General features: G+C 45.2%; 2 protein-coding genes across 2 annotated transcripts; one reads left to right on the forward strand and one right to left on the reverse strand.

Moving 5' to 3' along the window:
* Positions 1-32,262: 32,262 nt before the first annotated feature.
* On the forward strand, positions 32,263-35,167 carry LOC123440354 (pectinesterase-like). Its single transcript, XM_045116924.1, has 2 exons — positions 32,263-33,331; positions 34,287-35,167. The coding sequence occupies exons 1-2, from the start codon at positions 32,377-32,379 to the stop codon at positions 34,976-34,978; spliced, it is 1,647 nt and encodes a 548-aa protein (XP_044972859.1). The 5' UTR covers positions 32,263-32,376; the 3' UTR covers positions 34,979-35,167.
* A 6,945-nt stretch (positions 35,168-42,112) lies between these two features.
* Positions 42,113-45,500, reverse strand: LOC123444597 (disease resistance protein SUMM2-like). Its single transcript, XM_045121378.1, has one exon. The coding sequence runs from the start codon at positions 45,146-45,148 to the stop codon at positions 42,425-42,427; it is 2,724 nt and encodes a 907-aa protein (XP_044977313.1). The 5' UTR covers positions 45,149-45,500; the 3' UTR covers positions 42,113-42,424.
* Positions 45,501-72,089: the final 26,589 nt, after the last annotated feature.

Genomic DNA, 72,089 nt, shown 5'->3' on the forward strand with positions numbered 1-72,089 from the left:
TTCAAAACTATTCACGCTTTTGAAAAATATTTTAAATAAATTTTTTTGTAAACTAAAAAATGTTTATAATTTTCAAAAAATGTTCACAAACTAAAAAATGTATGTGAATTAGAAACAATGATTGCGGACTTCAAACAGTGTTCACGAATTTGAAAAAATGTTGATGGATATGAAAAATATTCTTTAATCAAATGTTTGTGAATTTGATAAATATTCAATAATTTTATAAAATTTTCATGCCATTGAAAAAAGTATGAAAAATCAAAAAGTTATTTAATAGTTTTCTGTGAAATTAGAACAATGTTCATGAATTCAAAACATGCTCATGAATTACGAAATGTTCTAAATAAAAACACTAATTTGAAAATATTCCTGGATTAATATAACAGTTTATGAATTTAAAGTGAAAAAAATTAAAAGGAAAATGAAAATGAAAAAAGAAGGAGGACAGTGAACAAAAGTAAGAATCCATGTTGAACATTGCTTTCAATAGTCAATACAATGAAAAATATTCTGAAAGGGTTTCTACTAAATGATGAAATTGAAATGGATTAGAAAAGGAATTTTTTATTTTTGAAGAAACGAAAAAAACACAAAAAAAAACGATTTGGGGGGAGGGGGGGGGGGGGTGAGGTGGGGTCTAGAACTGTGGAACATTTCCAAAATCGTTGGTAAAGATGGAAGTATTGGGCTAGCCTAATAGTTCATGTAGTACGTTGGTGAGGTATGCATTGGGTTGCTAAGCGCATAATAGGATTGTCGAGTTAGATCAATTTAGAAGTTTTCTGTCTTCTACACACCCCGTGGGAGATTGACAAGAGGATATATACACACACTCCTCCACTACCCCTCTGGCCTTACACTTGCATTTTCGTGCCTCGAAGAGCATGTGCTAATTTCAACTCTCTGACTTGAATCATCAGTAGATGTGTCCGAACGTGTACATGTGGGCGTGTAGTTTTTTCTCATGCCTTTGTCTATGTTTGTATTACTTTTTTATAAAAGAATTTTAAAAATAGACTCTCAACTGGGCGTGCAGTTTCTGCTCTCATGTGCACAAGCGTCGAGATGAACAGTAAAAATAGTTTTTGGAATTTTAATGTGACAAACATTGTAAGTGTGTTTCACCAACATGCAAAGCTTAATAATTTAAAAAAACATTGTGATGCTTTGGGCAATAAAATTGATGTTCCAAAACGCTACTTCCAAAAATATTTGGACCACTGTTTTTTTCTCAAACCGTGATGAATGTTCTATCATGAAAATGTGCAAGTAGGTAGAGAACTAACCAATATTTGTTGTAAAAAACAGAATTTTTTGGATATTTTTCATTTTCTTTAGATTTCACTGTTCATATCAGCTGCATGTGTGACGCCCTCGGTTTAATCGTACGCTAATCATACACGCAAATGCGTACGATCAAACCCAAGGACTCACGGGAAGATATCACAACACAACTCTAGACACAAATAAAATAACATCAGCTTCATATTACAAGCCAGGGGCCTCGAGGGCTAGAATACGAAAGCTCGATAAACACATGAGTCAGCGGAAGCAACAATATCTGAGTACAGACATAAAACATGGGGTGCCTTAGAGAAGGCTAGCACAAAAGATACAACGATCGAACGAGGCGAGGCCTCTTGCCTGGGAACCTCCTAACAACTCCTGATCATCAGCGACATCCAAGTAGTAGTAGGCACCGTCGGGGTAGCAGTCGTCGGCGGCGGGGACCTCCATCTCCTGGGCTCCATCATCTGGTCGCAGCAACGGATCAAGGGGACAAGGTGGGAGCAAAGCAACGGTGAGTACTCATCCAAAGTACTCGCAAGTCTTACATCAGAATTTATGCTAAATATGCACTAGTATCAAAGAAGGGGTGTTATATGTGGACTGACTGCAGCAATGCGAGAATAGAGAGAGAATGCCTAGTCCTATCGAAGACTAGCATCTTCAGGGTCTTGCAGCAATAGATGAGAGTAGAACAGGGGTAAAACAATAATAGTCATATTGTTGCAGCAATATTAAAGTGAGGTCACGCCTAAAGATCCTCCCTCGACTCCCTGCAAGGAAGCAATCCCGAGGTAAACTAATTCCAGTTAAGTAACCATTGTACTTGTAAAAGATCGGGGCACAACTCCAAGTCGTCCTGTAACCGTGGACACGGCTATCCGAATAGTTAATTTTCATCCCTGCAGGGGTGCACCACATGTCCCGTCACGCTCAATAACACTCTGGCCGGACATACTTTTCTGGGTCCTGCCCGGCCTCGGAATATCGACACGTCGCAGTCCCACCTAAGTCTAATCAGAGAGGCCAGCGTGCCGGTCTAACTCCTAAGCACAAAGGGTTCGTGGGCCCAGTTCCCCTTCGCGCTCCTGCACGTGGCGTGCGCGGCCGACATCAGTCCTAGCATCCCTTAATCACAAGAGCGATGCATCTTGGGACCACTCAGGCGCGCGCCGCTACATTGCTGGCATCTGAAAATCTTCGGCTCATACCGCAACGCCGAGTACCCATAATTCTTCCCGCGTAGCCGGTTAGTGCGAAAAGGTCTCCGACCAACCCAGATCAAATACCCAAATCCATTAACATTTTAATTAGGCCATCAACACAGTCTCACAGGAATCCACCCGTCTTACAACTAATCACCAAAGATCCCAGTAACATGGTCGAGTAACTGTGTGGTTGTAACATCGGGGGGAATCCGAGGTATCACCCTCTTTGGATTCTGAACGATGTACCCGTCAAGTTGGGTTTAGAGGAATCACCCTCGAGGGTCCCACACTTGAAGGGTTGCACGACAGAGGCGTCATCGGGAATGGTGAAAGAGGAATCACCCTCGATAACCACGACCGACTAGCTATACTACAGCGATATCATCAGGAGTACTTAGCGAGGTGTCACCCTCGGTACCCGATAGTATCTCTATAGCGTCGTACAAACGGAGGGGGTGTATGTGATGTGTCGGGTCTGGCTCGTCGATCAGGGATCGAGATTTGAAAACAAGCGGGGCAACTGAACTACGGGGTCAGAGGGGATTACTGCTCCACCTATACTAGGCATATTAAAGGTACAAGACTGAAAGTAGCGGTTCATCAAAAATAGGCTATGCATCAGATATAGGAGCTAACTACAACAGTAGAAAAATACTAATGCAAGGAGTAGGAAGAAAGACATAGGCGATATAGGAATGATCAAGGGGAGTTTGCTTGCCTTGCTGCTCTGCGGCAAAGGACTGATCGGCAGGGTCGTAGATGTACCCGGCAGAAGCGTCAGTCTCGGGGTCTACCGATAAGAAAAAGGGGAAGAAACAATAAATAATAGCAACGGTGCAACACAAAGCATGACATGGCAAGATGCAGGCTAGACATGAGCTAACGCAGCAACATCCGTCATTGACGGGTCGGAAGAATATCTGACGATATTTTCCGGGTCTCGGGCTACTATCGGTTATACTGGAAATGATGGAAAAATGTTCCATGTTTGCTAAGCTAGGTACGCGTGACAGACGAACGGGTCGTGTATCCTGGTTCGTCTCGTTCTGTTGATCAACTTTCATGTTGAAAATATTTTGATCTGACTTTCGAATTATTTAATATTAATTTTTAAAGTTTTATTCAATAATTTAGAATTAAAACAGATTTAAATAATTTAATAAAATCCTATTATGACATCATCGCGATGTCATGCTGACATCAGCGGTTGACTGGTGAACTCACGAGTGGGTCCCAAACGTCATAGTCTCAAGTTTTAATTAAGATTAAATATTAATTAATCCATTTAATTAAATGGGGGACCCACGTGTCATACTCTAATTAATCTAATTACCTAATTAACCATTTAATTAATTAACTAAATAATTAAATAATATATTTATTTATTTATTTAATAAAAAAATTATTTTTATTTTTATATTTTAATTTCACTTTTCTTTAAAAGGGGTGTGGGGCCTCCCTGTCATAGACAGCGGGGTGCGTTGGCCCCACCGGTAAGTGGCTTTAGGCCAAATACTCGATTTTATTCAGAGATACATAATCATGCAAATATCGTATTCCTCCAAATATCTATATACGCAAATACATACATCGCATCTCATACATACATACATACATACATACGCATCTAATACATCATTTATTTTCTTTTTATTTTTAACTCTCATCTCTCTCACAACTCTGTGTGTTAACACAAGAGACAACACAAAGTTCTCTCTGCTAACTCAACATAGAAGAACAAAATCTTCAATCCTTCCTACCGGTCTCTACAGTCGATGGATCGAAGCCCCGTTTGCCGGAACAGAACCGGAACGGCGAGGAGAACAAGATGGTGGGAGGATACCGAGGAGGGGCTCACTGACGTTGAGGAGAGGGCCCGGTGAAGCCGGAGTTCTCGTGAGGCGGAGGTGACGGCGAGGAGGAAGACGATGCATTGATGGTCGTGCCGGTGCCGGTGAGGACGGTCGCTGGCGAGGAGAGCCGCCGAGAGGGGCCCCCGGTGAGGAGGGGCCCTCGGGGATGAAGGGCCGCCGGAGGGGCTCCCGGGGCCGCGGTGAGGCGGTGCAGGGGTGGGAGGCCGACGGGGCGTGCAGGGGAGGGCCGGTCGGCGTGGCTCCTGGGGCCGACCGGCGGGGCTCCCGGCGGATCTGGAGCGGGACGTGGGCGCTCTCTCTCTCTCGTCTCTCGTGGGGAAGGGGCTCGGTCCCGGTGGGAGACCGAGGGAGGGGCTGCCGTGGGGGAGTTGCCCTGGGGGAGGGAGTGGCCGAGGAGGGCTGGGGCCGACGGGGGGATCTCGGGGTCACGGGAGAGGGAGAGGAACGGTGCGTGGGTGTTGCTGCCGAGAGAGAGAGAGGAGGGGTTCCTCGCGAGGGGAGGGGTCTCGCGATGGGAAGGAGATGGGGGCGAGGGGGGCTTATCCCCTCGTGGGTTCGGTGAGTGGGGGGAGACGAGGGGGGACGAGGGGAAAAGTGTCGGTGGGGGGGATTAGGTGGGTCGCAGGGGTGAGAGGCTAGGCGGGTGTGGCTCTCGCGGGGTGGGAGTCGGCGGCGGCTGCTCGGAACGAGGGGAGAGGGCGCTAGGGTTTGCGTGGGAGTGGCCGGCTGGGCCACCTTGGCCCAATCGGGCCACGGGGTGGGGGGTCTTTTCCTTTTTTAATATTTTTTTATTAATTCTAATCCTTTTTATTATTCTATTTTTATTTACTTTCTTTTATAATTTATAATTTATACTTTTAATCCTTTCTTTTATTTATTTCTTTTACATTTACTATATTTCTCTTTACTTATTTTGTTTAAAGCTCCACTTTTAAATATATAGGGGTTACCCATCATTTCAAAAGCGTCCGATTTAATATTGTAATTCGTTAGGGAATATTTATAACTCCCGTGACATTTTTATCTCAACAACCGAATTCTTTTCTCGTTCGACTTTAATCTTAAGTTTTGAATTTTGATTTGGTTTTAACTAAAACGAGATCATTGACATAATTAACGTTGATGTGGCATCATTAGCGTAGGATCACTGTCGCTTAATTACAATCATCACTGTAGCAAAAGTCGAGGATGTCACAATTCTCCCCTACTAACAAGAATTCTCGTCCCGAGAATTAAGAGGTATAGGGAAAGAGCCCGGGGTATTCATCACGAAGATGATCCTTGCGTTCCCAAGTGGCTTCATCTTCAGAATGATTTGACCACTGTACCTTGAGGAACTTGGTGACTTTGCGACGAGTCTTACGTTCAGCTTGGTCGAGAATGCGGGCCGGATGCTCTTTACAAGAGAGGTATTGTTGCAGCTCAAACATATCATGATCCACTACGCGAATAGGATCCTTGAAGCAGCGGCGGAGCTGAGACACGTGGAGGACATCGTGAACCTGAGAAAGGTTCACCGGCAGTTCCAATTGATAAGGCACTTTTCCTCGCCTTTCAAAAATAGTGAAAAGACCAATATAGCGAGGAGCTAACTTGCCCTTGATCCCGAAACGGTGTGCGCCTCTCATTGGTGTGACACGAAGATATGCCTTTTCGCCAGGTTGATAGACCATATCCTGATGATGTCGGTCATACTGACTTTTCTGACGGAACTGAGTAGCCTTCAGATTGTCGTAATTAATGCGGACTCGATATTTAGCATGTTGGATAATATCTGGACCAAGGAGTGATCAGTCCATTGAACGGTGGCTCGGGAATCCCATATGAGCCAAGTGCAAAGGATACTTTGGAGTCAAAGATGTACAGGAGAGCCAGGTTTCAATCCTGTGGAACTTTGGGTTATGGGTCCATCATGTGGGCCAGGAGTAGGTAGAGGGGTGACATATTATATGGTCTTGGTAACAAGACATGTCAGAGGATAACCTATCAGTTATGTTGGCAACAACGTCGATACCAAGGGCAGGGAACGGATAGAACCATTTTCCTGCTCGTTGAAACGAGCCGGATCAATAGGCAAGGTTCTTGTCCACCGGGGGCTACCGGAATGTTATCCACAATAGTAACACGGTATTACTGACACAGTTGTACACCAAGAATTTTACCTAAGCAGGGAATTAACACTGCTTAGATAAGTTACACCACAATAAAAATCAAACAGACCAATGGGAAGGGAAAATGTGTTCACACACACAAGTATTAGAGTATACCACTCCCGAGGAAATCATAGAGTATGGTATACATGATAGGTCATCCAGTACATAACCATCTTGGTAAAGAGACAAGAAGAATCATCATGTTTATCCATACCATGCGGTTTGGATAATTGATCAGGAACAATTTAGCATCGCGCTTCCAATGTTCCTGCTGAAATTTAAAGTACCACATCCGTGCTTTGGGGTAGCATCGGCATGGTCATCAGATAAAGGTTGGACTTATGGGTATACAAAGAGGAACCAGGAGGGACAACTTACAAAGGTAAGTCATACAATTTCCTCATGGTAGAATGGCGAACCTTACATATGGAAGGATTTATAACAATAGGTCCTCCGACCCAGTGTGCCAGACAAGACATCACTGTACCGGTTTTCCTAAAGACCAAAGTTATAATTATTGGGATACGTGCCTGAGATTCAAATCTGATTGGTGTCGGGACACCTCAGGCTCAAGATACGTGAGAAGAAGGATGAAAACGCAAGATTCTCATGAGGTGAGCTACACAAGCAATTCTTGAATCAAGAGTTTGATTTAATACATATGAACACAATGTCAAGACATTCGTGCCCACATAGAATTCGTACGTCAAAATGCAACTGGGTTCTCATTTGGACACCATCATCGAGGATAACAAGGCTCCATGTGTAAGTCTGGATTAGCTCTTATGAAAGAACTTCTTTTCCTTGATCAAATCAGTCAGTAGCTTGACGTGCTAAGAGAAATTATATGGAGTGAGGATAGTAAATCTTCAAAACATATAACACTTCGCACATGCGTGAATGATTTGGTATTTCACGAGAGGAAGCGAAACAAAACTTTCACATATTCACGGCGGAAAGAGTGCACGTGAACTTTGGGAAATACACTTCTACTATCCACATATTCTTCATGAGCTAGGCACAAGGATAATGATTTCAAGAGCTTCATCGTGGAACATAGAGAAGTTGAGGGTGTGGCCGATGGGCTCAACAACGATCCCTCAAAAACTTGACAGCCAAAATTAAAATATCAAAGAGATAGCATTTGTAAAATCAAATGGTATAATGTCATATGATCGAGGGGACAACAACAATTAAACATTGGTAAAAGGGTGCACTCGGAATTACTGAGTGAGTAGCACGACAAATGCTAAAATGATGAGTCAACACCCAACACACTAAGAATGAAACAATCAGTTGTTAACCTCAAGGCAACAGGGTTGCCAAAAGTATTGGAATAACACATCAGAGTCCACTTGTTGGTATTCCGGTTTGAAACAACACGGAACCAAGAAATGAATGGTGATGGCGAGAAGTATTGCTATATCAAGAATTCTTAAGAGGCGTGCAATCCTCACGACATTCTTGACAGAAAATATAGTAGTACTCCAAGGTAGAAGATAACATAAGTTGAACTAGCAAGGAACTCAAGGGACAACACAAAACATGAACACGTTTGTGTTGGAGGGGAAGCAAAAAGGTTGCCGATGAAAACACAAACCATCGAGGGGCAAGGATGGTATTTGTCAACATGCATTCGATTGATACCCTGCAAGAACTCAGAATGTTGATGATGATCACGACACTGTTGTCGAGAAACTTCACGAAGAAACAATCGATCGGCGACGACATCAAGCAAGGGAATGATGAAGCAAGAGGTTGTCGGAAACACAGATAAGGCTGCTAGCTTAGAATTGAGATTGCCTTTCAGAACAACCAACAAAATGTTGAAAACTCGATGCAAGCTTAACACACAGTTGGAATTGTGTTCCAGGGATGAAGGGTATAGATAGCATGGTCGAGCTCCAACATGACAATGATGATGTAACTTAATAGGTTGAAATGACAGGGTCGAGTACAAACTCATAAACAAGGAAGATTACTAAAAATTGTTGAATCGCAATGCGTACTCGATTCAGTTATCGATGTACTCGCGTGTCCAACAACTCAAACACGAGGCAACTGGAATTAAGGAAAATATCATAGTTGATGAGGAGCTCACAAGAAGTTCCATAGCTCCACGATACCCTCGAGCTACAAGGAATAATACTCGGAGGTAGATCAACTTTAAGGTTCGGACCGGCGTGTTGATCTGAAGAAGACAAGTACTTTAACTCGTCCGAGAATGAAATCAAGGTAGGACAACATGGTCGGAACCACGACTGCAAAGGATAAGATCACAGATCCCATATTTAAACTACAGAATGAATTGATTATTTATACGAGAAGTTTCCATGATAGGATCAACGTCGTTTCCATGGGCATGAACACAAGGTTCAAGGTCGACTCCCACTTCATCAATGCATCACCTCCCATTTATTCCTCGCCTTTGATCAAGTTGTAGCTTTGAAAGAACAATCGGCAAAACACCAGAAGAGCAAGACTCGTGAAAACTCTTTGAGTCATATCGATTTAGGAAGGCATAGGTTCAACCCGTCGGGGCATCTTAGGAACATATACCATAAAACTCCAAGAGTAATTAACACATGCTATAGGAGCATGGCTGTCAAAGCATAGGATACAATTCTATCAGAGGGAGAAGACACAATTTACCAAAGGCATCATGTGTCAGGGGAAACAATCACAAGAATTTTCTAAAGCAAAGGATGCCGTCGGATAATAACACAACAATGGGTCTGGCAATCCACAAAGGATCTGATGTGAGTATCGGTACTCAATCATAGGGGGTCATCGGATTATAGAACATCTCAAAAAATCGATACTTAACTACCAAAGGAATTAAGATTCCCAGATTGGTGTATCATGAACAGATGCTCTGGTCAAATACCAGTAAGTTGAATGGACTTAGATGGACAGCCAACCAAAGTTGATTTGTCGAGAACCCGCTCCGACGTCTGAGCCGAAATATAATTCATGAGTATCAACACATGATTGTGTGCATTCACCCAAAGGTAGAATCAATAAGATCACAGGAAAATGCACAAGGAATTTTAATGAATGCGACTAGTCATATGGATTTAACCATAATGCAAGCAGGTGAGAAAGGTCATGAACATTAGGCTACGGAGGATTTCGGAAGACCGAATAATAAGTCGAAGAACTTTCGAAACCCATGACAACTGATGATGGACGAATCCCCGGTAAGATAATTCATTGCATCTCGTAAAGCAAGAGCAATTGGAGAAAAAAGTATGAACGACATTTGTATGTATTCATCCGTAGTGGTTGACGAAGGAACGGAAAATTGCAGAAGCAATGAGCACAACAGCTCAAGAGAACATCGAAGAGTAACTGCAGTTCTTCTGAGGGATAAAGCCATCGTCTGGAATACGGGGCTCTCCGGGATGAAATATTTACGAGAACCTAATGTTAGAGTTAGTAAAATCTCTAACCTGAAAGAGAAGAGAGAATAGAGCCCAGAGTATAGGAAACGAGTAAAAGATACTAATACCACCCAATTGAGATGTGGGCCCGTAAGTCACAACATCAGTGTTAGTAAATTTTTTCAAACACTAGACTCAACTTCGGCCAAGGAGTTGGAAAGGGGGCTACCTACACGCAGTTGGCTCTGATACCAACTTGTGACACCCTCGGTTTAATCGTACGCTAATCATACACGCAAATGCGTATGATCAAACCCAAGGACTCACGGGAAGATATCACAACACAACTCTAGACACAAATAAAATAACATCAGCTTCATATTACAAGCCAGGGGCCTCGAGGGATAGAATACGAAAGCTCGATAAACACACGAGTCAGCGGAAGCAACAATATGTGAGTACAGACATAAAACATGGGGTGCCTTAGAGAAGGCTAGCACAAAAGATACAACGATCGAACGAGGCGAGGCCTCCTGCCTGGGAACCTCCTAACTACTCCTGATCATCAGCGGCCTCCACGTAGTAGTAGGCACCGTCGGGGTAGCAGTCGTCGGCGGCGGGGACCTCCATCTCTTGGGCTCCATCATCTGGTTGCAGCAACGGATCAAGGGGACAAGGGGGGAGCAAAGCAACGGTGAGTACTCATCCAAAGTACTCGCAAGTCTTACATCAGAACTTATGCTAAATATGCACCAGTATCAAAGAAGGGGTGCTATATGTGGACTGACTGCAGCAATGCGAGAATAGAGAGAGAAGGCCTAGTCCTATCGGAGACTAGCATCTTCACGGTCTTGCAGCAATAAACGAGAGTAGAACAGGGGTAAAACAATAATAGTCATATTGTTGCAGCGATATTAAAGTGAGGTCACGCCTAAAGATCCTCCCTCGACTCCCTGTGAGGAAGCAATCCCGAGGCAAACTAATTCCAGTTAAGTAACCATTGTAGTTGTAAAAGATCGGGGCACAACTCCAAGTCGTCCTGTAACCATGGACACGGCTATCCGAATAGTTAATTTTCATCCCTGCAGGGGTGCACCACATCTCCCATCACGCTCGATAACACTCTGGTCGGACATACTTTTCTGGGTCCTGCCCGGCCTCGGAATATCGACACGTCGCAGCCCCACCTAAGTCTAATCAGAGAGGCCAGCGTGCCGGTCTAACTCCTAAGCACAAAGGGTTTGTGGGCTTAGTTCCCCTTCGCGCTCGTGCACGTGGCGTGGGTGGCCGACGTCAGTCCTACCATCCCTTAATCACAAGAGCGATGCATCTCGGGACCACTCGGGCGCGCGCCGCTACATTGCTGGCATCTGAAAAGCTTTGGCTGATACCGCGACGCCGAGTACCCATAATTCTTCCCGCGTAGCCGGTTAGTGCGAAAAGGTCTCAGACCAACCCAGATCAAATACCCAAATCCATTAACATTTTAATTAGGCCATCAACACAGTCTCACGGGAATCCACCCGTCTTACAACTAATCACCAAAGATCCCAGTAACATGGGCGAGTAACTGTGTGGTTATAACATCGGGGGGAATCCGAGGTATCACCCTCTTTGGATTCCGAACGATGTACCCGTCAAGGTGGGTTTAGAGGAATCACCCTCGAGGGTCCCACACTTGAGGGGTTGCACGACACAGGCGTCATCGGGAATGGTGAAAGAGGAATCACTATCGATAACCACGACCGACTAGCTATACTACAGCGATATCATCAGGAGTACTTAGCGAGGTGTCACCCTCGGTACCCGATAGTATCTCTGTAGCGTCGTACAAAGGAAGGGGGTGCATGTGCTGTGTCGGGTCTGGCTCGTCGATTAGGGATCGAGATTTGAAAACAAGCGGGGCAACTGAACTACGGGGTCAGAGGGGATGACTGCTCCACCTATACTAGGCATATTAAAGGTACATGACTGAAAGTAGCAGTTCATCAAAAATAGGCTATGCATCAAATATAAGAGCTAACTACAACAGTAGCAAAATACTAATGCAAGGAGTAGGAAGAAAGACATAGGCGATATAGGAATGATTAAGGGGAGTTTGCTTGCCTTGATGCTCTGCGGCAAAGGACTGATCGGCAAGGTCGTAGATGTACCCGGCAGCAGCGTCAGTCTCGGGGTCTACCGGTAAGAAGAGGGGGAAGAAACAATAAATAATAGCAATGGTGCAACACAAAGCATGACATGGCAAGATGCAGTCTAGACATGAGCTAACGCAGCAACATCCGTCATAGACGGGTCGGAAGAATATTTGACGATATTTTTGACGGGTCGGAAGAATATCTGACGATATTTTCCGGGTCTCGGGCTACCACCGGTTATACTGGAAATGATGGAAATGTTCTATGTTTGCTAAGCTAGGGACGCGTGACAGACGAACGGGCCGTGTATCCGGGTTCGTCTCGTTCTGCTGATCAACTTTCATGTTGAAAATATTTTGATCTGACTTACGGATTATTTAATATTAATTTTTAAAGTTTTATTCAATAATTTAGAATTAAAAACAGATTTAAATAATTTAATAAAATCCTATTATGACATCATCGCGATGTCATGCTGACATCAGCAGTTGACTGGTCAACTGACCAGTGGGTCCCAAACATCATAGTCTCAAGTTTTAATTAAGATTAAATATTAATTAATCCATTTAATTAAATTGGGGACCCACGTGTCATACTCTAATTAATCTAATTACTTAATTAACCATTTAATTAATTAACTAATTAATTAAATAATATATTAATTTATTTATTTAATAAAAACATTATTTTTATTTTTATATTTTAATTTCACTTTTCTTTAAAAGGGGTGTGGGGCCTCCGGGTCATAGACAGCGGGGTGCGTTGGCCCCACCGGTAAGTGGCGTTAGGCCAAATACTCGATTTTATTCACAAATACATAATCATGCAAATATCGTATTTCTCCAAATATCTATATACGCAAATACATACATCGCATCTCATACATACATACATACATACGCATCTAATACATCATTTATTTTATTTATTTTTTTAACTCTCATCTCTCTCACAACTCTTTGTGTTAACACAAGAGACAACACGGAGTTTTGTGTGCTAACTCAACATAGAAGAACAAAATCTTCAATCCTTCCTACCGGTCTCTACCGTTGACGGATCGAAGCCCCGTTTGCCGGAACGAAACCGGGACGGCGAGGAGAACAAGATGGTGGGAGGAGCCCGAGGAGGGGCTCACCGACGTTGAGGAGAGGGCCCGGTGAAGCCGGAGTTCTCGTGAGGCGGAGGTGACGGCAAGGAGGAAGACGATGCATTGACGGTGGTGCCGGTGCCGGTGAGGACGGTCGCTGGCGAGGAGAGCCGCCGAGAGGGGCCCCCGGTGAGGAGGGGGCCCCGGGGATGAAGGGCCGCCGGAGGGGCTCCCGGGGCCGCGGTGAGGCGGTGCAGGGGAGGGAGGCCGACGGGGCTTGCAGGGGAGGGCCTGTCGGCGTGGCTCCTGGGGTCGACCGGCGAGGCTCCCGACGGATCTGGAGCGGGGCATAGGCGCTCTCTCTCTCGTCTCTCGCGGGGAAGGGGCTCGGTCCCGGTGGGAGACCGAGGAAGGGGCTGCCGTGGGGGGAGTTGCCCTGGGGGAGGGAGTGGCCGAGGAGGGCTGGGGCCGACGGTGTGATCTCGGGGTCACGGGAGAGGGAGAGGAGCGGTGCGTGGGTGTTGCTGCCGAGAGATAGAGGAGGAGTTCCTCGCGAGGGGAGGGGTCTCGTGATGGGAAGGAGATGGGGGCGAGGGGGGCCGATCCCCTCGTGGGTTCGGTGAGTGGGGGGAGACGAGGGGGGGACGAGGGGAAATGTGTCGGTGGGGGGATTAGGTGGGTCGCAGGGGTGAGAGGCTAGGCGGGTGTGGCTCTCGCGGGGTGGGAGTCGGCGGTGGCTGCTCGGAACGAGGGGAGAGGGCGCTAGGTTTGGGTGGGAGTGGCCGGCTGGGCCACCTTGGCCCAGTCGGGCCAGGGGGGTGGGGGGTCTTTTCCTTTTTTTAATATATTTTTTTATTAATTCTAATCCTTTTTATTATTCTATTTTTATTTACTTTCTTTTATAATTTATAATTTATACTTTTAATCCTTTCTTTTATTTATTTCTTTTACATTTACTATATTTCTCTTTACTTATTTTGTTTAAAGCTCCACTTTTAAATATATAAGGGTTACCCATCATTTCAAAAGCGTCCGATTTAATATTTTAATTTGTTAGGGAATATTTATAACTCCCGTGACATTTTTATCTCAACAACCGAATTGTTTTCTCATTCGACTTTAATCTTAAGTTTCGAATTTTGATTCGGTTTCAACTAACACGAGATCATTGACATAATTAACGGTGACGTGGCATCATTAGCGTAGGATCACTGTCGCTTAATTACAATCATCACTGTAGCAAAAGTCGAGGATGTCACAGCATGCACTCGAGATCAGAATGACACTTCAGCACTAAAGCCCTCTCATTCTATGCCATCATCTGTTACCTCCATGTCGGGTACTCTCTCCTTACCTAATTTCATGCTGTTCTAGCTTTGTACAAAGTAAAAAAAAAGGTTGAATAAATTATAGATAAAAAATTCTAGTATTAAGTATTAACAACATCAATTATTACGGTTGCTAATATATATTTTGATGAATCTATTGAAAGTAATTGGTGTTGTAGATGTAAGCATTTTTTATAGACTTGGTCAAATGTAAAGAAGTTTGAGTGAGACCAAACCTAAAACTTCAAACAATTTGAGATTAAAAAAGTAATAACTAATTTACTCAAGGTTCTATCTAGTCCTAGCCATCATCTATGTGGTTAAGCTAAGTTGATAAATTCCAACAAGTTAGTGTCAACCTATCAAAGATGATAGAGGAGGAAGAAAACAACAAAGCTGATGAAGCAACCCAACAAGAAAAGGCCCACTTATGGTAAGGATGATGGTCGTAGCGCACCATGTATTATGCACAACGTCCACTCAATAGTCCATTGTGGACTAGTGGACCCCAAATTATATCATACTTCATGATACCATGTGTGTTGCTGCAGGAATCAGTTGTAATATAGTTTGATCATATTTTATCGTATGGCACATTAATATTTGTATTAATAATTTGAGAACAAAAACTGAAAATGCACATGCCATTTATTTTGTATATGAGTGTTGTATAGTGGCAATGTATCAGGTGCAAACCTCAAAACATTATTCCTAGATCGTTGGGTCATGGATGGACAACTCAAATACTAGGTGGGATGTGCCTACTGTCACTTAATCGTGTTTAAAAAAACTACACTATACCCTTTATAGTTGTAAAATATGTATTGCATATATTCTTATGCATGTTTACATAATAAGATGCTTTTGTTTTGCATGGTTGCATGTTGAGGTGGCTCTTTTCCTACGCATGGATGCATCTTGAGGTCACACGTTTCCATGTTGATAGGAATCACTAGTGTAGAAAAGCCTAGGTATGGCATGGATATCCGATGCCACCAATATGGCGCCACTGTGAGAATATAGTGGTGGCGTTGAAGACGACGCCAGCAGTATTTTGAATACCTATAACATTGGACAGAGTTGCACACCGACACTGTCATATTTAGCTAAACAAAAAATACTATCATCTTCACAAACTAAACGTTTCAGCAATTCACAAAGATCCTACCAGCTTCATCTGCTAAACCTGTCAACAATTCACAAAAGATAGTATCGACCAGCTTCACAAACTAAACATAGTATAACAAATTCACAAAAAAGAAGTAACAACTTCACATGCATTTATCTGCCCCAATCGACACTAACTAGTTTTCTCTATGGACTAACTTAAGCTCACGGAGCTTATTCCTATTTATCTGCCCCTTCATGAGGTAATGGAATTTTTCCATCTTCAGTTGAGTCTTCTCCTTCTTCAGGACTTGTATTTCCTTCTTGAGCTCGCTTATCTCGAGGTTCAGCGACTCGACCTCACGTTCGAAATTGAAACCTTCTGGTAGACAATTGTGTTGTCGTCGATAATCTTGTCCTTCTCCTTCTCCAAGGAGTCATTCAACTCCTGCAGGGCCTTGATGGTAGATTGACGTGACGCGACCAACTTGTGATTGAGAACGTCCACGTCTGTGACATCCTCGAATTTTTGCTACAGTAATGATTGTAATTAAGCGACAGTGATCCCGTGCTAATGATGCCACGTCATCGTTAATGATATCAAGTATCTCGTGATGGTTGAAACCGCATCAAAGTTTGATGCTTTAAGATGAAGTGAAACGAGGAAAGAATTCGATTGATGAAATGAAAATGTCAGGGGAGTTATAGAAATTCCCTAGCAAAGTATAAAAATGAATCGAGCACTTTTGGAATATTTGATAAGCCCAATATATTTAGAGGTGGAGCCTTAAACAAAATAAGTAAAGAGAAATATAGTAAATGTAAAAGAAATAAATAAAAGAAAGAAGTAAAAGTATATAAAATAAATTATAAGAGATAGTAAATAAAATTAGGTACTAAAAAGTCTTAGAAATAATAGAAAAAGAAAAAAAAGAAAAAGAAAAAAAGAAAAAAAAAACCACCCCCCTAGCCCAACTCGGCCTAGAGGCTGAGCCGGCCAGGCCACGCCCACCCCCCAAACCCTAGATAGCGCTTCACCCCTCCCCTGCCTCGCTCGGTTCCCCACCCCGCCGCCACCTTCTCCCTCTCACTCGCCACTTTCCCACGACACCCGAGCCCCCCCTCGTGGCTCTCTCACCCTCTCTCTCCCAGGAACCCACCCCACCGAGCCGAGCCCCAGATCCCCACCTCACCCCGCCAGATCTCCCTCTCCCTCCACCAACCTCTTCCTCCCCACCCCGAGGCCTCCTCCTCCCCTCGTGCCTCCAGATCTCCCTCCCTACCCCGAGGCCTCCCTCCTCTCGGCCTCGCTTCACTCCCCACCGGCCATCCCGACAACCACCTCGGCTGGTTCCCCCCCCATCCCGACAACCACCATCCCTCCAGCGAGCCACCCCCGTCAACCGAGCCCCTCCCGTCGGCCTCCCGTGACTCACCAACCGGCCGAGGCCGGGCCCCATCTCGCTGGCCGGAGCTCCCCGTCGGGCTCCATCCCGGGGCCCCTCTCGACACGACCTCGCCGGCACGTCACCACTGTCATCACCGTCACCGCAACGTCTTCCTCCTCTTCGTCTACTCTGCCTCACGAGAACACCGGCTTCATCGGGCCCTCCCGTCAACGTCGGTGAGCCCCTCCTCGGGCTCCTCCCCCCATCTCGTCCCCCTTGCCGTCCCGGTTCCGTTCCGGCAAACGGGGCTCCGATCCGTCGACGTTTGACTCCGGTAGGAGGAGATGAAGTTGGCTCTCTTCTATGTTCAGAAAGTTAACACAGACTCTCTGTTGTTTGTTAACACACAGAGTTGTGAGAGATGAGAGTTAGAAAGAAATAAAAACAAGTGATGTATTCCGTATGTATGTATTTGATGCTCGTATTTATGTATGTATTTGCGTATATAGGTATATGAAGAATACGATATTTGTATGATTATGTATGTGTGAGTAAAACTGAGTATTTGGCCTAAAGCCACTTACCGGTGGGGCCAACGCACCCCGCTGTCTATGACACGGGGGCCCCACGCGATAATTGAGAAAAGTAAAAATTAAAATATAAACATAAAAATAATGTTTTTATTAAATAAATAAATAGATATATCAGTTAATTAGTTAATTGGATAATTAGAATAATTAGAGTATGACACATGGGTCCCCCACTAAATTAATCTAATTAATTAATATTTAATCTTAATTAAAACATGTGCCTATGATGTTCGGGACCCGCTGGTGAGTTGACCAGTCAACTGTTGATGTTAGCATGACATCATGCTGATGTCATAATAACATTTTATTAAATTATTTAAATCTGTTTTAAATTCCTAATTATTGAATAAAACTTTCAAAACTTAATATTAAATAATCCGTAAGTCACATCAAATTATTTTCAACATGAAAGTTGATCAGCAGAACGAGACGACCCGAATACACGGTCCATTCGTCTGTCACGCGTCCCTAGCATAGCAAACATGGAACATTTCCATCGTTTCGAGTATGACCAGTAGTTGCCCGAGACCCGGAAAATATCGTCAGATATTCTTCCGACCCGTCAATGATGGATGTTGCTGCGTTAGCTCATGTCTAGCATGCATCTTGCCATGGCATGCTTTGTGTTGCACCGTTGCTGTTATTTATTGTTTCTTCCCCCTCTTCTTACGAGTAGACCCCGAGACTGACGCTGCTGCCGGGTACATCTACGACCCTGCCGATCAGTCCTTTGCCGCAGAACAGCAAGGCAAGCAAACCCGCCTTGATCATTCCTATATCGCCTATTCTTTCTTCCTCATGCTTGCATTATAATTTTGCTACTGTTGTAGTTAGCTCCTATATCTGATGCATAGCCTATTTTTGATGAACTGCTACTTTCAGGCATGTACTTTAAATCTGCTTAGTATAGGTGGAGCAGTCATCCCCTCTGACCCCGTAGTCCAGTTGCCCCGCTTGTTTTCAAATCTCGATCCCTGATCGACGAGCCAGACCCGACACAGTACATACACCCCCCCTTAGTTGTACGACGCTACAGAGATACTATCGGGTACCGAGGGTGACACCTCGTTAAGTACTCCTGATGATATCTCGGTAGTATAGCTAGTCGGTCGTGGTTATCGAGGGTGATTCCTCTTTCACCATTCCCGACGATGCCCCTGTCGTGCGACCCCTCGAGTGTGGGACCCCCGAGGTTGATTCCTCTAAGCCCACCTTGATGGATACATCGTTCGGAATCCAACAAGGGTGATACCTTGGATTCCCCCCGATGTTATACCCACACAGTTACTCGACCATGTTACTCGGATCTTTGGTGATTAGTTGTAAGACGGGTGGATTCCCGTGAGACTGTGTTGTTGGCCTAATTAAAATGTTAATGGATTTGGGTATTCGATCTGGGTTGGTCGGAAACCTTTTCGCACTAACCGGCTACGCGACAAGAATTATGGGTACTCGACGTCGCGGTATCAGCCAAAGCTTTTCAGACGTCAGCAATCGTAGTGGCACGCGCCCGAGTGGTCTCGAGATGCATTGCGTTTGTGATTAAGGGATGCTAGGACTGACGTCGGCCGCCCTCGCATCGTGCAGGAGCGTGGAGCGGAACTGGGCCCATGAACCCTTTGCGCTTAGGATTTAGACCGGCGGGCTGACCTCTCTGATTAGTCTTAGGTGGGGCTGCGACGTGTCGATATTCCGAGGCCGGGCAGGACCCAGAAAAGTATGTCTGGCCAGAGTGTTATCGAGCGTGACGGGACATGTGGTGCACCCCTGCAGGGAAGAAAATTAACTATTCGAATAGCCGTGTCCACGGTTACAGGACGACTTGGAGTTGTGCCCCGATCTTATACAACTACAATTGTTACTTAACTGGAATTAGTTTGCCTCGGGATTGCTTCCTTGCAGGAGTCGAGGGAGGATCTTTAGGCGTGACCTCACTTTAATATTGTTGCAACAATATGACTATTAATGTTTTACCCCCCCTGTTCTACTCTCGTCTATTGCTGCAAGACCCTGAAGATGCTAGTCTTCGATAGGACTAGGCCTTCTCTCTCTGTTCTCGCATTGCTGTAGTCAGTCCACATATAAAACCCCTTCTTTGATACTGGTGCATTTAGCATAGTTCTGATGCAAGTCTTGCGAGTACTTTGGATGAGTACTCACCACTGCTTTGCTCCCCCATTTGTCCCCTTGATCCGTTGCTGCGACCAGATGATGGAGTCCAGGAGATGGAGTTTTCCTGCCGACGCTTGCCGTCCCGATGGTGTCTTCTTTTTGGAGGACGCTGAAGCCCAGGAGTAGTTAGGATGTTCCCAGGCAGGAGGCCTCGCCTCGTTCGATCGTGTTCCTTTTGTGCTAGCCTTCTCTAAGGCACCCCATGTTTTATGTCTGTACTCAGATATTGTTGCTTCCACTGACTCGTGTGTTTATCGAGCTTTTGTATTCTAGCTCTCGAGGACCCTGGCTTGTAATATGAAGCTTGTATTATTTTTATTTGTGTCTAGAGTTGTGTTGTGATATCTTCCCGTGAGTCCTTGGGTTTGATTGTACGCATTGCGTGTATGATTAGCGTACGATTAAACTGAGGGCGTCACAAGTTGGTATCAGAGCCGACTGCCTGTAGGTAGCCCCCTTTCCAACTCCTTGGCCGAAGTTGAGTCTAGTGTTTGAAAAACTTTACTAACACTGATGGTGTGGCTTACGGGCCCACATCTCAATTGGGTTGTATTAGCATCTTTTACTCCTTTCCTATACTCTGGGTTCTACTCTATCTTCTCTTTCGGGATAAAGATTTTGCTAACTCTAACATTAGGTTCTCGTAAAGACTTCCTTCCGGAGAGCCCCGTATTCCAGACGATGGCTTTATCCCTCAGAAGAACTGTTGTTACTCTTCGATGTTCTCTTGAGCTGTTGTACTCATTGCTTCTGCAATTTTCCCTTCGTTCGTCAACAACTACGGATGACTACATACAAATGTCGTTCATACTTTCTTCTCCAATTGCTCTTGTTTTACGAGATGCAACGAATTATTTTATCGGGGGTTCGTCCATCATCAGTTGTTATGGGTTTCGAAAGTTCTTCGACTTACTATTCGGTCTTCCGAAATCCTCCGTAGCCTAGTGTTCATGACCTTTCTCACCTACTTGCATTATGGTTAAATCCATAGGTCTAGCAGCATTCATTAAAATCCTTTGTGATTTTCCGGTGATCTTATTGATTCTACCTTTGTGTGAATGCACACAATCATCTGTTGTGACTCATAAATTATCTGCCGGCTCAGACGTCCTTCCAGACTGAGCTGGTTCTCGACAAATCAATTTTTGGTTGGTTGTCCATCTAAGTCCATTAAACCTACTTGTATTTGATCGGAGCATCTGATTATGATACGCCAAACTGGAAATCATAATTCCTTTGGTAATTAAATATCAATATTTTTCAGACGTTCTATTAACTAATGCATTGCATCCTGTCTCCCTCTGATTGAGTACCGATACCCACGTCAGGTCCTTTGTGGATTGTCAGACTCATCCTGGGTTATTATCCAACGACATCTTTTGCTTTCGAAAATTCTTGTGATTGCTTTCTTTGACACATGATGCCATTGGTAAATTGTGTCTTCTCCCTCCGATAGAATTGTAACCTACGCTTTTGTCAGCCATGCCCTTCAAGCGTGTGTTAATTACTCTTAGAGTGTGTGGTATATGTTCCTAAGATGCCCCGATGGGTTGAACCTATGCCTTCCTAAATCAACATAAATCGAAGAGTTTTCACGAGTCTTGCTCTTCTGGTGTTTTGCGAGATAATCTTTTTAAGCTACAAGTTGATCAAAGGCGAGGAGTAAGTGGAAGGTGATGCATTGATGAAGTGGGAGTCGACCTTGAACTCTGTGTTCATGCCCATGGAAACGACATTGATCCTATCATAGAAGCTTCTCGTATCAATAATCATTCATTCTGTGGTTTAAATCTGAGATCTGTGATCTTGTCCTTTGCAATCGTTGTTCTGACCATGTTGTCCTACCTTGATTTCATTCTCAGACGAGTTAAGGTACTTGTCTTCTTCAGATCAATACACCGGTCCAAGCCTTAATGTTGATCTACCTCCGAGTACTATTCCTTGTAGCTCGAGGATATCACGGAGCTATGTAACTTATCGTGAGCTCCTCGTCAACTATGATATTTTCATTAATTCCAGTTTCCTAGTGTTTGAGTTGTTGGACACGCGAGTATATCGATAACTCAATCGAGTACGCATTGCGATTCAACAATTTTTAGTAATCTTCCTTGTTTACGAGTTTGTACTCGATCATGTCATTCCAAGCTGTTAAGCTACGTCATCATCGTCATGTTGGAGCTCGACCATGCTATCTATACCCTTCATCCCTGGAACACAATTCCAACTTGTGTTAAGCTTGCATCGAGCTTTCCACATCATGTTGGTTGTCCTGAAAGGCAATCTCAATTCAAAGCTAGCAGTCTTATCTGTGATTCCGATAACCTCTTGCTTCACCATTCCCTTGCTTGATGTCGTCTCTGATCGATTACATCTTCGTGAAGTTCTCGACAATTGTGTCGTGATCATCATTAGCATTCTGAGCTCTTCCAGGGCACCGATCGGATGCATGATGAGAAATGCCATCCTTGCCCCTCGATGATTTCTGTTTTCATCAACAACCTTTTTGCCTTCCCTCCAACACAAACATGTTCGTGTTTGGTGTTGTCCCTTAAGTTCCTTGCTATTCAGCTTATGTTATCTTCTACCTTGGAGTATTACCATCTTTATGTCAAGGATGTCGTGAGAATTGCGCACCTCTTAAGAATTCTTGATATAGTAATACTTATCGCCATCACCATTCATTTCTTGGTCCTGTGTTGTTTCAAAACCGGAATACCAACAAGTAAACTATGATGTGTGATTCCAATACTTGTGGCAACCCTGTTGCCTTGAGGTTAACAACTGATTGTTTAATTCTTAGTGTGTTGGGTGTTGACTCATCATTTTAGCATTTGTCGTCTCACTCAGTAATTCCGAGTGCACCCTTTTACCAATGTTTAATTGTTGTTGTTCCCTCGAGCATACGACATTATACCATTTGATTTGACAAATGCTATCTCTTTGATATTATAATTTTGGAAATTCATCCCTGTCAAAATTTTGAGGGGTTGTTGTTGAGCCCATCAGCCACACCCTCAACTTCTCTATGTTCCACGATGAAGCTCTTGAAATCATTATCCTTGTGCCTAGATCATGAAGAATATGTGGATAGTAGAAGTGTATTTCCCAAAGTTCACGTGCTCTCTTTCCGCCGTGAATATGTGAAAGTTTTGTTTCGCTTCCTCTTGGGAAATACCAAATCATTCACGCATGTGCGAAGTGTTATATGTTTTGAAGATTTACTATCTCCACTCCATATAATTTCTCTTAGCACGCCAAGCTACTGACTGATTTGATCAAGGAAAAGAAGTTCCTTCATCAGAGCTAATCCAGACTTACACATGGAACCTTGTCATCCTCGATGATGGTTCCCAAAATGAGAACCCAGTTGCCTTTTGAGATAAGAATTTCACGTGGGCACGAATGTCTTGACATGGTGTTCATGTGCCTTACCATCGCACTCATATTTCAAGAATTGCTTGTGTAGTTCATATCATGAGAATCATGTGTTTCATTTTTCTTCTCGGGCATTTTGAGTCTGAGGTGTCCCGACACCAGTCCGATCTGAATCTCGCACAGATATGATGGTTGGAACATTTCCCCAATAATTATAACCTTGGTCTTTATGTAACCGGTACGGTGGTGTCTTGTCTGGCACACCGGTCCGAAGGACCTATTGTTATAAATTCTCCCATATGTAAGATTCGCCATCCTTTCATGCGGAAACTATATGACTTATTTCATAGGTTGTTCCTCGTGGATCCTTTTGTATGCCCAAGGTCCGGCCTATATCGGATGGCCATGTCAATGCTATCCCAAAGCACGAATGTGGTACTTCAAAGTTCAACAGGAACATTGGAAGCGCAATGCTAAATTGTTCCTGATCAATTATCCAAACCGTATGGTATGGGTAAACATCATGAATCTTCTTGCCTCTTTGTCTAAATGATTATGTACTTTATGACCTACCTTGTATATCGTACCCTATGTTTTCCTCGGGAATGGTATACTTTAGATTCTTTGTGTGTGTGAATACATTTTCCTTCCTATTGGTCTGTTTGACCATTCTTGTGACATAACTTATCTAAGAAGTGTTAATTCCCTACTTAGGTAAAATTCTCGGTATACGACTCTGTCAGTAAGACCCTGTTAGTATTGTGGATAACATTCCGGTAATCGCCGATGGACGAGAACCTTGCCTATTGGTCCGCCTCGTTCCAACGAGCAGGAAGATGGTTCTATTCGTCCCCCGCCCTTGGTACCGATGTTGTTCCAACATAACCTACAAGTTATCCTCTGACATGTCTTACTACCAATACCGTACAAGATGTCACCCCTCTAGCTACTCCCGACCCACATGGTAGACCCATAACCCAAAGTTCCACAGGATTGAAACCTGACTCTCCTATATATCCTTGACTCCATGGTATCCTTTACACTTGGCTTCGTATGGAATTCCAGAGCCATCGTTCAATGGGCCGATCACTCTTCGGTCCGGATATTATCCAACCTACTAAAGATCAAGTCCGCATTATTCATGATAATCTAAAGGCTGCTCAGTCTCATCAGAAGAGTTAGTATGACCGTCATCATCAAGATATGGTCTATCAACCTGGCGAAAAGGCTTATCTTCGTGTCACACCAATGAGAGGTGCACACCATTTCGGAATTAAGGGCAAGTTAGCTCCTCGTTATATTGGTCCTTTCACTGTTCTCGAAAGGCGTGGAAGAGTGGCTTATCAATTGGAACTGTCGGCGAACCTTTCTCAGGATCACGATCTCTTCCATGTTTCTCAGCTCCGGCGCTGCTTCAAGGACCCTATTCGAGCAGTTGATCATGGTATGCTTGAGCTGCAACAAGACCTCTCTTATAAAGAGCATCCGGTCCGCATTCTCGACCAAGCTGAACGTAAGACTTGTCGCAAAGTCACCAAGTTCCTCAAGGTGCAGTGGTCAAATCACTCTGAAGATGAAGCCACTTGGGAACGCGAGGATCATCTTCGTGATGAATACCCCGGGCTTTTTCCCTCTACCTCTTAATTCTCGGGACGATAATTCTTGTTAGTAGGGGAAAATTGTGACATCCTCGACTTTTTCTACAGTAATGATTGTAATTAAGCGACAGTGATCCCGCGCTAATGATTCCACGATATCGTTAATGATATCAAGTATCTCGTGATGGTTGAAACCGCATCAACGTTCGATGCTTTAAGATGAAGTCAAACGAGGAAAGAATTCGATTGATGAAATGAAAATGTCAGGGGAGTTATAAAAATTCCCTAGCGAAGTATAAAAATGAATCGAGCACTTTTGGAATATTTGATAAGCCCATATTTAGAGGTGAAGCCTTAAACAAAATAAGTAAAGAGAAATATAGTAAATGTAAAAGAAATAAATAAAAGAAAGAAGTAAAAGTATATAAAATAAATTATAAGAGATAGTAAATAAAATTAGGTACTAAAAAGACTTAGAAATAATAGAAAAATAAAAAGAAAAAGAAAAAAGAAAAATAAAAAGAAAAAAAAACCCCACCCCGTGGCCCAACTGGGCCTAGAGGCCCAGCCGGCCAGGCCACGCCCACCCCCCAAACCCTAGCGAGCGCTTCACCCCTTCCCTGCCTCGCTCGGTTCCCCACCCCGCCGCCACCTTCTCCCTCTCGCTCTCCACTTTCCCACGACACCCGAGCCCCCCCTCGTGGCTCTCTCACCCTCTCTCTCCCACGAACCCACCCCACCGAGCCGAGCCCCAGATCCCCACCTCACCCCGCCAGATCTCCCTCTCCCTCCACCGACCTCTTACTCCCCACCCCGAGGCCTCCTCCTCCCCTCGTGCCTCCATATCTCCCTCCCTACCCCGAGGCCTCCCTCCTCTCGGCCTCGCCTCACTCCCCACCGGCCATCCCGACAACCACCTCGGCTAGTTCCCCCCCCATCCCGGCGACCACCATCCCTCCGGCGAGCCACCCCCGTCGACCGAGCCCCTCCCGTCGGCCTCCCCTGCCTCACCAACCGGCCGAGGCCGGGCCCCATCTCGCTAGCCGGAGCTCCCCCTCGGGCTCCATCCTGGGCCCCCTCTCGGCACGACCTCGCCGGCACGTCACCACCGCCATCACCGTCACCGCAACGTCTTCCTCCTCTTCGTCTACTCCGCCTCACGAGAACTCCGGCTTCACCGGGCCCTCCCGTCAACATCGGTGAGCCCTTCCTCGGGCTCCTCCCCCATCTCGTCCCCCTCGCCGTCCCGGTTCCGTTCCGGCAAACGGGGCTCCGATACGTTGATGTTTGACTCCGGTAGGAGGAGATGAAGTTGGCTCTCTTCTATGTTCAGAAAGTTAACATAGACTCTGTGTTATTTGTTAACAAAGAGACTTGTGAGAGATGAGAGTTAGAAAGAAATAAAAACAAGTGATGTATTCCGTATGTATGTATTTGATGCTCGTATTTATGTATGTATTTGTGTATATAGGTATATGAAGAATACAATATTTGTATGATTATGTATCTGTGAGTAAAACCGAGTATTTGGCCTAAAGCCACTTAGCGGTGGGGCCAACGCACCCCGCTGTCTATGACAGGGGGGCCAACGCGATAATTGAGAAAAGTAAATATTAAAATATAAAAATAAAAATAATGTTTTTATTAAACAAATAAATAGATATATCAGTTAATTAGTTAATTGGATAATTAGATAATTAGAGTATGACACGTGGGTCCCCCACTAAATTAATCTAATTAATTAATATTTAATCTTAATTAAAACTTGTGCCTATGACGTTCGGGACCCGCTGGTCAGTTGACCAGTCAACTGTTGATGTCAGCATGACATCATGTTGATGTCATAATAACATTTTATTAAATTATTAAAATCTATTTTAAATTCCTAATTATTGAATAAAACTTTAAAAAATTAATATTAAATAATCCGTAAGTCAGATCAAATTATTTTCAACGTGAAAGTTGATCAGCAGAATGAGACGAACCCGGATATACGGTCCATTTGTCTGTCACGCGTCCCTAGCATAGCAAACATGGAACATTTCCATCGTTTCCAGTATGACCGGTAGTAGCCCGAGACGCGGAAAATATCGTCAGATATTCTTCCGACCCGTCAATGACGGATGTTGCTGCGTTAGCTCATGTCTAGCCTGCATCTTGCCATGTCATGCTTTGTGTTGCACCGTTGCTGTTATTTATTGTTTCTTCCCCCTTTTCTTAACGGTAGACCCCGAGACTCACGCTGCTGCCGGGTACACCTACGACCCTGCCGATGAGTCCTTTGCCGCAGAACAGCAAGGCAAGCAAACCCCCTTGATCATTCCTATATCGCCTATTCTTTCTTCCTCATGCTTGCATTAGAAATTTGCTACTGTTGTAGTTAGCTCCTATATCTGATGCATAGCCTATTTTTGATGAACTGCTACTTTTAGTCATGTACTTTAAATCTGCTTAGTATAGGTGGAGCAGTCATACCCTCAGACCCCGTATTCCAGTTGCCCCGCTTGTTTTCAAATCTCGATCCCTGATCGACGAGCGAGACCCGACACAACACATACACCCCCCTTAGTTGTACGACGCTACAGAGATACTATCGGGTACCGAGGGTGACACCTCGTTAAGTACTCCTGATGATATCTCTGTAGTATAGCTAGTCGGTCGTGGTTATCGAGGTTGATTCCTCTTTCACCATTCCCGATAATGCCCCTGTCGTGCAACCCCTCAAGTGTGGGACCCCCGAGGTTGATTCCTCTAAGCCCACCTTGACGGATACATCGTTCAGAATCCAACGAGGGTGATACCTCGGATTCCCCCCGATGTTATACCCACACAGTTACTCGACCATGTTACTGGGATCTTTGGTGATTAGTTGTAAGACGGGTGGATTCCCGTGAGACTGTGTTGTTGGCCTAATTAAAATGTTAATGGATTTTGGTATTTGATCTGGGTTGTTTGGAGACCTTTTCTCACTAACCGGCTACGCGGGAAGAATTATGGGTACTCGGCGTCGCGGTATCAGCCGAAGCTTTTCAGATGTCAGCAATCGTAGTGGCGAGCGCCCGAGTGGTCCCGAGATGCATTGCGCTTGTGATTAAGGGATGCTAGGACTGACGTCGGCCGCCCTCGCATCGTGCAAGAGTGTGGAGGGGAACTGGGCCCATGAACCCTTTGCTCTTAGGATTTAGACCGGCGGGCTGACCTCTTTGATTAGTCTTAGGTGGGGCTGCGACGTGTCGATATTCCGAGGCCGGGCAGGACCCAGAAAAGTATGTCCGGCCAGAGTGTTATCGAGCGTGAGGGGACATGTGGTGCACCCCTGCAGGGATGAAAATTAACTATTCGAATAGCCGTGTCCACGGTTATAGGACGACTTGGAGTTGTGCCCCGATCTTATACAACTACAATTGTTACTTAACTAGAATTAGTTTGCCTCGGGATTGCTTCCTCGCAGGGAGTCGAGGGAGGATCTTTAGGCGTGACCTCACTTTAATATTGCTGCAACAATATGACTATTAATGTTTTACCCCCCCCCCTATAATACTCTCGTCTATTGCTGCAAGATCCTGAAGATGCTAGTCTTCGATAGGACTAGGCCTTCTCTCTCTGTTCTCGCATTGCTGCAGTCAGTCCACATATAAAACCCCTTCTTTGATACTGGTGCATATTTAGCATAAGTTCTGATGTAAGACTTGCGAGTACTTTGGATGAGTACTCACCGTTGCTTTGCTCCCCCCTTTGTCCCCTTGATCCGTTGTCGCGACCAGATGATGGAGCCCAGGAGATGGAGTTTTCCTGCCGACGCCTGCCGTCCCGATGGTGTCTTCTTTGTGGAGGCCGCTGAAGCCCAGGAGTAGTTAGGAGGTTCCCAGGCAGGAGGCCTCGCCTCGTTCGATCGTGTTCCTTTTGTGCTAGCCTTCTCTAAGGCACCCCATGTTTTATGTCTGTACTCAGATATTGTTGCTTCCGCTGACTCGTGTGTTTATCGAGCTTTTGTATTCTAGCTCTCCAGGCCCCTCGCTTGTAATATGAAGCTTGTATTATTTTTATTTGTGTCTAGAGTTGTGTTGTGATATCTTCCCATGAGTCCTTGGGTTTGATCGTACGCATTGCGTGTATGATTAGCTACGATTAAACCGAGGGCGTCACAACGTCACATGTCTCCTGCACAACGGGTGCTGGAAAAGGCGGACCAGCTGGTACATATGCCTCGCAAGGGTTTCAAGTCATCAACAATTAATTAAAGAAGTATCTTTTAAACATAACATGAATAGACATGAAACAAATTAAATAAGAACGAATTAGTAGTGTGCTACCAAACACATATGAAAAACTAATTATGACTGTGCTACCAAACACATATGAAAACTAATTATGAGTGTGCTATCAAACACGTATTCAAAATTGGTAAGTATATTAAAGATCTCAAATAAAAATATAAAGATACTATAAATAGTCTAGTATATATATAAATGCTACTTGGGTCCAAAATGTATAGCAACATCCTAAAGGGAGGCTACTAAAGGAATTGTCAAGTTTTTATATTTAATTAAAAGGAACATGGTCAATAGATAGTCATATCCTATTTAATGTGCCTATCTAAACTTGAAGCCTATCCTCCAAAATCCTATCTCTCACATCCACTCATATCTCTCATTGTTCCTTCTAGAGATATTTGAGAGGTGATACTAAAGCTTGTGACAATTACTTTGAGGTGTTTTACATGCAACAATTGCAACACATTGATACTAAACATCAGTCACTCTAAACAAAGGAGGGAATATACCATATAACAATTACTTTGAGGTGTTTAAATGCAACAATTGCAAAACATTTGCTAATTAGGCTTAGTAATTTGCTAATGAGGAAATATACCTACTACCATCGGGCAACTGACCCTAACGCTAAGCAAAATGAGAGAGGAAGGGGGCGTCAAACTTACCGTGAAGGTGCTCGAGGGCGTCGGACGAAGGCGGCGCCGACGTCCGATGGAGCGGCGACGACATCGGACAGCGCGGCGACAGGGATCGAAAGGAGGACGGGGTGGAGTTGGATTCGAGAGGAGGACGAAAGGAGGATAAGTTTTTTTACTGCATCGATCGACGGTGTTAAAACCGACTAGTGCTGGCGTAGGCCTAATGGGCGTAATGTGCAACGTCGGGCCTAATTTGGCAACGCCAGCACTAAGCTATGGCGTGCGAATTTGGCCGATGTCAGCACTATTTAAAAGTATTAGCGTTGCGACAGTGAGAAATTACGCGCCACAAATAAAAGTTATGGCTAGCCATTTCTTCACTTGTGAATTAAGGATCACCTATTTTGTTATACTAGATGATACTTTGTGCTTTGCTACCTGAATTGGTTGCAATATAATTTTCAGTGAGATACGGTTGGAATAAATATTCATATTTATATTAATAATATAAGAACTAAAATCTAAAATAAATATTTCCCCATCCTAAATTATTGATCGTAAAAATGGATAAAAATTAATGTATTTGGAACTAAAATATGTTTAGACATCCATCTCTTCGATAAGTAATTTTGGATGAAGGGAGTGCAATTAGTTGTATTTAATTATTATGTGGTTGTAAAATGTTTTTAGATATTAGTAGCATAATATAATGGTAACCACGTTTCAATGCATTATGGCATGTTGTGGTGAGCATTTCCATGTCCATGGACGATGGCGTGTGGTAAGTGATTTTGTAAAAAAAATGTCCATACGTTATTTTTACATGTTGCGAACTCAAGTGAGTTGTGATGCAAACACATGAATGATATGTTGCGAAGATTTTTGCAAGCACATTTGGTAGAAGCGAGTATTTAGTCTTTTCCGAACATGTAGTCATGGAGTTCTCGCCTGTAAGATTCTTGCAAGAACAATGTGGATGGGGCTCTTTTCCCCTATCATGCTTATATTCATGATACTCACACTTGTGCATATTCTAGAAAAAAAAATGTTGCGAAGATTCCGAAAACCTACGAGAAATGTAGTGTTCATGATGCAAGTGTTTCTTCTGTTGATACGAGCGTTGGCTATATATGTGAATGTTTTTCCTCGGCAACTTTGTTTTGACTAATGAAGATTTTCACATATTTTTTGCTGCATTGACATATTTAAGATGTTGTTGACATCATTTTTCCTCTTTTCTATATACCGCGTTAGAAAATGCTACGACGATGCTGCAAATGTGTAAAACAATGTTGTGCGTAGGGAGTTTTATTGCGGGGATCAAAGGGTGGGGGAGACGGCCGATTTGGGCCGAGTGGTTGACACATAGCACTGGCCAATATTTCTGAAAAATGAACTTTTGTCCTTGGATTTTTTTTAACAGAATACACACGCAAGCACTCATATACACGCGCACACCCTACCTCTATGAGCACCTCCGAAAGACTGAGCCGACATATCAACTTAAGATTTACGTAGTCACCATAGACGCTTCGTTGTCAACGAGAACGTCTCCTTTCACTGAATGCGCATCATCAGAAATTCTAAAATAAATTCAAAAATAAATACGAGCACGAGGGTTTGAACCCTGGTGGGCCGGGGATACCGTAATATCTCTAACCATCCAACCATAGGGTTGGTTCACGTCCTTAGATTTATAACCCATGCCCCCTTCGTTCACAAATATAAGATGTTTAGATATTTTCATACGAACTGCCTACGGATATATATGAATAAACAGACACGCTAAAACGTGTCTATATATACATTCCATTCACAAAAAGTTAGAACATCTTATGTTTGTGAACAGAGAGAGACATGCTTGCAACATGGTCTTTTTCGGATATTGAACAGTTCTACAGCAAACCATTTGTTTCTGACTTCTCAGCGTAGAGAGCTCCTCGCACAACATCGATCCATTTGTTTTCGCCAACGGGGAGTTTATCTGGTGCACCGGTGAATCAGATGCCCGTAACACATTTTAAAATGTTTGAATATTTTTGAAAATAATTAGCACATTCACACAACATCGATATATGTTTTCGCAAAATTTTAAATTAAAATTCTAAACATTGCTTGAGGCACACATTTTTTAGGCATGATCGAGATACAAGAGTAACAAATTTGACATTAAGTAGTCATAACATAACATGAGCTTTAGATTTGGCTCATTGTCACATTGTTGTCAAAATTTCCTTTTTCTTTATCTCATGCAATGTTTCGAATTTGGCAAATTTTAACATGCTCCTTCTTACCCTCTCCTTTTACATGTAAGATAACAAGATAAAAGTTAATCAGAGCATTAATTAATAAAATCAATGATTTAGATCTATTATATACTTTTACCTCTCACATTAAAAGAGGGGTTAAGAAGAAGCATGTTAAAACTACTATCTCAATTTTGATATAAATTTTATAACAACATACATTGATGCTGTGTCAATGTATTATATTTTTTCAGATTTTTTTAAATATTTTAAAATATGATATTGCATCCGGTGCACCCGTAGCACGGGCGCACCAGATACATTCCCTGATCCAACGAGTTGCGCACAACGTACATCCCACAACCACAACTCCTATCGACAGCAAAATTCATCAAATCAGTAGAGCTGTTAGGCTGGCCAGATCATGCACTTGCGTATATAACCCACTAACACAGACTCGACAGTCGACACGAACCACCGTCTCACAAGTGCATTTCTAACTTCTAATCCTCTACACAACAATCGCCATGGATCCGCCCAACGAGCGCCTTCTCCCTTCTCCGTCACAGAGAAGCCGTTCCCCGATCAAAGCTCTCTTGGTCACACCGATCTTCCTCGGCAGTACTCTGCTATGCTTTTGCGCCGCCGCCTTCCTCCTCCTCAGCCCTGCCACGGTGGACCTCTGCACGAACTCTCCGGACCCGGCCTCGTGCCACGCCATCGTCGCCGACGCCGTCCTGACGTCTCCGGGCGCGCACCCGAGCCGCCCGTCGCAGGTGCTTCGCGCAATAATCGACAGGTCCCTCTACCAGCATGACGCGGCCGCCGTTGCGGTCGCCGACATGCACCGGCGCGCCAGCGACCCCAGGCAGCGCGCGGCGCTCGCGGACTGTGTCCAGCTGATGGAGCTGGCGCGCGAACGTCTCGCCGGCGCGGCGGACCGCGCCAAGGTGGCGCCCGAAGACGCGCGTACGTGGCTCAGCGCGGCGCTCACCGACCACGTGACGTGCCTCGACGGCCTCGACGGCGGGCCGCTGCGCGACGCCGTGGGGGCGCACCTGGAGCCACTCGAGTCCCTCGCGAGCGCGTCGCTCGCCGTGCTCAACGCTGTCGGCTCCGGCACGGCCGCCGCCGCCGACATTGCTCGGGACGTGGCAGCAGACGAGCTTCCATCATGGTTGCCGACCGCAGACCGCGCGCTGCTAGAGCTAGAAGGAGCGCGCGCCGTTCAGCCGGACGTGGTGGTGGCCAAGGACGGGAGTGGCAAGTACACGACGGTGCAGGCGGCGGTGGACGCGGCGCCGGACGGCGGCAAGAGCCGGTACGTGATCTACGTGAAGAAAGGGGTGTACAAGGAGAACCTCGAGGTGGGGAAGAAGAAGCGCAAGCTGATGATCGTCGGGGACGGCATGGACGCGACGGTGATCACCGGCAGCCGCAACGTGGTCGACGGCGCCACCACTTTCAACTCGGCCACCCTAGGTAAGGATGCTTCTTGTTCTCTCTTAACTTTGTGTCTTTCCGAGATTCGCACTAATTTCCTCATGTACGTATGATTTATGAACGCGATTGCACCTTTAGTATGTTCGATAAACTTTAGTTTCTTTCTTTCTATCATCATGAAAGGACCGCATCAAAGTCAGTGGTTGCCGGGCTGAAAGCCTGAAACCATGTTGCCTTTCGGCCTTTGCATTGCCACCTTCTGGTAGCGCAATAGAGACGAGACGATCCCTGGCATCACAAAATCAATCTGTTTTGCGAAGAACATGCATACTCCAAGATGTACGGTGCGCGTACGTTTATGACAGACAATGCTCAACACACTGATTGCTGGCCATAAACCAGTCACCTAAATTTAGTTGGACAAGTTTGGTACCTGTTCTTGCGATGTTAGTACCGGTTATTACCCGAAAAGAATCGACAGCGGGATCTACATCACAAAGACAATGATGGAAGAAACAGAGAAAAATACTAGTAGCACATATGGAGCATTTTCCACGACTAGTTATCAAAAGCACTAGCTTTTTGTTTCCATCACCACCTAGCTAGCTCTCTTAAGCACCACGGTGATGCATCCCATAACGCGCACAATTAATACTGCACGTGTACGTACGTATGTGTGTACGGGTATACGTACTCAAAGGGCTCATGGATGACTCACCTTCTTTGGTTAAAGCTAAAGGCGTGTATAATGGTTAATAAGATGAATTATCTTTTAAAGATGATAAAAAAAGTATCTTATATGACACTTTTAAGATAGCACCATTGTATATGTTCTAATGGCGTCTCGAATTAAGCGGCCAAGCGGGCAGTCACCGAGGACTAACGGTTGCGTTATTCTGTGTCGAACTGAAACGTTGCAGCCGTGGCTACAGCTAACGCCGTCTCGAATTAAGCGGACAGTCGCTAAGGAATAACGGTCGTGTCAATGTTGCAGCCGTGGCGGCCGACGGGGTGATCCTACAGGACCTCAGGATCGAGAACACGGCGGGGCCCGAGAAGCACCAGGCGGTGGCCCTGCGCGTGAGCGCCGACCGCGCCGTCATCAACCGCTGCCGCGTCGACGGCTACCAGGACACCCTCTACGCGCACCAGCTCCGGCACTTCTACCGCGACTGCGCCGTCTCCGGCACCGTCGACTTCGTCTTCGGCAACGCGGCCGCCGTGCTCCAGGGCTGCGTGCTCACCGCGCGCCGGCCCGCGCGCGGCCAGAAGAACGCGGTCACCGCGCAGGGCAGGACGGACCCGAACCAGAACACCGGCACGTCCCTCCAGCGGTGCCGCCTCCTGCCGGCGGACGACCTGGCGCCCGTGGCCGAGGCGTCCCCGACGTTCCTCGGCCGGCCGTGGAAGGCATACTCGCGGACGGTGTACATGCAGTCGTACCTGGGCGCGCACGTCCACCCGAGGGGGTGGCTGGAGTGGGACGGCGACTTCGCGCTCAGGACGCTCTTCTACGGGGAGTACGCCAACGAGGGGCCAGGGGCCGGCACGGCCGGGCGGGTCAAGTGGCCGGGGTACCGCGTCATCACGGACCGGAGCGTGGCCGTGCAGTTCACCGTGGGGCGGTTCATCCAGGGCGCCAACTGGATCAAGGGCACGGGCGTGGCATACGACGATGGGCTCTGATCTCCGTGGTTGCTGGCCCTTCGTTTGATGTTTGTTTACTCCCCCGAATCTGCAATGACAGTTCTAGCGACGGGCCGTTCGATCACCACGGCATCCTAAATAAAAGTGATTTATCTGTCATGTCACTCGTGTGTTACATGTAATCTTGTGGCCTTGGTAAGCACAAGCATAAAAAATGTGAGTTAATTATCTCTACTTCACTAACATTTGCATAATAGCCGAACTATCATTACAGTTACAGTTATGCTAAGTTTTCAGGTCAAAAACGCCCGTGGCCGTCTGTCGGTCAACTCGGCATATAAATTGTTGCGGTTCGGTGGCATGGCTGCCCCCTATGTTGCATCCATCTGGGGGGCGCGTGCACCGTCGAGGGTGAAATTCTTCTATTGGCTCATGGTGCAACGCCGTATTTACACGCGCGATGTGTTACTTAGGAAGTGCATTATGGTTGCGGACCCCGCAGGGTGTCCCATTTCTCAGCAACGATGGAGAGCGCGGATTATCTGGTCTTCTCCCGTCCCTTCGTTGCCAGCTTCTGGACGGCGGTTGGTGTTTCCATCAGTGGCGCATGTGTGGACTGTGTGGAATCACTGGCTTGATCAGCTGGTTCTGTGGTGCAGTCTGCGGCTGAATTCTCCATGCTCTGCTGCTGGCAATTATGGAAACACCGAAATGTTGTCGTGTTTTAGGGACAACCTCCCTATCTTGCACGGGCCCTCAACTGCTGTCATGAAGATGCACTGTTGTGGTGGGGTCGGCTGCACAAAGACTGTCGATCTCATGTTGAAAGTTGAAACCTGGTTGATGACTCTCTCGTCTTAGTTTCGTTTTCGGGGATTCGTTCCCCTCCCTTCTCTCTCACCTTCCATGTAATTCTTCATGGTTTCTTTTGAGGGGTATGTAATTCTTCATGGTGCCCTTGGATGCTTGTAATCATTTGGGTTTTGGCCCGTCTGATTAATATATTCAGGTGGGGGAAACTCTCTCCCCGATGAAAAAAAAACCAAAGGACAATGTAGGCATATGTAGGTGTACCAAAAGATAAAATAAATTAAAAATCATAGACCGATGCAAGTGCATGTAGTCATCTGACTTTGGCAATCATTTCCCCTACCATGATGGTAACAAAAGTCTTATGGTTGGCTCATTGTTTTTTTCATGTTCTAGTATTGGTTGCATATGTACATTCTCTTCCTTTGTCGTGTTCCCTCATCCAAAACAAGAGAAAAGTGACACCATCTAGAATCGATGAGCTTTTCGTACTTTATGTTGCTTCATCTTTTCCTCTATAGCGCGGAGTTGTGTTGTGATGTCGTCGATTTTGAAACTGTGCCAGGCAACCTTGTGCATTGTGAGAGCCCATGGTACTGGTTTGGTTAAATTGCATTTTTTAGAGAAGTTGATTTACATCTATTCGAGGCCCTCAATTTTTATTTTACATCTATTCGATCAATTAGGTCTGGGACATGATTTATTTCAAAAGCCCATGGTACAATTTCTACTCCCTCTTTTCCTTCTTCGACCCTCCCAGTGCCTAGTTGGGGTTGCGTTAGGTACCCCAGAACTCGACCGGTCGAGTCTCTGTTCTCTCGTCGCCGACTCTGGTCGCCGTCGACTCGCAGATTCGCCCCGGTCGCTGCCGGCTGGCCGAGTGGAACCCGACACCTCCCAAATCCCGATTCCCGAATCGCCAAGTCCCACAGATTCGCTGTTCACAACAACGCTAGAATCGGGAATTCTGGATTGCAGCAACTCGAGGTATATCGGCGGCCACAGTGGCAGAACTAGTCCCAAATTACGCCTAGGGCTAAACAAGCCTAAATGATGCATTCTAGTAATTTTATATATTTTGTAAGAAGGGATTACAAAGGTTATTGTTTCTAGGCCTAGGGCTATAGCCCCAACTGCCCTAGGCCTGTCTCTGCCACTGGGCGGCCGTGATGAAAAGGACGTGGATGTCGCCTAGAGGGGGGGGGTGAATAGTCGCTTTAAAATAATTAAGGTTTAGGCTTGAACAAATGCGGAATAAAACTAACGTTTAATATGTCAAGCACAAAACCTAGAAACAACTAGGCTCACCTATGTGTACCAACAACTTATGCTAAGCAAGTTAAACAACTAAGTGATAGCAAGATATATTACAATAAACAATATGTCTATCACAAAGTAAAGTGCATAAGTAAAGGGTTCGGGTAAGAGATAACCGAGGTATGGGGAGACGATGATGTATCCCGAAGTTCACACCCTTGCGGATGCTAATCTCCGTTAGAGCGGTGTGGAGGCACAATGCTCCCCAAGATGCCACTAAGGCCACCGTAATCTCCTCACGCCCTCGCACAATGCAAGATGCCGTGATTCCACTAAGAGACCCTTGAGGGCGGTCACCGAACCCGTACAAAATGGCAAACCTTGGGGGCGGTCACCGAACCCGTACACGTGGCAACCCTTGGGGGTGGTTACCGGTACCCGTACAAATTGCTCGGGGCAATCTCCACAACCTAATTGGAGACCCCGACGCTTGCCCGGAGCTTCACACCACAATGATTGAGCTCCAAGACACCACCAAGCTTCTAGGACGCCAAAGCATCCACGAAGAACAATATCTAGGGTACTAAGTACCAAAGGTAATAAGCTTCTCAAACTTCACTTCCACGTATCACCGTGGAGAACTCAAACCGATGCAACTAATGCAATGGCAAGAACACACGAAGTGGTCAAGTCCCTCACACCCAAATCCCTCCACAACAACGAAAGCTATGGAGAAATATGAGAGGAAGAACAAGGAGCGCACAAAGAACTCCAAGATCAAGATCCAAGGGGTTCCCCTCACATAGAGGAGAAAGTGATTGGTGGAGATGTGGATCTAGATCTCCTATCTCTTCTCCCTCAAGAACAAGCAAGAATCATTGGAGGGATTGAGAGTAAGCAAGCTCTAAGAATGTCAACAATGGAGGTAGAACAAGAGCTCAACGGATAGATAAAGCCAAGGGGGAAGAAGACCCCCTTTATATAGTGGGGGAAGGAATCAGACCGTTACCCCCACTCTCTGCCCGAGCTCCAGCGGTACTACCGCTGGCACTCCAGCGGTACTACCGCTGACTGTAGCGGTACTACCGCCAGCTAGCGGTACTACCGCTGGCTGCAGCGGTACTACCGCTGGGCCCCTGGTAGTGCAAAGGCACTACCACCGCCAAGAAAGTCTTCGCAAAAAGGTCCGTCCACGAACAACCGGTAGGCAGGCGGTACTAAGCTCCTGGAGCGGTACTACCGCTGACCAGGGGCGGTACTACCGCCAGCCAGCGCTACTACCGCTAGGGCCAGCGGTACTACCGCCAACTCTAGCGGTACTACCGCTAGGTCCAGCGGTACTACCGCTCGCCACTGAAACAGCCATAACTTTCGCATATGAGCTCCGAATCGAGCAAACCCAAGCTTGTTGGATTCAGGACGACAAGAGCTATCCAAACAGCGACCAACGAAGATGACCCAACATCGAAAATGCAGATATGAAAATGCCAATGATATAGAGGATACCATGCAAGCACCAATGCCAATGATATATGACGTTGGTGCTTGCATTTTCCTTTGTCCATCAGATACCATAGCAGATATGACGTTGGTGCTGGGAGGAAATCTTAAGACCATGCAGATATGAAAATGCCAATGATATAGAGATGTGAGTCCTCTATGAATGAAGAACCGGCAAAAACTCCAACATCGAAAACATCATAGTAGATGCATATGGACTCCGTTTTCGATGAACTCGAGCTTGTCACGAAGATGACCATAAGCTCTAAAACTCACAAAGAGAAACACCAAACAAGAACCAAGAAGTATGATGCAAGGATGCAAATGGTTTGAGCTCTCAACGAACGATACGATCAAGCTACTCACTTGAGAGCCCCCCTTGATAGTACAACAATCTATCCTACACAGAAAACCTATCAAGGGCAAACCTATACCTTGCACCTCGTCCTCTTGAGCTAGATGATGATGATCTTGGCTTCCTCAAGATGGACCACCTTTCTTGATTGCGTTGGCTTGATGAAGACTAGTTGATTGCTCCCCCATACTCACTATAGGTGAGCCACTCTTTAGCATATCTTCACAAGTCCATTGCCACCACAATGGACGGCAAGCTTCAAGCATGATATCTTCGTGCTGATCCACTTGAACTTGCACATCGCAATCTTGATGACGATCACAACTTGACGTCATACTTCATGGGTTGTATGAGATCTTCTCTTTGACGTAAGCCCATGGAAACACACCTAACCCCCACATAGAACTCTCACGAAGACCAGGGGTTAGTACACAAACACGTAATGGACAATGCTTACCATACCATGGGATCACTTGATCCCTCTTGGTACATCTTGTACGCTTTGTGTGTTGATCATCTTGATTTACTCTTTGTTTGAGATCTTGATCAACCTTGTGTCTCTATGACCATTCTTTGGATAATACCTTGAATACCACCTTGGTCATCATATAAACTCCTTGAACCCAACAGATGGACTTCAAGAAGTGCCTATGGAGAAATCCTATAAATGTAACTTAAGGCAACCATTAGTCCATAGAAATTGTCATCAATTACCAAAACCACATATGGAGATATATGCTCTAACACGTGAGCTCATCACAGTTTGCAGATAGGTTTTCTTTACATCTTTAGCCAAGTCAAAACTTGGAGACAAGGATACATTTATCACCGTTAGATTTTTAGTAGTATTTGCGATTGCAATTTGCAGCAGACAGAGTAACTGTGTGGTTAAGATTTTTTTTGAAGGCACTGACTAATAGGTTATCTCCTATCAGCAATAGATTGATTTCCCCAAATCAAACTGCATTTATTAAAGGCGGGTATATTCTGGAGAGTGTGGTTCTAGCTCATGAAGTGATTCATGAGGTTAAAAAATCTAACACCCCAGGGCTTGTGCTTAAACTGGACTATGAGAAAGCTTATGATCGAGTTAGTTGGGATTTTCTGTTTGAAATGCTGGAATCAAGGGGTTTTTGCCCTAGGTGGAATTCTTGGATCAAATGTGTGCTGTTTCAAAGCACCTTTAGTGTTAGAATCAATGATACCAGAGGTCCCTATTTTGTAGGTGGAAAAGGTCTTAAACAAGGGGATCCTATATCCCCTCTCCTTTTCAATTTAGTTGCGGACGTCTTCTCTAAGATGCTAAATAAAGCCTCTAATCACGGTTTAATTTCTGAGCTACTGGCTAATGGCATTCCAGGTGGGATAATTAGCCTTCAGTATGCGGATGATACTCTCCTCTTTTTAGAGGACTCTTATGAAAAAGCAAAGAATTTCAAATGGATTCTGTCCTGTTTTGAAAATCTTTCGGGTATGAAAATCAATTTTCATAAGAGTGACCTCATCACTATTAATGTTGATGAAAACATGGCTAATTTTTTTGCGCAGATTTTCTGCTGTAACCTAGGATCATTTGGGAGTGCAGCTGCATTATGACAAATTAAGGAGGGAAGATCTACAACCATTAATTGATAGAATTATTAAGGGCATTTATGGTTGGTTGGGTAGATATCTGACATATAGAGGCAAAATTATCCTACTTTGTGCTTGTATTGTGAGCATCCCAGCCTACCTTATGGAATGATGAAGTTTTCCAAGTGGGCTGTTAATGCTATCAACTCCCAGATGACTCACTTTTTGTGGGGGAATATAGGCGATCAGCACAAATTCCACTTAGCTAACTGGGGTTTGGTATCCAGAAAAAAGGAATTTGGTGGTTTGGGGATACCCAATGTGAGGGAATATAACATGGCTCTGTTGGCTTATTGCGGGAAGAGATTCTTTCTTAATAGTTCCAGTGACTGGAAGAAAGTAATAGCTTATAAGTATAATGTTTCTAACCCGAATATATTCTGGGCCAGACAACAAATATGCTCTCCTTTTTGGAAAAGTGTTTCCTGGGCATTGCAAGCTGCGAGGAACTTTTACCATTGGAAGATTGGTAATGGTGCTAATGTTAGATTCTGGCATGACACATGGGCTGGGGAATGTTCCCTTAAGGTAAAATTTTGGGAGTTGTTTGATATCTGTAATCAACAGGAATGTACTGTGTCCCAGGTCTGGGATGGTACTTCTCTTAGATTATCTTTTAGAAGATGTGTTGATAGTAGAATCATGAATGATTGGGAAAACCTTATTGACCACATTAGAAATTACCCTCTATCTGATTCTCCCGATACACCTGTGTGGCTCCTTGAAGCTAATGGTAGTTATTCTGTAAAATCTTTCTATAAGTGTATCAATTTTGATGGTGTAGTTTCTCCTCTTGGAGAAACATTATGGAAAACACTATGTCCTCGAAAAATACATGTGTTTCTATGGCTTTGTCTGTACAATAAGGTCCTAACTAGAGACAATGTGGCTAAGAGAAAGACTCTAGATGATAATACATGCTTATTTTGCAATGAAGTTGAGTCTGTTCAACATATGTTCTTTGATTGTGTGAACTCTAACCTCATTTGGTCTGTCATTTTTAAGTTTTTTAAAATACATAGAGTTACTTGCATTACTGATGTCTCTTCCTTTTGGAAATTAAACAAAAAGAAATCTGTTCTTAATATGGTGATTGCTGCCTCCTTGTGGAGTACATGGAAATTGAGAAGTGGGTTTTGTTTCGAGGGACGTACATGGAGAGGTCTGAGCTGCAATCTTGCCAAGTTAAGAGGGGTGCTGCAACGATGGGAGGTTCTTTGCGGGGAGCTGTTGAGGATAGCCTGGCTCTGATTTGATCATTTGGTTCTGTAATATCCTTAGACTAAGGCTGCTTTTTGTATCTTATCTGGAGATCTTTAGAGCTGAGCCAGTTATGTAATGGGTAGTTCAGATGCCTCTTTTCGGGACAGTTCCTTTTGGTTCTACCTTCATTGAGGACTTTTTCATTTCCCTTAGTTTGTTATTGAGTCTGGAGGTTGTATGGATGGTAGTTTCTGCTTCATTTGAATAAAATGGGGCAGGGGGGCAACCCCATTCATTCAATTTTTTTTGCAGCAGACAGGCAGAGCACGACATGTAACGAAGTACAGTAACAGATTAGCTGCAATGGCCATACTGCATACGGATTTGGATCAACACTAGGTTGGTACTGGCAGATATTCATACAAACACCCGCTGGTAACTGCTACGATCCATTCATCAAATGTGCATTATCCAGTCCACACACACACACACAAAAGCATAATCTCAAACTAGAATGATGACAGAAGTGCATATAAATCCCTGAATTCAGTGACTGATCAATACCAAGCATCTTTTTGGAAAGTAAAAAAGGGGTGGAGTAAACCTGTTTTTATTTTCTTCGAAACCAACAGAGAAAAGCCCATCGAATATCAGACGCAAAGCCTGGCATAAGTGAGGGGAAATGTATCTCTGAAATTTTGGACCAACATAATACACCAAAACTGAGTTCACTCAACTCCACGGATCAGTGGCTCGTAAGATGCTTTGACCTCATCATCATCCCACTCCAACCCATCCCACCAGTCCCTCGCGCATTTTATCTCCTTCAGTTCCGCGGCAGCGAGTTTGAGCTTCTTGAGGCTTAGACAATCGACGATCTTGAGGCTCTTCAATGACGGGAACCGCAGCATGCATGCGCTGCCGCTCAGCGCCCCGAGCCTTGGTAGGCCATGGAGATACAGTTCCTTAAGTTTAGGGAAGGGCGTGATCACTTTGCAAGTCCCTGCAGCTTGTTCGTCTTCGTCTGCCGCCGCTTCTTGATCTCGGTGGCCGAGTGTGATCAGCTCCTCCAGTCCTTGGCAGTACCAGATGAACAATGACGACAGATTCTCGACGCACCCACCTCTGTATATGATCTTTACCTTGAGAAGGCTCTGCAGGATGATACCCTGCAGGTTATAATGGACGGGATCTTCACACACAATAACCTCACCCATCCTCATAAAATCATAGGGCTGTAAAATGCCGCAATCAGTTTCTTCGCTACCGTCAATGATCACCTCCGCTAGATTGCTGCAGCTTGCGATCCACACTCTCTTCAGGTTTGTCATGTTCTTCCAGAGGTGGCTTGAAGAGAACTCTATCTTTGTCAGGCTAGCACATGCTTTGATCAGCAGATTCCTTGTTGAACCGGCGAGGCGATATGACCGTGCCAATCTCTCTAGTGCCTCGACCGACTGTATTGTGATGTCGATTGCCTTGAGCCTGCGTAGGCTCTCCAGCTCCTGAAAATCAACACCATTTCCGTTCTCACCGACTTTCCAGTCTCCATAACTGAGGTCCATGTACAGAACTTGCAGCATTTTGAGGCTATCTATGAGACCACCTGGGATCATTTCAAGTGGCATATGTGAGAGGAGCAGGAACCGCAGAGTGACCAGTGATCCTAGCTCCCTTGGCAGTGATTTGATGTTTGTGTGGTACAAATCAAGGTACTGCAACTCAACCAATGCACTGATTCCTGAGGGTAATTCACTGATATACGTGTGCGAGAGATCTAATACCCTGAGAGATGGCATGAACTGGAAGAAGCCGTCACATATCTTCTGCAACCATGGGTTGCCTTGTAGGATCAAGGTCTTCAAGAGAGGGCAATTAGGTCTCTCATACAGCTCAAGGATGTTGTTCTTCATGAAACAAATCCGCTCGGCCTCGCTCCATTTCTCTGCACCTGGTGCTTCCTTCAGCCCAGCTCCAGCACGGACAAGCCATTTGGTCTCTTTTGTGCCGAATTCTGATGCTATCCACAGAGCCATCGCGCGGACCATGGGATGCATAGTGATGTGTTCCTCGTCTTTACCTCTTTCCAGCAAAGATGCAATCTTGAGATCACCCAGAAGGTCATGCCCTTTGTTATATATCTCATCCATCTCAGTGTACAGATCATCTATGAAACCTTCGCCGATGCAGTAGCCTATGATCCAATCCTTGGAAATGAAGAAGTCCTGTGGAAACAGCGAGCAATACAGCAGGCAGAGCCTTAGCTTGTCACTGGGCAAGTTGTCATAGCTGTTCTTGAGAGGCATAAGAACGTCCATCTCCATGCCAAGAAGCTGCCACGGGGCAATATTTAGAACAGTGATGGCGTGCTTCCATTCTTTTGCAGTGTGCTTGCTGGCCATCGCCCGTCCGACGGTGATGAGCGCGAGGGGCAGCCCACCACATTTCATGGCTAGTCCAAGCGCCGGGTGCTGGATCTCTGGGCCGGCACGCACGAGGTGTTCGCCGACCTTCTCACAGAAGAGGTCCCAGGCGGGTTGCGGTTCCAGGCACTCCATCTTGAGCTTGCGTCGGACATCCATTCGGTCGCACACGTCCTCGATCCTCGTCGCCACGATGATCTTGCTCTTGGAGTTGTGCTTGGGAACTGGAATGCCGAGCATCCGGAAGTTGAGTGGCTCCCAGAGGTCGTCCAACAGCAACACAAAGTTCATCTTGGTGAGCACCCTGTAGAGCACCCCAGCGCGCTCCTTGGGCGTCCTGTTCTCCCAGCTCAAACCGAGCCGGTCGCCGATGATCTTCTGGATGTCGTCGAGGCTGAACTCCTTGCCAACTTCGATGTAGATGACAACGTTGATGTCCTGCAAGCCGATGAGGAACTCGTTGTTGAACTTGTTGAGCAGCGCGGTCTTGCCGATCCCGGCCATGCCATAGATGCCGACGACGCCGACGTCGCCGCCCCGGACGCAGGCGTGGAGCTCCTGGAGCAGCGCGTCCATGCCAACGACCGGCGCGCTGGGCATCTCCTCGAAGCGGACCTGCACGAGCTCGTCGGCGACCTTGTGGAAGTCGGCCTTGTCCTTGAGGCCGGCGGCCTCGGAGAACGTCTCGTCCGCCTGCTGGCTGAGGCGGTAGGTGGCCCTGAGGCCGGGCGCCTGGTCGGGCGGGAGCTGCAGGCGCGCCTGGTACTCGGCGTGGATCCGGGCGGCGGCGTCCTCGAGCCTGGAGACGCACTCGAGCCACCACTTGACCTGGCTGGTGGCCTCCAGCCCCTGGCGCTCCGCGGTGTCCACCATGCGCTTGACGTCGTCGCGCTTGCTCTTGAGCTCGTCCATCTCGTGGCCCAGCGCGTCGATGTAGTCGCCGCAGGACATGACGTAGCCGAACGTCCGCGCGAAGTAGTCCTTGAGCGGCCGGAACGCCGTGTCCACGATGGACGCCACGAACTCCATCGCCGCCGCGAGCCGAATGCCTCGGTCTCCGCCGAGCGATGCCTGGATTTGATCTGCCAAGAACCTGATCTGGGCAATCTGTGCGGCGAAGGAAGAGGGGCCGAGCGGAATTGGGGGCTAATTACTGAAGGCACGCGCGGCGCGGAGGAACCCGACAAGCTGCAATTGGTGAGGCTACGGGAAATGGACAAATTGGTGGTTGGGTTCCGGAGCTCAGGGTGTAGGATTATCCTTAGCGAAGAAGGAACACGCGGGGTGGAGGAGGAAACCGAGAAATGCACGCCCGCGATGGGGAAGAAGATGGTCGGGGGCGGAGACTTGGACTGCGCAGGGTTGGAGTCCCCGGCTCACTGCGACTGCGGGGAAGGTGGCGACTGGCGTGGCGAGTGTGGTCTGTGATGGTGCTGGCCGCCCTGACTGCGCCGGGACCACAATGGTGTTGGGCGTGCTGTTTGATGTGGTCGCTGTCGAGCGTCCCCGTACAGTTTGATGTGCAAGCAAGACAAAATGCGTGCATAGTGAAGCGCAGACTTTTCAACGCTGATCTCCGATGTCTTCGAGGCGGTCAATGATCGAACCACGGTTTTGTGCCTTTTTAACTATAGTAACCTCTCCGTTGTAACGAAAGAGAAAATAACACATGCTTTAAACGCAATATATTTTCACATGACATCACATTTGTGTTGTTGACGATGGCTTTAGTGTTCACACAACGAAAACGCGTTTGAATGTACAGTCACTCGGAATAAGATGAAAAATATGTTGTTTCTCCCCACGAGGTTTTTTAAAGGTGAGCATATATGGTTAACGATGTTTTCTTTTCTCTCAATTTGGTTATAATTTAATGGATGTTTATTGCAATTTGTATCGTCGCCGGAAAGAGAGAAAAAAAAGACCGTACACTACAGATTAAATTTGCATCAAAAATAATATTTAAGAAGTATTCAACAGCTAAAAATAACATCCTATTTAGATTCTACATATTTTTTTAATCAAATTTCATATATAACATGTTAAAATTGGAGTTACGGTTTAAAAGATATGAATAATTTTGTTTTAGATAAAATTTGGATTGATTAACTGAAAAGTTAGGTTTTTTTTGTTAAAATACGGAGTGCCGGTTGATTACCTCAAACATCAGGGGGTTTTCTGAACAATGCAAAAAACAATTCGTTTTCTGACTTAAATTCAGACTGCGGGTTGATTTTAGGAAACGTCGGGGGCTTTTTTGTAAAAGTGGCACGACGAAACGTTTTCCTCCCTTAAGAAAGGACTGCGGGTTGATTAACTAAAAGCTGAGGGACTTTTTCGCAAAAATGCCACGACGGACGACCAGAAACCGTATTTGCTTTATTATTAGGGAGAGAATTATTTAGGCCAACTTCATGGCGCGATCCCTTCCGGACATCCGTTTTGTCCGGATTCTGTAAGTTTAAGGCAGGTGAAGGGGTCGAGTCTGGGTCATTCTTGGGTGCAGTGACCGTGCGTCCAACGCGCGGACGCATCCTTGGCCGCATCGTGTCCGCCTCATTTTTAAACACAAGCAGTCGAATAGCCACGACCCATAGATCATGCAAGCGACCCTAGATCACGCTGGAGCACAACCAGCCTACGCGTCCTCGTCGGCAACACGGCGAGCGGCCGGCAACACAACCGGCCTCCAAAAGAATAGGTTTTTCGCCGGCAACACAGCCAGCGGCCGGCAACACAGCCAGCCTAAAAAAGAATAGGTTTTTCTCGGCAACACAGCCAGCGGCTCGCCATGCCAGCCTCCTAGTTTAGGCCATCGGCGTCGAACATCTCTTTCTGCCGGGCCTCGAACCAGCTCCTTGTCTTCTCGCTCATCTTGGTCAAGTCCACGCTCATGATTGCCAACACCACCTCCTTTGCTTTGGTTGCGGCATTGGCGGACTCGATGTCGAGCGGCCTCTGCCTGGCCGCGGCATTGACGACCTCGATGTCGAGCTGCCTCTGCGTGGCCGCCTCCTCGATGACGAGCTGCCTCTGCCTGGCCGCCTCCTCCATGCCGATCCTCCTCTTCTTGGACGCCTCCTCCATCTCAAGCTTATTTGTTTGTAGCTCCATGTATTGCTTCATTTGCTCCTCTTTGCCTTGTCGCGTCTTCTCGACCCTCACTTCCTTTTGAGACATCATGCCATGCAAAGTCTCACGCAAAGCATATGATGCCGCATCACGCTTGTCATTCACCTTGGAGTTGGTCTTGCCCCTCGGCCTCTTCAACGCCTCACCATCTCCACCTCCGGCCAAGGCGGCCGCCTTCTTGCCTCTCTTCCTTTGAAGCTCACGGTATTAATCTTTGAACTTAGGACAATTGTTGATGATTTGCCAACAATGCCTGAGAGTGAATGGCTTGTCGTTGTGCCGGGCCATGAATGCTTCCAACGGTTGAAATGCCTACATGATCAACAACAATTGAACATGCAAACACAATTAATCATACAGGAGGCCGAGGCACGACCATATCAATGGAAAGAGAAGAGGCCATACCATGTCCCCGATCCCAAGACCACTCACGGGACATGCGTCAACGCTCTCAAGTGTGGCGCAATATTTGTTGCATTCCTGTTGGATGAACAACCACCTCTTTTGGATCGAGTTGATGTTACGATCGCTCGTAAATTGGTAGGGCAGAAACAACTTTCTTTCATGGAATGTTTTGTGAACTCTTGTCCAAAAAACAATTCCCTTTTTTTGCGTACCGACTCTAGGATCTTGGCCAATCTCCTTCCAACTATCGCAAATCAACTTGTCCTCATCTTGTGTGTATGATCCCGTACGAATGCTCTTCTTCCTTATTTGAGCTTCCGCTCTTTGGGTGAGCTCGTCGATGAACAATGGCTCGCCCGCAATATCGACGTCGTCCTCTTCTTCTTCATCATCTTCACAATATATGTCATCTTCTTCATGCCACGAGTCACCATGGTAGGCCTCAAAGTCTTCATCGGCCATGTACTCGTCGCAACCATCTTGGCTCTGGATCTCCTCCGGATCGAAGGTCCCGCCCTGCCCACCCGTCTGAAAGGCCTGGCCACGGCCCTCGAAGATAACATTCTCCATGAACTGGCAGTAGAAAGGGTCCTCCACCGTTGGCGTCGGTGTTGGCATTTCGCCGAACAGTACGCGGGGCGACGGCATGGTGGCCGTAGACGGCGGCCATGCTTGCTTTCTTTGCATCTCGACGGACGGGCGGCCGCTGCTGCAGGTTCTCGGCGTGATGTTGAGATCGATGACGGACGAGGGGCGCGGCATGGACGGCGCGGTCACACTGACTTCCGGTGGCCCCGACAAACAGGTCTGGGCTTGGCACCTTGGCGGAGGAAAACCGGGCGACAATGGCGTGGTCGACGACGTCGGGGAGGGGCACTGCGGAGGCCGGACGACCGACGAGCATGTGCTCGCCGACCCGACGGGCGCAACCGCGAAGCTTGTCGGACGGCACAACCCCATCATGAGGAGGGCATGTGCTTTGCTGATGTTGTCCTCCTTATCTTAAGCATCGGCCTTCTGCCGTGCGGCCTCCACCGCAGCGAGCTCGATGACGTACGCGGTTGCGGTGTCCTTCCTCTTCGCCTCCGCCAGCCGGTTCCGCCTCTTGGCCGATTCCACGTCCAGCTTTGCGAGCTCCTCCGGCGTGAGTTCCGACCACGACTTCTTTGTGCCCTAGGACACCTTCTTCTTATTCGCCTTGGTGGTCGGGACGACGGTCGGGTCGCCGGAATTCGGTGGGGGATCGTCCATGGCGGAAGGGTGGCGGGCGGGGCATGGAAGGGTTTTGGGGGGAAATGAAATGGAATGGGGCGTGGGGGCGGGAAGGCTGTGCTGCTTTGTGCCGCCGACGTGCGGGCCTGGGAGGACAGGCGCGCGCGTCCCGCTCGTCCGCACGATGTCCACACGCTGTCCGTTTCACCTCAAAACTGGACCAAGTTTGGGCCGAAAATGGATCGAATGCACACAGAAAACGTACAAATGTCCGTTTGCGCCCACGCGCTGGGCTGCCTGGCGTGTTCGTTTTGCCCCAAACGGCCGCGGACGGACAGGATAGGGTCGCGCACTAGAGTTGGCCAGTTGGCCTTAGATATGGAAGGAATAGTTTGTTTTTCAGAAAACGTCGTGGAACAAACGCATACTACTTCCTGTCTACTTGAATACTTATAGTTGGAGAGAACCAGGTACATAAGGAGTATGAAATAACTCAAATGCTGAAAAGTGCAGCCGTATTTTTTGGTGGGTGGTGATGCATGTGTCTATTTAATACGACACATGATGAGAGTATATGCGGACCATGAGCATGTGCATGTGCATACTCAACACCTAATGCATTTGATGACGTTACCTACTTATTTCATTTTATTTTTTTCAAAAATCTAAAACTTTTGAACCGAGTGTAAAAACGAAGAACCGTTTTCGTTATTGGGTTTCTAGTGACGAACTCTATAAACTAGATCTCTTATGAACATATTTTGATGATGTTTCTAAAGCAACTTTGATGCTAGATGAGTCAACTTCAGTACTAAATAGAAACAACTTTGATGCTAGACGAATTGTATCGCGTGTCTTAGTGAATTCTCCTATTAGCTTCCTAATTACTATCTCTATTCACTCTTATAAGGCGTTGTAGACATTCAGACAATATGCAAAATAGCTCAATTTCAACCTAAATGCTTAATCGTGCAGCTCCACGATTTGGTTGCGCTGAGCACACGTGCTATCCGACAAGGTCCACATTCAGCACATGCAACCCCAACCGTTCCTCCCAATGCACACTCCTCTATATCCCCTTTGTGTTGCCTCCGTTGCCGGTCGATTACGGCAACTCCGGTGCCCCCCACGTTGTTGCTCACCGACACGAATCCCTCTCGGCCTCCCCTACTAATTCCCCTCCTCCTCTGGTCATCCCCGTCGCCACGACGAGCACCTCCGCCTTTGCGGCTACCACCACGAGTCCCTGGCTATAGCCGCCGAGCTTAGGCTTCGCTGGTCACCCCGCACGCGCTAGAGCTGGCCACAACCTCTCCGGCCCCGTACAGGCGCCCTTCGCCTTCGCGCAGCGTCGGAACGTGTTGGACTTGATCCCGTCGGCGAAGAGCACCCGTTCGTCGTCAACTTGCGCTGGCATGGATGCTCGATGCCAATGACATCGCATCTGCCTCTCATCGCTGGGAACACGCTGGGTTGGCAGACGACAACACGCGCCTTGTGGGGTGGCTCGACCGTGCCCTCGCGCCTCATTCGGCAAGGGCGGCGGCGATGCCTTGGGCGCCATGCTATCCGCCGGCATCTTCAATTTTGTTGTGCACTATGCTGGATGGGATCTGTGATTGGCACAAAGTTCAACCTTGATGGATAATATCAGATTAGACACTAGCTGGGATTGACCCTTGATTGACACAAAGTTTCGGCCCAAGTTTCAAACACTTGATTAGCACAAAGTTGGGATTTCAGATTGCCCTGATGCCCTTGGTTGGCACAAAGTTTGACCTTTGATGCTTGAAGGTGTTGGCACTTGTGTGAGTCGGGAGCCTGAACTAGAGAAGCCTACTTACTGAACAATTTTCAAAACAGTATTCGGGGTTGATAGAACAACTTAGGCTTCATTTGGATGCTAGAAGAGATGTTCTTATTGTTGGAAATATGCCCTAGAGGCAATAATAAATTGGTTATTATCATATTTCCTTGTTCATGATAATTGTTTAGTATCCGTGCTATAATTGTATTGATTGGAAACTCAAATACATGTGTGGATACATAGACAACAAAGTGACCCTAGTAAGCCTCTACTAGGCTAGCTCGTTGATAAAAGATGGTTAAGGTTTCCTAGACATAGGCATGAGTTGTCATTTGATAACGGGACCACATCATTAGGAGAATGATGTGATGGACAAGACCCAACCGTAAGCATAGCATTTGATCATATGACTAAGTTTATTGCTATTGCTTTCCGCATGTCAATGTATCTGTTCCTATGACCATGAGATCATGCAACTCCCTCACATCGGAGGAATGCCTTCTGTGTATCAACTGTCACAACATAACTCGGTGATTATAAAGATGCTCTATGATTCGTCTCCAACGTATTTATAATTTTTGATGGTTCCATGCTATTATCTTGTCAACTTTGGATGTTTTGTATGCATGATCATGCTATTTTATATCTTTTTTTTGGACTAACCTATTAACTCAGTGCCAAGTGCCAGTTCCTGTTTTTTCCGTGTTTTTGACCCTTTTCAGAGAAGAATATTAAACGGAGTCCAAACGGAATAAAACCTTCGGAAAGATTTTTTCTGTAAAAGAAGATACGCACGGAACTTGGGAACCAAGGCAAAGGACTCCGGGGGAGGCCACAAGTCCCCTAGCCGCGGCCTGGGGGCGCCTAGCAGGCTTGTGGGCCCCCCGTGGCTACTTTGCCCTACTTCTTCCGCCTATAAATCCCCGAAAAGTCCCAAACTGCCAGAGAGAGCCACGAAAATACTTTTCCGCCGCCGCAAGTTTCTGTCTCCGCAAGATCCCATCTGGGGACCATTCTGGTGCCCTGCCGGAGGGGGATTCGGATACGGAGGGCTTCTCCATCGACACCATTGCCTCTCCGATGATGCGTGAGTAGTTCACCACAGACCTTCGGGTCCATAGCTAGTAGCTAGATGGCTTCTTCTCTCTCTTGGATCTTCAATACAAAGTTCTCCATGATCTTCATGGAGATCTATCCGATGTAATCTTCTTTTGCGGTGTGTTTGTCAAGATCCGATGAATTGTGGATTTATGATCAGATTATCTATTAATATTATTTGAGTTTCTTCTGATCTCTTATATGCATGATTTCGTATCGTTGTAATTCTCTTCGAGTTGTGGGTTTCGTTTGGCCAACTTGATCTATAATTCTTGCAATGGGAGAAGTGCTTGGTTTTGGGTTCATACCATGCGGTGTCCTCACCCAGTGAGAGAAGGGGTAGCGAGGCGTTGCCATCAAGGGTAAAAACATGGGGGTTTATATCTATTGCATGAATTTATCCCTCTACATCATGTCACCTTGCTTAAGGCGTTACTCTGTTTGTTATGAAATCAATACACTAGATGCATGCTGGATAACGGTCGATGTGTGGAGTAATAGTAGTAGATGCAGACGGTATCGGTCTACTTGTCTCGGACGTGATGCCTATATGTATGATCATTGCCTTAGATATCGTCATGACTTTGCACAGTTCTATCAATTGCTCGACAGTAATTTGTTCACCCACCGTAATATTTGCTATCATGAGAGAAGCCTTTAGTGAACACTATGGCCCCCGGGTCTACTTCACATCATATTTTTAGCTCTACACTTTTACTTTGTTGCACTTTCCACCTTCAGATCTCACCTTGCATTTAATCGTGAAGGGATTGACAACCCCTTTATAGCGTTGGGTGCAAGTTTGTTTGTTTTTGCGCACGTACATTGGTGACTTGTGTTGGTACTCCTACTGGATTGATATCTTGGTTCTCAAACTGAGGGAAATACTTACTGCTGCTCTGTTTGCATCACCCTTTCCTCTTCAAGGGAAAAACCAACGCAAGCTCAAGAGGTAGCAAGAAGAATTTCTGGCACCGTTGTGAGGGAGGAGGTGTTGGGGAACGTCGCATGGGAAACAAAAATTTTCCTACGCGCACGAAGGCCTATCATGGTGATGTCCATCTACGAGAGGGGATGTCTGATCTACGTACCCTTGTAGACCGTACAGCAGAAGCGTTAGTGAACGCGGTTTATGTAGTGGAACGTCCTCACGTCCCTCGATCCGCCCCGCGAACCGTCCCGCGATCAGTCCCACGATCTAGTGCCGAACGGACGGCACCTCCGCGTTCAGCACACGTACAGCTCGACGATGATCTCGGCCTTCTTGATCCAGCAAGAGAGACGGAGAGGTAGAAGAGTTCTCCGGCAGCGTGACGGTGCTCCGGAGGTTGGTGGTGAACTTATCTCAGCAGGGCTCCGCCCGAGCTCCGCAGAAACGCGATCTAGAGGAAAAACCGTGGAGGTATGTGGTCGGGCTGCCATGGAAAAGTCGTCTCAAATCAGCCCTAAAACCTCCGTATATATAGGGAGAAGAGGGGGAGCCTTGCCTTGGGGTCCAAGGACCCCTAAGGGCTTCGGCCGAGCCAAGGGGGGCAACCCTCCCCTTCCAAACCGAGTCCAACTAGGTTTGGAAGGAGGAGTCCTTCCCCCTTTTCCCACCTCCTCTTTTTTTTCTCTTTGATTTTCTTCCTATGGCGCATAGGGCCTTCTTGGGAAGTCCCACCAGCCCACTAAGGGCTGGTGCACCACCCCCAAGGCCTATGGGCTTCCCCGGGGTTGGTTGCCCCCCCGGTGAACTCCCGGAACCCATTGGTCATTCCCGGTACATTCCCGGTAACTCCGAAAACCTTCCGGTAATCAAATGAGGTCATCCTATATATCAATCTTCGTTTCCAGACCATTCCGGAAACCCTCGTGACGTCTGTGATCTCATCCAGGACTCCAAACAACATTCGGTAACCAACCATATAACTCAAATACGCATAAAACAACGTCGAACCTTAAGTGTGCAGACCCTGCGGGTTCGAGAACTATGTAGACATGACCCGAGAGACTCCTCGGTCAATATCCAATAGCGGGACCTGGATGCCCATATTGGATCCTACATATTCTACGAAGATCTTATCGTTTGAACCTCAGTGCCAAGGATTCATATAATCCCGTATGTCATTCCCTTTGTCCTTCGGTATGTTACTTGCCCGAGATTCGATCGTCAGTATCCGCATACCTATTTCAATCTCGTTTACCGGCAAGTCTCTTTACTCGTTCCATAATACAAGATCCCGCAAATTACACTAAGTCACATTGCTTGCAAGGCTTGTGTGTGATGTTGTATTACCGAGTGGGCCCCGAGATACCTCCCCGTCACACGGAGTGACAAATCTCAGTCTCGATCCATACTAACTCAACGAACACCTTTGGAGATACTTGTAGAGCATCTTTATAGTCACCCAGTTACGTTGCGACGTTTGATACACACAAAGTATTCCTCCGGTGTCAGTGAGTTATATGATCTCATGGTCATAGGAACAAATACTTGACACGCAGAAAACAGTAGCAACAAAATGACACGATCGACATGCTACGTCTATTAGTTTGGGTCTAGTCCATCACGTGATTCTCCTAATGACGTGATCCAGTTATCAAGCAACAACACCTTGTTCATAATCAGAAGACACTGACTATCTTTGATCAACTGGCTAGCCAACTAGAGGCTTGCTAGGGACAGTGTTTTGTCTATGTATCCACACATGTATATTAGTCTTCATTCAATACAATTATAGCATGGATAATAAACGATTATCTTGATACAGGAATTATAATAATAACTATATTTATTATTGCCTCTAGGGCATAATTCCAACAGTCTCCCACTTGCACTAGAGTCAATAATCTAGCCCTCACATCATCATGCGAATTACATTGTAATAAATCTAACACCCATACAGTTCTGGTGTTGATCATGCTTTGCCCGTGGAAGAGGTTTAGTCAGCGGGTCTGCTACATTCAGATCCGTGTGCACTTTGCATATATTCACGTCCTTCCCTTCGACGTAGTCGCGGATGAGGTTGAAGCGTCGTTTGATGTGTCTGGACTTCTTGTGAAACCGTGGTTCCTTTGCTAAGGCAATGGCACCCGTGTTGTCATAGAACAAGGTTATTGGATTCAGTGCACTTGGGACCACTCCAAGATCCGTCATGAACTGCTTCATCCAGACACCCTCCTTAGCCGCCTCCGAGGCAGCCATGTACTCCGCTTCACATGTAGAATCTGCTACGACGCTCTGCTTGGAACTGCACCAGCTTACCGCACCCCCATTAAGAATAAATACATATCCGGTCTGCGACTTAGAGTCGTCCGGATCTGTGTCAAAGCTTGCATCGACGTAACCCTTTACGGCGAGCTCTTCGTCACCTCCATACACGAGAAACATCTCCTTAGTCCTTTTCAGGTACTTCAGGATATTCTTGACCGCCGTCCAGTGATCCACTCCTGGATTACTCTGGAACCTGCCTACCATACTTATGGCCAGGCTAACGTCCGGTCTAGTGCACAACATTGCATACATGATAGAACCTATGGCTGAAGCATAGGGAACGGTGCTCATATGCTCTCTATCCTCATCAGTTGCTGGGCACTGAGTCTTACTCAATCTCGTACCTTGTAAAACTAGTAAGAACCCTTTCTTGGACTGTTCCATTTTGAACCTCTTCAAAACTTTATCAAGGTATGTGCTTTGTGAAAGTCCTATCAGGCGTTTCGATCTATCCCTGTAGATCTTAATGCCTAGAATGTAAGCAGCTTCTCCTAGGTCCTTCATAGAGAAACTTTTATTCAAGTAATTCTTTATGCTCTCAAAAACTCTACCTTGTTTCCAATCAGCAATATGTCATCCACATATAATATTAGAAACGCCACAGAGCTCCCACTCACTTTCTTGTAAATACAAGATTCTCCAACCACTTGTATAAACCCAAATGCTTTGATCACCTCATCAAAGTGTTTGTTCCAACTCCGAGATGCTTGCACCAGTCCATAAATGGATCGCTGGAGCTTGCACACCTTGTTAGCATTCTTAGGATCGACAAAACCTTCGGGTTGCATCATATACAACTCTTCCTTAAGGAAACCGTTAAGGAACGCCGTTTTGACATCCATCTGCCAGATTTCATAATCGAAAAATGCAGCTATTGCTAACATGATTCTAACAGACTTAAGCATCGCTACGGGTGAGAATGTCTCATCGTAGTCAACTCCTTGAACTTGTGAAAAACCCTTTGCCACAAGTCGAGCTTTATAAACGACACATTGCCGTCAGCGTCCGTCTTCCTCTTAAAGATCCATTTGTTCTGAATAGCCTTGCAGCCCTCAGGTAGTACTTCCAAAGTCCACACTTTGTTCTCATACATGGATCCTATCTCGGACTTCATGGATTTTAGCCATTTGTTGGAATCTGGGCCCACCATTGCTTCTTCATAATTTGCAGGTTCATTGTTGTCTAACAACATGATTGACAAGACGGGATTACCGTACCACTCTGGAGCAGCACGTGGTCTCGTCGACCTGCGTGGTTCGACAGAAACTTGAACCGGAGTTTCATGATCATCATCATTAACTTCCTCCTCAACCGGCGTCGCAACGACAGAGGTTTCCCCTTGCCCTGCGCCACCATCCAGAGGGATGAGAGGTTCGACAACCTCATCAAGTTCTATCTTCCTCCCACTCAATTCTCTCGAGAGAAATTCTTTCTCGAGAAAAGCTCCGTTTTTAGCAACAAACACTTTGCCCTCGGATTTGAGATAGAAGGTGTACCCAACTGTCTCTTTTGGGTAACCTATGAAGATGCACTTTTCCGCTTTGGGTTCCAGCTTTTCAGGCTGAAGCTTTTTGACATAAGCATCACATCCCCAAACTTCAAGAAACGTCAACTTTGGCCTTTTGCCATACCACAGTTCGTATGGTGTCGTCTCAACGGATTTTGATGGTGCCCTATTTAAAGTGAATGCAGCTGTTTCTAATGCATAACCCCAAAACGATAACGGCAAATCGGTAAGAGACATCATAGATCGCACCATCTCTAATAAAGTATGATTACGACGTTCGTACACACCATTACGCTGTGGTGTTCCAGGCGGTGTCAACTGTGAAACAATTCCACATTGTCTTAAGTGAGCACCAAACTCGAAACTCAGATATTCACCCCCACGATCAGACCGTAGGAACTTGATCTTCTTGTTACGATGATTTCAACTTCACTCTGAAATTGCTTGAACTTTTCAAATGTTTCAGACTTGTGCTTCATTAAGTAGACATAACCATATCTACTCAAATCCTCAGTGAAGGTGAGAAAATAACGATATCCGCCGCATGCCTCTACGCTCATCGGACCACACACATCGGTATGTATGATTTCCAACAAGTCACTTGCACGCTCCATTGTTCCGGAGAACGGAGTTTTAGTCATCTTGCCCATGAGGCATGGTTCGCATGTGTCAAGTGAATCAAAGTCAAGTGACTCCAAAAGTCCATCGGCATGGAGTTTCTTCATGCGTTTTACACCAATATGACCCAAGCGGCAGTGCCACAAAAATATGGCGCTATCATTGTTAACTCTAACTATTTTGGTCTCAATGTTATGTATGTGTGTATCACTATCAAGATTCAATATGAACAATCCTCTCACATTGGGTGCATGACCGTAAAAGATGTTACTCATAGAAATAGAACAACCATTATTCTCTGACTTAAAAGAGTAACCGTCTCGCAATAAACAAGATCCAGATATAATGTTCATGCTCAACGCAGGCACTAAATAACAATGATTCAAGTTCATAACTAATCCTGATGGTAACTGAAGTGAAACTGTGCCGACGGCGATTGCATCAACCTTGGAACCATTTCCTACGCGCATCGTCACTTCATCTTTCGCCAGCCTTCGTCTATTCCGCAGTTCCTGTTTCGAGTTGCAAATATGAGCAACAGAACCGGTATCGAATACCCAGGCACTACTACGAGAGCCGGTTAAGTACACATCAATAACATGTATATCGAATATATCTGATTTTTCTCTGGCCGCCTTCTTATCAGCCAGATACTTGGGGTAATTGCGCTTCTAGTGACCCATATCCTTGCAATAGTAACACTCTGTTTCAGGCTTAGGTCCAGCTTTGGGTTTCTTCGTCGGATTGGCAACAAGCTTGCCGCTCTTCTTCGAATTACCCTTCTTGCCTTTGCCGTTTCTCTTGAAACTAGTGGTCTTATTCACCATCAACACTTGATGCTCTTTACGGAGTTCAGACTCTGCGACTTTCAGCATCGCAAACAACTCGCCGGGAGACTTGTTCATCCCTTGCATGTTGTAGTTCAACACAAAGCCTTTATAGCTTGGCGGAAGTGATTGAAGGATTCTGTGAGTGATAGCTTCTTGCGGGATTTCAATCCCCAGCTCAGCTAGACGGTTTGAGTACCCAGACATTTTGAGCACATGTTCACTGACAGACGAGTTCTCCTCCATCTTGCAAGCATAGAATTTATCGGAGGTCTCATACCTCTCGATCCGGGCGTTCTTCTGAAAGATAAACTTCAACTCCTGGAACATCTCAAATGCTCCATGGCGCTCAAAGCGACGTTGAAGTCCCGGCTCTAAGCCATACAAGACTGCACATTGAACTACTGAGTAGTCCTCCTTACGTGCTAACCAAGCGTTCTTAACATCCTGATCAGCCGTAGCGGGTGGTTCATCTCCTAGCGCAGCATTAAGGACATAATCCTTCTTCCCAGCTTGTAAGATTAGCTTAAGATTACGAGCCCAGTCTACAAAGTTGCTTCCATCATCTTTCAACTTAGCTTTCTCTAGGAATGTATTAAGATTCAGGGTGACTGTCGCGTGAGCCATGATCTACAACACAAATATATTCAAAGTGGACTTAGACTATGTTCAAGATAATTAGAGTTTAACTTAATCAAATTACTCGCTAAACTCCCACTCAAAAAGTACATCTCTCTAGTCATTTGAGTGGTTCATGATCCACTTACACTAGCTCAAGTCCGATCATCACGTGAGTTGAGCATAATTTCAGTGGTAAGCATCCCTATGCTAATCATATCATCTATATGATTCATGATCGACCTTTCGGTCTCATGTGTGCCAAGGCCATGTCTGCACATGCTAGGCTCGTCAGGCTTAACCCGAGTGTTCCGCGTGCGCAACTGTTTTGCACCCGTTGTATGTGAACGTTGAGTCTATCACACCCGATCATCACGTGGTGTCTCGAAACGACGAACTGTAGCAACAGTGCACAGTCGGGGAGAACACAATTTCGTCTTGAAATTTTAGTGAGAGATCACCTCATAATGCTACCGTCGTTCTAAGCAAAATAAGGTGGATAAAAGGATTAACATCACATGCAATTCATAAGTGACATGATATGGCCATCATCACGTGCTCCTTGATCTCCATCACCAAAGCACCCGCACGATCTTCTTGTCACCGGCGCCACACCATGATCTCCATCAACGTGTCTCCATCGGGGTTGTCGTGCTACTCATGCTATTACTACTAAAGCTACATCCTAGAAAAATAGTAAACGCATCTGCAAGCACAAACATTAGTATAAAGACAACCCTATGGCTCCTGCCGGTTGCCGTACCATCGACGTGCAAGTCGATATTATCTATTACAACATGATCATCTCATACATCCAATATATCACATCACATTGTTGGCCATATCACATCACAAGCATACCCTGCAAAAACAAGTTAGACGTCCTCTAATTTTGTTGTTGCATGTTTTACGTGGTGACCATGGGTATCTAGTAGGATCGCATCTTACTTACGCAAACACCACAACGGAGATATATGAGTTGCTATTTAACCTCATCCAAGGACCTCTTCGGTCAAATCCGATTCAACTAAAGTTGGAGAAACTGACACCCGCCAGTCATCTTTGAGCAACGGAGTTACTCGTAGCGATGAAACCAGTCTCTCGTAAGCGTACGAGTAATGTCGGTCCGAGCCGCTTCGATCCAACAATACCGCGGAATCAAGAAAATACTAAGGAAGGCAGCAAAACGCACATCACCGCCCACAAAAACTTTTGTGTTCTACTCGAGAAGACATCTACGCATGAACCTAGCTCATGATGCCACTGTTGGGGAACGTCGCATGGGAAACAAATTTTTTCCTACGCGCACGAAGACCTATCATGGTGATGTCCATCTACGAGAGGGGATGTGTGATCTACGTACCCTTGTAGACCGTACAGCAGAAGCGTTAGTGAACGCGGTTGATGTAGTGGAACGTCCTCACGTCCCTCGATCCGCCCCGCGAACCGTCCCGCGATCAGTCCCACGATCTAGTGCCGAACGGACGGCACCTCCGCGTTCAGCACACGTACAACTCGACGATGATCTCGGCCTTCTTGATCCAGCAAGAGAGACGGAGAGGTAGAAGAGTTCTCCAGCAGCGTGATGGCGCTCCGAAGGTTGGTCGTGAAGTTATCTCAGCAGGGCTCCGCCCGAGCTCCGCAGAAACGCGATCTAGAGGAAAAACCGTGGAGGTATGTGGTCGGGCTGCCGTGGAAAAGTCGTCTCAAATCAGCCCTAAAACCTCCGTATATATAGGGGGAAGAGGGGGAGCCTTGCCTTGGGGTCCAAGGACCCCTAAGGGCTTCAGCCGAGCCAAGGGGGGCAACCCTCCGCTTCCAAACCGAGTCCAAGTAGGTTTGGAAGGAGGAGTCCTTCCCCCTTTTCCCACCTCCTTTTTTTTTATTTTCTCTTTGATTTTCTTCCTATGGCGCATAGGGCCTTCTTGGGCTGTCCCACAAGCCCACTAAGGGCTGGTGCGCCACCCCCAAGGCCTATGGGCTTCCCCGGGGTGGGTTGCCCCCCGGTGAACTCCCGGAACCCATTGGTCATTCCCGGTACATTCCCGGTAACTCCGAAAACCTTACGGTAATCAAATGAGGTCATCCTATATATCAATCTTCGTTTCCGGACCATTCCGGAAACCCTCGTGACGTCCGTGATCTCATCCGGGACTCCGAACAACATTCGGTAACCAACCATATAACTCAAATACGCATAAAACAACGTCGAACCTTAAGTGTGCAGACCCTGCGGGTTCGAGAACTATGTAGACATGACCCGAGAGACTCCTCGGTCAATATCCAATAGCGGGACCTGGATGCCCATATTGGATCCTACATATTCTACGAAGATCTTATCGTTTGAACCTCAGTGCCAAGGATTCATATAATCCCGTATGTCATTCCCTTTGTCCTTCGGTATGTTACTTGCCCGAGATTCGATCGTCAGTATCTGCATACCTATTTCAATCTCGTTTACCGGCAAGTCTCTTTACTCGTTCCGTAATACAAGATCCTGCAACTTACACTAAGTCACATTGCTCGCAAGGCTTGTGTGTGATGTTGTATTACTGAGTGGGCCCCGAGATACCTCCCCGTCACACGGAGTGACAAATCCCAGTCTCGATCCATACTAACTCAACGAACACCTTTGGAGATACCTGTAGAGCATCTTGATAGTCACCCAGTTACGTTGCGACGTTTGATACACACAAAGTATTCCTCCGGTGCCAGTGAGTTATATGATCTCATGGTCATAGGAACAAATACTTGACACGCAGAAAACAGTAGCAACAAAATGACACGATCAACATGCTACGTCTATTAGTTTGGGTCTAGTCCATCACGTGATTCTCCTAATGACGTGATCCAGTTATCAAGCAACAACACCTTGTTCATAATCAGAAGACACTGACTATCTTTGATCAACTGGCTAGCCAACTAGAGGCTTGCTAGGGACAGTGTTTTGTCTATGTATCCACACATGTATATAAGTCTTCATTCAATACAATTATAGCATGGATAATAAACGATTATCTTGATACATGAATTATAATAATAACTATATTTATTATTGCCTCTAGGGCATGATTCCAACAGGAGGATCAAGTCAAGAATAGTCTCCCGCCAACTTGCCAATTTCTGGCGCCGTTGGCGGGGAGTATCAAGTCAAGAATAGTCTCCCTTCAACGTGTCAATTTTTGGCACTGGGGACTTTTCTGAGTGAAGCTTATCCAAGTAACTATCGCACACTCATCTCTTGCATTTACTTTTTTTTGCCTTCTACCTCTCGTTTTCCTCTCCCCCACTTCTGAAAAACAAAAAATTACAAAAATATTTGCCTTTTTCGTTCGCCCTTTTCTTACGCTTGCTTTCTGTTTGCTTGTGTGCTTGTGTGCTTGCTAAGTCACCATGACTGTAAACACCAAGTTGTGTGACTTCTCGAATACTAATAATACTGATTTTATTAGTACTCCGATTGCTCCCGCCACTAGTGCGGAATCATATGAAATCAATGCTGCTTTGCCGAATCTTGTTATGAAAGAGCAATTTTCTGGCCTTCCCAGTGAAGATGCCGCATTCCATCTTAATACCTTCATTGAGTTATGCGATATGCAAAAGAAGAAAGATGTGGATAATGACGTGATTAAATTGAAGCTATTTCCGTTCTCATTACGAGATCGAGCAAAAACTTGGTTTTCATCTTTGCCCAAAAATAGTATTGATTCTTGGAACAAGTGTAAAGATGCTTATATATCCAAGTTTTTTTCACTGGCTAAGATTATCTCTCTCCGTAATGATATCATGAATTTTAAGCAACTATATCATGAACATGTTGCACAATCTTGGGATAGAATGAAATTGATGATTAGAAATTGTCCCGCTCATGGCTTGAGTCTTTGGATGATTATACAAATCTTCTATGCTGGTTTGAATTTTGCTTCTAGAAATATCTTGGACTCCGCCTCTGGTGGAACTTTCATGGAAATCACATTAGGAGAAGCCACAAAATTCCTAGACAATATCATGACAAACTATTTTCAATGGCACACTGAAAGGTCACCTACTACTAAAAAAGTGCATGCTATAGAAGAAATTAACTCGTTGAGTGCTAAGATGGATGAGTTAATGAAATTGTTTGCTAGTAAAGGCGCTCCTCTAGATCCAAATGATATGCCTTTGTATTCCTTGATCGAGAGTAGCAATGAAAGATTGGATGCTAACTTTGTTGGTAGGAATAATTTTGGCAACACCAATGCTTATAGAGGTAACTTTATTCCTAGGCCTTTTCCTAGTAATCCCTCTAATTACTTTGGCAATTCCTACAACAATGTTCATGGAAATTATAATAAATTACCCTCTGATCTTGAGAGTACTATTAAAGAGTTTATCAACTCGCAAAAGATTTTCAATGCGTCCATAGAAGAAAAACTTCTCGAAATTGATGACTTGGCTAGGACCGTTGATAGAATGTCTCTTGATATTGATTCTTTGAAATTGAGATGTGCTCCTCCCAAGACTAATATAGATGAAACTTTGAAAGCTATGCGTGTTTCCATGAATGAGAGTAAAGAAAGAACCACCCAAATTCGTGCTAGACATGAATGGCTTAAAAAGGCGTGTTCTCGTGATGAGAATCACGAAGATCTTAAAGTGCTTGGTATGACTCCCATTGAATCCTTGTTTTCTAATGTCAATCCTAATGATGATGGGGCTGGATATGAATCCACTTTGGTTGAAAAATGCCCCAATGATTTGGAGTCTATTTGTCTTGATGCTAAAAGCATTGAAAGTGGAGTAGAGGATATCAAAACTTTGAGTAGTGATGAAATTACTACTTTGGATTTCAAGGAATCCAATAATTATAGTTGCTCTTTGGTTGAATGTATTTCCTTGATGCAATCCATGCTAAACTCTCCACACGCTTATAGCCAAAATAAAGCCTTTACCGATCATATCGTTGGTGCTATGATGAAATTTCTTGAAGAGAAACTTGAGTTGGAAGTTTCTATTCCTAGAAAACTTCATGATGAGTGCTACTGCGACAACAGACCTTCCCTGGTAACGGCGCCAGGAATCCTGCTGCTACGGCTACGCCTATAGGGACTTCCTTGGCAAATATGCAAAGGATTTCCCCACGGCCTTGGAGCCTTGCGTTGGTGTTCCCTTGAAGAGGAAAGGGTGATGTAGCACAACGGCGGTAAGTATTTCCCTCAGTTTTGAGAACCAAGGTATCAATCCAGTAGGAGGAGAGTTCAAGTACCTGCACAAACACAAAGAGCTTGCACCCAACGTTATGAAGGGGATGTAAATCCCTTATAGATTGTTTGAAAAGTGTGAACTGAAAGCAAAGAGTAAACAAAGCAAAGTAAACGTGAAAGTGGAAACGATAGTTGTGAATAGACCCGGGGGACGTAGTGTTCACTAGTGGCTTCTCTCATGAAAGCAAGTAGACGGTTGGTGAACGAATTACTGTCGAGCAATTGATAGAACTGCGCAAAGTCGTGACGTTATCTAAGGCAATGATTATATCTATAGGCATCACGTCCAAAACAAGTAGACCGATACTTTCTGCATCTACTACTATTACTCCACACGTCGACCGCTATCCAGCATGCATCTAGTGTATTAAGTCCAAAAGAACAGAGTAACGCCTTAAGCAAGATGACATGATGTAGATGGACAATCTCATATCTACGATAAAATCCCATCTTGTTACCCTTGATGGCAACAACACGATGCGTGCCTTGTTTCCCCTTCTGTCACTGGGAAAGGTCAACACACGGTATGAACCCAAAACCAAGCACTTCTCCCATTGCAAGAATCATAGATCTAGTTGGCCAAACCAAACCCAAGACTCGGAGAGACTTACAAGGATATCAAATCATGCATATAAGAAATCAACAAAGATTCAAATATAATTCATAGATAATCTGATCACAAATCCACAATTCATCGGATCTCGACAAACACACCGCCAAAGAGGATTACATCGGATAGATCTCCATGAAGATCATGGAGAACTTTGTATTGAAGATCCAAGAGAGAGAAGAAGCCATCTAGCTACTAACTACGGACCCGTAGGTCTGAAGTAGACTACTCACGAGTCATTGGAGAGGCGATGATGTTGATGTAGAAGCCCTCCAACTCCATAGTCCCCTCCGGCAGGGCACCGGGAAGGGTCTCCAGATGAGATCTCGCGGAAACGAAAGCTTGCCGCAGCGGAAAAGTGTTTTCGTGGATGCCCTCACTTTTTTTGGATTTTTAGGGAATTTATAGGCCAAAGAGCTAGGGTAGGGGAGCGCCAGGGAGGCCACAAGCCTGGTTGCCGCGCCCCCTAGCCGCGGCAACAGGGCTTGTGGGCTCCCTATGGCCCCCCTGCCCCGGCCCTCAAGTCTCCCAATCTTCTTCCGTTCTGGCAAAATTTATTTCGGGGATTTTATTCCATTTGGACTCCGTTCCAAAATCAGATATGGAAAGAGTCAAAAACACAGAAAAAACAGGAACTGGCACTTGGCACTGGATTAATATGTTAGTCCCAAAAAAGGTATAAAAGGTAAACAAAACATCCAAAGTTGACAAGATAACATCGTGAAACCATCAAAAATGATAGATACGTTTGAGACATATCAAGCATCCCAAAGCTTAACTCCTGCTCATCCTCGAGTAGGGAAGTGATAAAGAATGAATTTTTGATGCTTTCATGATACCTAGCATAGACGTCCTTTGTAACTCCTCTTATGTGACGTGAATGTTCAGATCCATTAGATTCAAAACAATAGTTTGCTATTGACGTGGAGACAATAATAATTCAAGAAAACTAGCAAGGTAATCCCGAACTTTCAAAATAACAAGGCCAAAAGAAAGTTATCCCTACAAAATCATATAGTCTGGCTATTCTCTATCATCATTGCACAACGAATTTAAATCATGCACAACCCCGGTATTGGCCAAGTAATTGTTTTCACACCTTTACTTTCTCAAACTTTTTCAACTCTCACGCAATACATGAGCGTGAGACATGGTTTTAGCACTATAAGTGGTGTGGAGTGTGGTGGAGGTTGCAAGAAAAACAAGGAGCAGATGGTCACATTGACTAGGCATATCAATGAGCTATGGAGATGCTCATCAATAGATATCAGCGTGAATGAGTAGGGATTGCCATACAAATGATGCACTAGAGCTAAGAGTATGTGAAAGCTCTTAAATAAAACTAGTGGGTGTGCATCCAACTTGCTTGCTCACGAAGACCTAAGGCAATTTTGAGGAAGCCTATCATTGGAATATAAAAGCCAAGTTATATAATGAAAATTTCCCACTAGCTATATGGTGGTGACAAAACGAGAGAATCTCAATCATGAAGATCATGGTGCTTAATATGCACAAGTGTGGAAAGGTGGTGGCATTGTCCCTTCTCTCTTTTTCTCTCATTTTTTTGGTGGGCTCTTTGGCCTCTTTTTTTTCTTTTTTTAAAATTTTGGTGGGCATCTTTGGCCTCTTTTATTTCCTCACATGGGACAATGCTCCATCAATGATGATCATCACACTTACAACTCAAAACTTAGAGCAATGATGACTCTATATGGAATGCCTTCGGTAGTGTACCGTGACAATGATCTAGCATGGCATAGACATCAATGGAAACATCATGCTAGCTATCTTATGATCATGCAATGGCAATGTAGAAGTGGTGGCACATGTCACGGTGGTAGTTGCATGGCAATATATATCGGAATAGCTTTGAAAAAGCCATAGTAGGTAGGTATGGTGGCTGTTTTGAGGGAGGCTAATGGTGGGTTTTGTGCACCGACGAAAGTTGCACGACACTAAAGAAGATAGTGATGGTGGAAGGTGAAAGTGCATCTAAACCATTGAATCAACATTAGTCATGAAGAACTCATATACTTCTTGCAAAACTTTTAGTAGTAATCGAAACAAAGCATTCAACGCATACTCCTAGGGGAAGGGTTGGTAGGTATAAACCATCACGCGATCCCGACCGCCACACAAAGGATGACAATCAATAGACTAATCATGCTTAGACTTCATCACATAGCGGTTCACCATACGTGCATGCTACGGGAATCACTAACTTAAACACAACTATTTCTAGATCCACAACACCATACTAACATAACTTCAATATTACCACAACCACAACTCAAAACTAATTGAGATGAATCAAACTTCTCTAACTATTCAATGCACATGAAGGTGGAAGTTTTCATATCCCTTCGGATAACTACCCCTTTTGAGACTACTATCAAAGCATAGATCAACTACCAAGCCACGCACCGCTGTGCTCTAAAATATATAAGTGAAGCACACAGAGCAAAATCAACTAGCTCAAAAGATATAAGTGAAGCACATGTGAGCTCAACTGTCTAACCAAAGGATATAAGTGAAGCTCGACAAAATCACGGTGAGTGCATGTCTCTCTATCTAGGTGTGCAGCAAGGATGATTGTGACACAACAAAAATAAAATACTCCTACGATACAAGACGCTCCAAGAAAAACACATAACAAGTGGTGAATAAAAATATAGCCCCAAGTAACGTTACCGATGGATTGAAGACGAAAGAGGGGATGCCTTCCCGGGGCATCCCCAAGCTTAGGCTTTTACGACATCCTTGAATCAACTTGGGGTGCCTTGGGAATCCCCAAGCTTGAGCTCTTGCCACTCTTTATCTATTTGTCCATAAGAACTTCACCCAAAACTTGAAAACTTCACAACACGAAACTTAAACAGAAACTCGTGATAACATTAGTATAAGAAAGCAAACCACCACTTCCTTAGATACTGTAGAAAACTTAAATTCTACTTATGTTGATGTTGGGTTACTTTATTTTCAATCTTCCATGGCTAATACCCTCCGATACTATCCATAGTTTCATCAAAATAAGCAACCAACTCAACAAAAACAGAATTTGTTAACAGCAGACCAGTCTGTAGCAATCTGTATACTTCGTATACTTCTGGTACTTAAACAATTCTGAAAAATTACGACAGTCTCAAGAATTTGCGTAGCAATCAGCAGAAAAAAGAATCAACTCAAAATCTCTTACATAAAAAAAATGAAAATTCGTTTCGTGAGCAGAAAGTTTCTGTCTTTTCCAGCATGACCAAATGATCATCCCCAAGACTAATCATAACGGTTTTGCTTGGCACAAACGCAAAAAGAAACACAAAAAACACAATCATAACAGAATTATGAAAGTGTGGAAAACACAAAACAGAAAGAAAAAGGATAGATTCGTTGGGTTGCCTCCCAACAAGCGCTATTGTTTAACGCCCTTAGCTAGGCATAAGGTGATGGAATCACGTATAGTCATCCTTGGTGCTCAAACCATAAGTAGCGTGATCATTTATCATCTTAAGATCTTCATCTTTATTGGATGACTCACCACTAGCTTTAGGAAAAAAACCGGACTTGATGGTCTTTTTGAGAGTGAGATTTGGAGTATTTTGCACAATGGGAAAAGCGGAACCCAAGTTGGTTATGACATCTTCTAGTTTGCCATTTCTAGAGGAATCATTAACTATAGGTTCCTTCTCCCTTAAATTTTTCAAGACCATTCCCACTTTGGATCCTTACTAAGTAATTTGATTGTGGATCTTTCTGTCCAAACCCTCAATAAGTTCAATTGTGGCAATTTTGTTTTCAATAGCGTCAAGCCTTTGCATCACGTGTTCCAAGGTCAAGGTGGTTCCATTAACCATGAGAGGGGGTGAGCCTACCAAATTCATGATAGCTCCATAGGAGTCAACAGTATGGCTCCCCAAAAAATTTCCGCCTACGATGGTATCAAGGATATACCTATTCCAAGGAGAAATTCCAACATAAAAACTGTGAAGAAGAACGGTAGTGGATTGCTTACGAGTGGATCTACTTTGAGCATTGCAAATCCTATACCAAGCGTCCTTTAAATTTTCTTCCTCATTCTGCCTGAAATTGAGAACTTCGTTCTCAGGGGTATCGTTTGGAGTGGTGGGTGTAGCCATTCATGGACTATACCACACACAAACGAACATGAAGTAAGCGGGCAAAAGAGAACGACAAAAAGGCAAAAGAAAACGGTAAAGGAGAAAGGCAAAAAGGCAAAAGGAAACGACAAAGGAGAAAGGCAAATGAAAACATCAAATGTGAAGTGAGGGAGAGGAAAACGAGAGGCAACTGGCAAAAAAGGTAAATGCAAGAGATGAGTTTGTGACACCTACTTGGATAGATCTCCTCCCTGGCAACGGCGCCAGAAATCCTTCTGCTACTGCGACAACAGACCTTCCCTGGTAATGGCGCCAGGAATCCTGCTGCTACGGCTACGCCTATAGGGACTTCCTTGGCAAATATGCAAAGGATTTCCCCGCGGCCTTGGAGCCTTGCGTTGGTGTTCCCTTGAAGAGGAAAGGGTGATGTAGCACAGCGGCGGTAAGTATGTCCCTTAGTTTTGAGAACCAAGGTATCAATCCAGTAGGAGGAGAGTTCAAGTACCTGCACAAACACAAAGAGCTTGCACCCAACACTATGAAGGGGTTGTCAATCCCTTATAGATTGTTTTCAAAGTGAGAACTGAAAGCAAAGAGTAAACAAAGCAAAGTAAATGTGAAAGTGGAAACGATAGTTGTGAATAGACCTGGGGGCCGTAGTGTTCACTAGTGGCTTCTCTCATGAAAGCAAGTAGACGGTGGGTGAACGAATTACTGTCGAGCAATTGATAGAACCGCGCAAAGTCGTGACGTTATCTAAGGCAATGATTATATGTATAGGCATCACGTCCAAAACAAGTAGACCGATACTTTCTGCAGCTACTACTATTACTCCACACGTCGGCAGCTATCCAACATGCATCTAGTGTATTAAGTCCAAAAGAACAGAGTAACGCCTTAAGCAAGATGACATGATGTAGATGGACAATCTCATATCTACGATAAAAGCCCATCTTGTTACCCTTGGTGGCAACAACATGATGCGTGCCTTGCTGCCCCTTGTGTCACTGCGAAAGGTCACCACACGGTATGAACCCAAAACCAAGCACTTCTCCCATTGCAAGAATCATAGATCTAGTTGGCCAAACAAAACCCAAGACTCGGAGAGACTTACAAGGATATCAAATCGTGCATACAAGAAATAAGCAAAGACTCAAATATAATTCATAGATAATCTGATCACAAATCCACAATTCATCGGATCTCGACAAACACACCGCCAAAGAGGATTACATCGGATAGATCTCCATGAAGATCATGGAGAACTTTGTATTGAAGATTCAAGAGAGAGATGAAGCCATCTAGCTACTAACTACAGACCCGTAGGTCTGAAGTAGACTACTCACGAGTCATTGGAGAGGCGATGATGTTGATGTAGAAGCCCTCCAACTCCAAAGTCCCCTCCGGCAGGGCACCGGGAAGGGTCTCCAGATGAGATATCGCGGAAACAGAAGATTGCGGCGGCCGAAAAGTGTTTTCGTGGATTTCCTCATTTTTTCTGGATTTTTAGGGAATTTATAGGCCAAAGAGCTAGGGCAGGGGAGCGCCAGGGAGGCCACAAGCCTGGTTGTCGTGGCCCCCTGGCCGCGACAACAGGGCTTGTGGGCTCCCTGTGGGCCCCCTGCCTTGGCCCTCAAGTCTCCTGATCTTCTTCCGTTCTGGAAAAAAATATTTTGGGGATTTTATTCCGTTTGGACTCCGTTCCAAAATCAGATCTGAAAAGAGTCAAAAACACAGAAAAAACAGGAACTGGCACTTGGCACTGGATTAATAAGTTAGTCCCAAAAAAGATATAAAAGGTAAACAAAACATCCAAAGTTGACAAGATAACAGCGTGAAACCATCAAAAATTATAGTTACGTTTGAGACGTATCAATGAGTGGGAACCTACTATCAAAATCAAGATTAAAAACTATGAATGCAATGCTTTGTGTGATTTGGGTGCTAGTGTTTCCGCCATTCCAAAGTCTTTATGTCATGTTCTAGGCCTCAACGAGATTGATGAATGCTCTCTTAATTTGCATCTTGCGGATTCTACTGTTAAGAAACCTATGGGAAGGATCAATGATGTTCTTATTATTGCAAATAGGAACTATGTACCCATAGATTTAATTGTGCTTGATATTGATTGGAATCCGACATGCCCCATTATTCTTGGTAGACCTTTCCTTAGGACTATTGGTGCTATCATCGATATGAAGGAAGGGAATATTAGATTTCAATTTCCATTAAAGAAGGGCATGGAACACTTTCCTAGAAAGAAAATAAGATTGCCTTATGAATCCATGATGAGGGCTACTTATGGTTTGAGCACCAAAGACGACGATTCTTGATTCTATCGCCTTATGCCTAGCTAAGGGCGTTAAACAATAGCGCTTGTTGGGAGGCAACCCAATGAATTTATCTTTGATTTTTCCTTTCTGTTTTGTTGTGTCTACACCATCATAATTCTGTTATGATTGTGTTTTTTGTGTTTCTTTTTGTGTTTGAGCCAAGTAAGACCTTTATGACTAGTTTTGGTGATGGTTGTTTGATCGTGCTGAAAAAGACAGAAACTTTGCGCTCACGAAATTATTTTTCATTCGTATCTAGAAAGATCTTTTGAGTTGATTCTTTTTTCTGCTGGTTTATATGCCAATTTCCCTAATTTTCGAAATGTTTCAGAATTTTTGAGAAAACAGAAGTATACGAAGTATACAGATTGCTACAGACTAGTTTGTTTTTGACATATTCTGTTTTTGTTGTGTTGATTGCTTATTTTGATGAAACTATGGATAGTATCGGGGGGTACTAGCCATGGAAAAGTGAGAATACAGTAATATAACACCAATCTAAATAGAAATCAAGTTTGCTATAGTACCTAAAGAGTGGTGGTTTGTTTTCTTATGCTAATGATATCACGAGTTTCTGTTTAAGTTTTGTGTTGTGAAGTTTTCAAGTTTTGGGTGATGTTCTCGTGGAGAATGGGTTAAAGAATGGAAAGAGCTTAAGCTTGGGGATGCCCAAGGCATCCCAATCCAAATTCAAGGACACCAAAAAGCCTCAGCTTGGGGATGCCCCGGGAAGGCATCCCCTCTTTCGTCTTCAATCCATCGGTAACATTACTTGGAGCTATATTTTTATTCACCACATGATATGTGTTTTGCTTGGAGCGTCGTGTATTATATGAGTCTTTTCTTTTGTTGTGTCACAATCATCCTTGCTGCACACCCTTTTGAGAGAGACATGCACTCATCGTGAATTTGCTAGAATACTCATTGAGCTTCACTTATATCTTTTGATTTAGATAACTATGCTCTAGTGCTTCACTTAGATCTTTTTAGAGCACGGTGGTGTCATATTTTGGAGAAATAAGAGCTCTCGATCTTCACTTATATCTTTTTGAGAGTGCTCTCTCTGAGCAACTTGGTAGTTGGCGTGTGCCATGAAAGAGTCCTAAAGATGATAGACATCCAAAGAGGATATAATAAAAACTTCCATATTCTTGTGCATTGATTAGTAAAGAGAAGTTTGATTCCTCTC

Source organism: Hordeum vulgare, chromosome 3H, assembly GCF_904849725.1.
Source record: "Hordeum vulgare subsp. vulgare chromosome 3H, MorexV3_pseudomolecules_assembly, whole genome shotgun sequence".
Lineage (NCBI taxonomy): Eukaryota > Viridiplantae > Streptophyta > Magnoliopsida > Poales > Poaceae > Hordeum > Hordeum vulgare.

Bases quoted from the DNA above. Each gene is read 5' to 3' on its own strand.
- LOC123440354 (XM_045116924.1), top strand. From the start codon at position 32,377: ATGGATCCGCCCAACGAGCGCCTTCTCCCTTCTCCGTCACAGAGAAGC. The intron at 33,332-34,286 runs GTAAGGATGCTT...TCAATGTTGCAG, and splicing joins TTTCAACTCGGCCACCCTAG to CCGTGGCGGCCGACGGGGTG.
- LOC123444597 (XM_045121378.1), bottom strand. From the start codon at position 45,148: ATGGAGTTCGTGGCGTCCATCGTGGACACGGCGTTCCGGCCGCTCAAG.